The following is a 72,089-nucleotide window of genomic DNA, read 5'->3' as shown; positions in this document are numbered from 1 at the left end:
AGGAACCTCCATACTGTTTTCCATAGTGGCTGTATCAATTTACATTCCCATCAACAGTGCAAGAGGTTCCCTTTTCTGCACACCCTCTCCAGCATTTGTTGTGTGTAGATTTTCTGATGATGCCCATTCTAACTGGTGTGAGGTGATACCTCATTGTAGTTTTGATTTGCATTTCTCTAATAATTAGTGATGTTGAGCAGCTTTTCATGTGCTTCGTGGCCATCTGTATGTCTTCTTTGGAGAAATGTCTGTTTAGGTCTTCTGCCCATTTTCGGATTGGGTTGTTTGTTTCTTTAATATTGAGCTGCATGAGCTGTTTATATATTTTGGAGATTAATCCTTTGTCCGTTGATTGGTTTGCAAATATTTTCCCCCATTCTCAGGGTTGTCTTTTCATCTTGTTTATGGTTTCTTTTGCTGTGCAAAAGCTTTGAAGTTTCATTATGTCCCATTTGTTTATTTTTGTTTTTATTTCCATTACTCTAAGAGGTGGATCAAAAAAGATCTTGCTGTGATTTATGTCAGAGTGTTCTTCCTATGTTTTCCTCTAAGAGTTTTATAGTGTCTGGTCTTACATTTAGGTCTCTAATCCATTTTGAGTTTATTTTTGTGTGTGAATTTTTATTTTATATTGGAGTATAGTTGATTTACAATGTTGTGTTAGTTTCAGGTGTACAGCAGAGTGACTCAGCTGTACATATACATATATCCATTTTTTTCAGATTCTTTTCCCATATAGGTTATTACAGGATATTGAGTTCCCTGTGCTATACAGTGGGTCCTTGTTGATTATCTATTTTATATAATAGTAGTGTTAATTTGTTAATTTGTTGTTTGTTAATCCCAAACTCCTCATTTATCTCCCCCTACCCTCCGCTATCCCCTTTGGTAACCATAAGTTTGTTTTCGAGGTCTGTCAGCCTGTTTCTGTTTTGTAAATAAGTTCATTTGTATCATTTTATTTTTAGATTCCACATATAAGTGATATCTTAAGGATGTTATGTATGTGTAATCTCCATGTTTCCTATTTAACGTTGCAAATATGTATTATTTTGAATAACAATACAGCCCTTACCAACTCAAGTGAAAGAATGAAAGCAAAATAACAATAGATAATAAAACACATTATAACAGAATATTTTGACTTTATAATATTGTAGTCTACAGTATGTTTCTTAGCATAACCTTTGATCTAGACTTTTACAGTCATATAATACCACAGAAATTAACATTTGTGTATGAAATAAATCTGTTTTACTAGGAAATCCAGAAATAGAACACAATCATTTAAAATCTTGTTGAATAAAATAACGTTTTTTTTTAAATGACAGTTTTTAAAGTTGGTATCAGAGTGGGAAATTGGCATTTTTTGCAAGCCTGTCAGTATAATTCTTATGCCGAATAATCTATGTGAATTGAAAAGGTAATTTTTTTAAAAACAATTTTATAGCTACCAGTTGTGTGACCTAGAGCATACATCTCTTAATCTTTTTAAGTCAGTTTAGTTTTACAATACCACCACAGCTAAGAGTTAACATTTTTTTTGTGCACTTATTATGGGGCTATCATTATACTGAGAGGTTTACATGTCATACTACAATTGTATGAGGTAGGTACGATTAGCCTCTTTGAGTTTAAGCTTCTTAATCTGTAGAATGGGGATAATTGTCTAGAATTTCATGACTAGTAAGTGGCCAAGTCAGGAATTGAATTCAAGTCTGTTGTACCCTACAGTCTAGGGCACTTTTAACCGCATACAATACTTCCTCATGTTGATTTTCTCCCTTGCCCTTCCATGGTGAGGACCTCCCAACCCTATGTATTCTGTGGACTGATACTTGGTGCATTCTTTCTTCTCCCTTCCCATATTTGTTTGAGAATCTTTCCCATATACTAATCTAGGTCAAGGACAACTAGATTTTCACACTGCTTCTTCCCTTTCTTTTTGATTTTCTGGAAGGAATTGAAAAAAAAAAGTCTCTTCAAAGCACATATCTTGGGGATTCCTTGGTAGCACAGTGGTTGAGAGTCCGCCTGCCGATGCAGGGGACACGGGTTCGTGCCCCGGTCCGGGAAGATCCCACATGCCGAGGAGTGACTGGGCCCATGAGCTGTGGCCGCTGAGCCTGCGCGTCCGGGGCCTGTGCTCTGCAACGGGAGAGGCCACAGCAGTGAGAGGCCCGCGTACCGAAAACAAACAAACAAAAAAACACATATCTTATTGTGTTGTTTTCTGCTTAAAGTCATTTAGTGGTTTGTGATTGCTCTCAGAATAAAGTCTAAAATGACTTATTAAGGTTTTCAAACTGCATGATCAGACCCCTGCCACCTCCCTGGCCTCAAACTTGCTCTTATTCCAGTGCTCCACACTTCTTGTTATAGGTCCTATAAAGCAGCGGCGCCCTACCTTTTTGGCACTGGGGGCTGGTTTCGTGGAAGACAATTTTTCCATGGGCAGGGGCCGGGGGTGGGGATGGTTCAGGATGGAATGCGAGTGATGGTTCAGGTGGCATGTGAGCGATGGGGAGCAAGCAGCAGATGAAGCTTCGCTCACTTGACCACTGCTCACCTCCTATGTGTGACCCAGTTCCTAACAGGCTACGGAGCGGTACCGCGGGGCTTGGGGACGCCTGCTATAAAGGGACACTTCTTTTGCTTGGAGAAGTTTTCCACTACTTATCTATTAACTTTCTCAAGAAAGTGTTTCCTTCTCATACAGTCAACAGTTTCCTTGGTTAAATGCTCTAAGTGGTTCACTGTATTGCTTCATAGCATTTAACTCAGTTCATAATGTTTTCTGTACATTTTTTGACCATCACCCAAAGATTCACATTACCATTTAAGAGAAAAGGAGGGGTGACGTCAGCAAGTTGGTGGAATTGGAATCCCTGGACCCTCCTTTCCCCCATGAACACATTGATTCAACAACAGTAAATGGACAAACCCCCTTATGAGAAATCCAGAAACAAATCGAGAGGCTCTTGCACCCTGGGTGAGTGCAGATCCAGCCACTTTGAAGCCAGTAGGAAAAGCTGAGAATCCTCTAACCATAATCCCTACCCCTGGCACAGCAAGCACCATACAATCAGAAGGAAACCCCTAGCACCCACTTCTTTGTGGAGAGGGAAAGAGTTGGACGATGTGTCCAACAATCCAGCTTTTTGGGGGGCTGCCCAAGGTACTGGCTTCTATCTCATCTGTGCTCTTGGAGCACTCATGGGACCTGGCATATTCTTGGTGCCCTGGGGGCCAGTGGGAACAAAAATGGTGGTTTGAAGTAGCAGCAAGCAGTCACCATAGCCCCTCTTCAGGCTCCACACAGAGCAAGCAGCTAAAAACCCCAGATCCCAGCTTCTCCCTGGGGAAGGAATGAGTTGGACTGTGTATGGGTTTATAATATACATGTAAAAGTATAAAAATATGGTAACAATAGTGTAAAAGGGGAAGTGAAGAAATGAAAGTATACTATTGTAAGAATATTATACTATATAGAGAGTATAATATCACTTGCAGGTAAACTGTAATAAAGATGAATACCATAAACCTCAAAGCAATTAAAAAACCCCACTAAAATAACAAAACAAAATTATGGCTAATAAAACAATAAAGGGGATAAAATAGATTAATAAAAACAATTTTTACAAAAGAAGGCAGAAAAAAAGGAACATAAAAGATAGGACTAATAGAAAACAAATAGTAAGACTGAAACTGAATCATATGAATAATAGCATTAGATGTAAATATCTCAAGCAACAAATAGGTTAAAAGTAAAAGAATGGAAACATATACCATGCTAACACTGATTAAAAGAAATCTGGAGTGACTATTTTAATATCAGACAAAGTAAATTTCAGAGAAAAGACTTTACCAGGGTAAAAGGTGATTTCATAATGATAAAGGGGTCAGTTTATCAAGAGGACAGAATAATTCTAAATGTTTATGCACCTAATAACGTATTTTCAGAATACATGTCACTACAAACTGATAGAATTGCAACTAATAGACAAATCCACAATTTTAGTTATAGATTTTAAAAAAATAAATGTATTTATTTTTTTGCTGCTTTGGGTCTTCATTGCTGTGCACGGGCTTTCTCTAGTTGTGGCAAGCGGGGGCTGCTCTTCCTTGTGGTGCGCAGGCTTCTCATTGAAGTGGCTTCTCTTGTTGCAGAGCACAGGCTTTAGGTGCGCGGGCCTCAGTAGTTGTGGCACACGGGCTTAGTTGCTCCACGGCATGTGGGATCTTCCCGGACCAGGGATAGAACCCGTGTCCCCTGCATTGGCAGGCGGATTCTTAACCACTGCACCACCAGGGAAGTCCCTTAGTTATAGATTTGAATACATCTCTCTTAATACTTGATAGGGGAATAGACAGAAATCTGGTAAAGAAGACTCAAAATTAAGATGTAAATTATCCCCAATTTATCTAATAGATCCAATGCAGTCCCAGCCAAAACCCTCAGCAGTCTTTGTGTGTCAAAATAGACAAGCTGATTCTAAAATTCACATGGAAATGCAAAGGACTTAGCATAGCCAAAACTTTTTTGAGAAAGAATAAAGTTGCAGGACTTATCCTACCTGATTTCAAGACTTAATATAAAGTTGCATAATCAAGACAGTGTGATGATGGTTTCCCAAGTGTATACATATGTTAAAACTAATCAAATTGTACACTTTTAAATATGTGCAATTTACCGTATGTCAATTATACCTCAGTAAAGCTGTTAAAAGTGATTACTGCAAAGAAATCATGAATTTTAAGTTATATCAATAATGCGAGAAAAAAGCAAACACTAGAAAATGATAGAGCCACATTCCTTCTGCCTCCAGTACAAGCCTGTTGGAGTACACAGTGAGGTCAAAAACAATAAGCTAATCAAGTCAAAGAAGAAGTAAACTGAAAAAAAAAAGAAAGAAATTTTCTAGGAAACTACTTGGTATATGATTAACAGGTATGATTATTAATATACCACATTCTGTTTATTTTGCCTTGAGATATTGACTAAAGCTTGTATGAAATCATCCCCTTAGCAAGGTATTTAAAAATGATACATCCGAGACATGAAGTGAACCCTATGTGATTAGTAAATGGACATCATGACTTATTTAGCAAGCTGATGATGCATTTTCTTCCCCTTTTAGAATTCTCTGTGTTGTGAGAGGTAGCTTGTTTAGTTATACTGGTGACTAAAACCCAGTGTTGAAATAAGTTCAACTAAGAGCCAGACCTTTGAATCACAGTGATACATTTTTAGTGAGAATAACAAGGTTACTTGTTTTAAAAAACATGGCCGATTTCATCCTTATTTCATGTTTTAAAAATCTCTTTTTTTCTGGTAATTAAAATGTATATTATATGAGTAGACTTGCATATACATAAAATTTATAAGTAAGTATACATATATTGGAAAAATCCAAAGCAGGAACAAGCCTGTTGAGAATATTCAAGAAGTATGCAGACTGTCCAAGAGAATGCTACTGAATTCACAGAGAATTTATGAGTGTATTTTTTGCACTTCACCCTACAGGGCTAGTTCAAGTTTGAGTTTAATAACATTGGAACTTAATAGTCCTGAAAAATAACAGCATTTGGACATATTCTATTTTGTATTTTATAGACAAGTTGCTGAGCTGACCTACAACTATTTAAACCACCAAAGACTTCAGATTGCAGAGAAAATACTGGAAACTTTCTCTAGTCCTACTGAATGGTGAGGGGCATACAGAATGTGGAATTAAGATCATGCCTGTATCTTTTCAATACTTACTATGATATAAAAGAGCAGTCAAAGCTTTAAAGAGGTCAAAGAACAATAGCCACACACCTAGGATTTACTAAAACCATCCAAAGTTAAACGAATTTATTGTAGAGTTTATATTGTGATTGAGAAAATACTTGACTCAGTTTTTTAAAAAATTGAGATTGAAATATAACATTATATTAGTTTCAGGTGTTCAACATAATAATTTGATATTTGTATATATTGTGAAATGATCACCATAGGAAGTCTAGTTAGCATCCATCACCACACATAATATTTGATATAGTGTTAGCTATAATAACCATGCTGTACATTACATCCCCATGACTTTGATTCAATATTAAGAAAAAAATCATAACACAAAACTGTATAGTGCTTATGATTTCAATCATCTGTTTAAATACATTTTGATATCTTTCTGGTTTTTTTTTAAACAAAGAATAGTTGCTTTGGGGATATAGATTTATATATTATTATTTTTCTCCTTTTAAAATTTATATATTTTACATAAAATTGACATGACTTTGTGTTAATTATTTGAAAAAGTTCACTGATAAACATATTTAGGTAGCTTCCTATATAATTTCTTATTCTTTACTTTTTATAAAACATATATTTAATGTGATTTTAATTTTATAATTCAAAAAATATTTTTATTTACAAAATCAGAAATTAGAAACTCTCTTTTACTAACCTATGAACAGGATCTTTAATTTTAAATAGAGAAATTTGTATCATAGGACAATGATATAGTGGGGGTATTTTGTATAAGATATTATTTGCATCTTTATAGGTAAGCTTTATTTTTCCTCATTAAAAAATATTTTTATATATAATATGGGGGAACTAACCTATACTTTCTTTCCTGTTCTTATTTGCTCTCTTTTAAAAATTGTCATGTTAGGGATGCAGGCTTTTTTTGGTAGTAGCTTTATTGAAGTATAAATAAATATAATAAACTACACATACCTAAGGTGCATAAGTTTTGATGTATGCTACACCCAGGAAATCATCACCACAGTGAAGATCATGATCACATCCATTATCCCCCAAAAGTTTCCTCATGCCCCTTTGTAATCCCCATCTCCCAAGCTTGCACAAGCCTCTCCTTCCCTCCAGCCATGTCTTAGGCCACCACTGATCTGCTTTCTATCGATATGGATTATTTTAATATTTTCTATAATTTTACATTCATTGTAGTACATAATAATTTCTATTTTTGATCTGGCTTCTTTCATTCACCTTAGTTATTTTGAGATTCATTGATGTTTGTAGTGTTTATTAATAATTCATTTCTTTCTGTTGCTGAGTACTATTCCTTTGTATGATATACCAATTTATTCATTCATTTACCCATTGATGGACCTTTGGGTTGTTTCCAAGTTTTGACATTACAGATATTTCTGTTATGAATATTTGTGCACAACTCATTGTATGGACATATGCTTTCTTTCTCTTAGGTAAATAACTAGGAGAGGGGCTCCCCTGGTGGAGCAGTGGTTAAGAATCCGCCTGCCAATGCAGGGGACACGGGTTCGAGCCCTGGTCTGGGAAGATCCCACATGCTGCGGAGCAACTAAACCTATGCACCACAACTACTGAGCCTGCACTCTAGAGCCTGCGAGCCACAACTACAGAAGCCCACATGCCTAGAGCCCGTGCTCCACAACAAGAGAAGCCACCGCAATGAGAAACCCACACACCACAACGAATCGTAGCCCCCACTCGCCGCAACTAGAGAAAGCCTGCGTGCAGCAACAAAGACCCAGTGCAGCCAAAAATAAATAAATAAATTTATTTAAAAAATAACTAGGAGAGGAATGGTTAGATCATATGGTAGGTTTAACTTTTTAAAGAAAATGCCCAACATTTTCGAAAGCAATTCTACCATTTTACTTTCCCATTAGCAATGTTTGAAAGTTCTAGTTCCTCCACATCTTTGCCAATACTTGGTATGGTCATTAAAAAAAAAAATTAACCATTTAAATAGATTTGTTGTAGTTTTAATTTGCATTTTCCTAATGACTAATGTTGTTGAATATACTTATTTGCCATTCATACATCTTCTCTGTTGAACCGTATGTTCAAATCTTTTGCTCATTTTTGAAAACTGGATTGTTTGGTTTCTTATTGTTGAATTTTGAGAGTTCTTCATATATTCCGAATAAGAGTCCCTTACCAGGTATATGCTTTGCAAATGTTTTCTCTCAGTCTTTTGCTTGTCTTTTCATTGTCTTAAGAGCGTCTTTCAAGGAGGAGTAGTTTAAAATTTTGATGATGTCTGTGATAGTTAATTTGATGGGTCATCTTTACTAGACCATGGGGTGCCCAAATATTTGGACCCACATTATTAGGGGTGTGTCTGTGAGGATTTTTTCTTTTTTTCTTTTTTTTTTTGGCCGCACCGCATAGCGTGCGGGATCTTAGTTTCCCAACCAGGGATCGAACTGTGCCCGTTGCAGTGGAAACACAGTCTTAACCACTGTACCGCCAGCGAGGTCCTGTGTGAGGATATTTTTAGATGAGATTAACATTTGAATCAGTAGACTAAGTAAAGCAGATTGCCCTCCCTAATTTGGATGGCCCTCATCCGATCAATTGAAAGCCTGAATAGAACAAAAAAGCCCATCTCCTGCTCTAATAAGAGGAAACTCCTGCCTGACTGCTTTGAGCTGGGACTTCAGTCTTTTCTGGTGTTGGATTCAAACAGAAACGTTGGCTCTTCTTTACTCTCAAGCCTGTTGGCTTTTGGACTGGAACTTACACCATCAGCCCTCTTGGTTCTCAGGCCTTTGGACTTGGACTAGAAGTACACATCCTGTGTCTCCAGCTTGCTGACTGCAGATCTTGAGACTTCTTAGCCTCCATAATTGCATGAGCCAGTTCCTTACAGTAAGTTTCTTCTCTCTCTCTCTCTCTATACATCTTATTGGCTCTGTTTCTCTGGAGAATGCTGACTAGTACGAAGTCCAATATATCATTTTTTTTTATGGACCATTATTTTGATGTCATAGCTTAGAAATTTCTCCCTGATTCAAATTACAAAAGTTTTCTGCCATGATTTATTCTAGAAATTTATAATTTGCAGTTTTTACAATGGGTCTATGACCCACTTTGAGTTAATTTTTCTATGTGATATGAGGATATATCAGATAAGTTTTTTCTGCTTTTGCATATGGATATCCAGTTGTTGCACCACCATCTGTTTAAAAGATTATTCTTTCTCTGCTGAATTGTCTTTGTGCCTTTGTTGAAAACCAGTTGTTTATATATGTTTGAATCTGATTTCTGAATTCGTTATTCTGTTAGGTTTATCTGTTTGTTAATTTTTTTTGGCAATAGCTCACTCTTGACTGCCGTAGCTTTTGTAATAATAATGCTAATCCTCCAACTTTTTCCTTCTTTTTCAAAGTTGTTTTGGATATCCTTGGTCCTTTGTATTTCCATATAAGTGTTAGAATCAGATTGTCAATTTCTACAAAAAAAGGTCTGTTTGGATTTTGATTGTGATTTTATGTGATTGGTTTGGGGAGAATTGATATTTTAATGATTTTGAGTCTTCTGATTCATAATCACGGTTTATCACTTCATTTATTTAGGTCTTCAGTTTCTCTCAACAGTGTTTTGTAGTTTTCTGTGTTCACATCTTGCACATACTTTATCCAATTTGTCCCTAATAAATTCAATATTTTTGATGCTATTGAAAATGATATATTAAAAAATTTCAACTTTCAATAGTTTGTTGCTGGTAAATTGAAATATAATTGATTTTTGTATGTTGATATTGTACCCTGCAACCTTTCTAAATCCACTTACCAGTTCTAGTTGCTTTATTGCACATTCCATCATGACGTCTATGTTTTTTACATAGACAACTGTGTCTTCTGTGAATAAAGACCGTTTTACTTCTTTTGTTCCAAACTGGATACCCTTTGTTTGTTTTCCTTGCCTTATTGCCCTGACCAGAGTCTCTAGTACAGTGCTGACTAGAACTGATGAGAATGGACATCCTTGTCTTGTTCCTGTTCTTAGGGGGAAGATATTCAGTCTCTTACCATTATTATTATTATTTACAAAATTTGTTTTTAAAAAATTTATTTATTTTAGGCTGCGTTGGGTCTTCTTTGCTGCATGTGGGCTTTCTCTAGTTGCAGTGAATTGCAGTGCACGGGCTTCTCATTGTCGTGGCTTCTCTTGTTGCAGAGCACGGGTCTAGGCATTCAGGCTTCAGTAGCTGTGGCACGCGGGCTCTAGACCACAGGCTCAGTAGTTGTGGCTCTCCATGGCATGTGGGATCTTCCTGGACCAGGGCTCGAACCCGTGTCCCCTGCATTGGCAGGCAGATTCTCAACCCCTGCGCCACCAGGGAAGCCCTCTTACCATTATTTTTATTTATTTATTTATTTTTTTGGTATGTGGGCCTCTCACTGCTGTGGCCTCTCCCGCCGCGGAGCACAGGCTCCAGACGCGCAGGCCCAGCGGCCATGGCTCACGGGCCCAGCTGCTCCACGGCATGTGGGATCCCCCCCAGACCGGGGCACGAACCCGCGTCCCCTGCATCGGCAGGCGGACTCCCAACCACTGCACCACCAGGGAAGCCCTCTTACCATTATTTTGATGGTAGCTGTACATTTTAGGTAGACTGCTTTTATTGCATTGAGAAAGTTCTCTTCTGTTTGTAGTTTGCTGCGAGTTTTGTTTTTTTTTTAAATCAGGAATTAATGTTGAATTTTGTCAAATGTATTTTCTGTATCTACTGAGACAATCATATAGGTTTTTTTTTTAGTGTGTTAATAAGGTGAATAACATAGATTTTTGAATGTTGAGCCAACTGTGCCTTTTTGGGATTAAACTCAAGTTGGTCATGATGTATTATCCTTGAAAATGTTGGAATTATTTTGCTAAAATTTTGCTTAGAACTTTTGTATTCAGGATCATGGAAGTTATTGGCATATAGTTTTCTTGTAATATCTTTTATTTTTGTATTAGGATAATGCTAGTCTTGTGTAATGGTTTAGGAAGTATTTCCTCATTTTCAAATTTCTGCAAGAGTTGTGTAGAATTTGTATTATTTCTTTGTTAAATATTTGGCAGATTTCACCAGTGAAGCTATCTGGGCCTGGAATTTTTTTTTTCTTTTTTTTTCTTTTGTGTGTGTGTGTGGAAAAGCTTTTAACTGCAGATACAATTTATTTAATAGATATGGACTATTCAGGTTATTTCTTCTCAAGTGAGTGGTATTTTGTGTCTTGCAAGAAAATTTTCCATTTCATCTAAGTTGTTAATTTATTGATATAAAATTATTCATAATATTTCATTATCTTTAGAATCTGTAGTGATTTTACTTCTCTCATTCCTGATATAGGTAATTTGTTCTCTCTCTCTTTTCGTGAAAAATCTTGGTAGAGGTTTATCAGTATTTTTGGTTTTCCCAAACAGCCCAGTTTTGGTTTTGTTGATTTTCTCTGTTGTTTTTCTATTTCACTGACTTCCACTGTTTTTTTTAATAGTAATCTTTTATTTATTTATTTATTTTTATATTTATTTTTGGCTGTGTTGGGTCTTCGTTTCTGTGCGAGGGCTTTCTCTAGTTGCGGCAAGCGGGGGCCACTCTTCATCGCGGTGCGCGGGCCTCTCACTATCGCGGCCTCTGTTGTTCTGGAGCACAGGCTCCAGACACGCAGGCTCAGTAGTTGTGGCTCACGGGTCTAGTTGCTCCGTGCCATGTGGGATCGTCCCAGACCAGGGCTCGAAATTGTGTCCCCTGCATTAGCAGGCAGATTCTCAACCACTGCGCCACCAGGGAAGCCCCACTGACTCCCACTTTAATCTTAATAACTTTGTCTCTTTTGCTGACTTTGGATTTAATTTGATCTTTTTCTCATTTCTCAAGATGGATGCTAAGGTCATTTGAGACCTTTCTCCCCATCCTCCTTCTTGTTCTCTTCCTCCTCCTCCTTTTTAAAAAAACATAGGTGTTCAGTGCTATAAATTTCATCCCCACTGCTGCTTTGAAATCATCCTTAAAATATGCTGTACTTTTATGTTTATTCAACTGAAAAACTTTCTAATTTTTCTGTGAATTTTTCTTTGATTTATGGGTTATTTGTAAGGCTGTTATTTCATTTCCAAATATTTTGGGATTTTGTAGAGATATTTCTGTTGATTTCTATTTTAATTTCATTATGTACAGAGACTATACTTCCTATGTCCTGAATTATTTTACATTTACTGAGACTTAATTTATGGCCCAGATTATGTGCTGTCTTTGCAATATTCCATGTGCACTTGAAAAGACTGTATTCTGCTGTTACTGGGAGGAATGTTCTATAAATGTCAATTAAGTCAAATTTGTTTGTGGTTTTCAAGACATATATATCTTTACTAATATTCTGTCTACTTGTTCTGTTAATTATATCTGATTGTAGTTGTGGATTTTTCTACTTTTACTTGAAGTTTTAACATTTATTTTTGCTTCATGTATTTTGAAGCTCTATTATTAGGTGTGTAAATGTTTATGAGTTTTAAATCTTTTGCTTGGCATGGATACCATTTTTGCATGTGTCTTAGTAACAAAGTGTAACACAGCTTAATCTTCTTGGATAAATCTTCATTTCATAGGCCCAGTAATGCATTTCTTTTTGTTTGGAAGGAAAATATGAAAATATGATTACATCTCTTGCTATGATTATTTGTTTCACTAACATCAGACATATACTCTGTTTCTGGTATTGTGTTTCTGTGACTTTCTGTGTATTCAATTCAATGCTAAATTATAACATAATTTTCAAAGATATTTTACATGGCAGTTAAACTTCACACATGTAGTTTCAACAGTATACAAACTCCAATGAAGAAATAACAACATGAGCAGATATGACCAAGTTTGAGCATGTCCAGGCAATGCCAATTATATCTGATTGCAGTCTCAGTGACACTAAGTGTAACACACACCTTGATGTTAAAATGTGAAAAAAACCCAACTCTTAAAGTCTAAGAAATATGGTATATATTAGATAAGAAGTATAGGATTCTATTCAGTGATGGATGAAACGGCCAAGATTACTGCCTCCACTGACCTTACATTCTAGTATGTAAAGGCCGATATGAAACGAGTACAAAATAAGCAAGGTAATTCTTGCCCATGGTATATACTATGAAAAAAGAAAGAATGATGTATTGGCCTTTCTGAAGACGTCATGAGTGAGATGAATGACATTGACAGCTGAATAGTGAGAAGAAACCGTTGGGGGATGACCCAGGGGAGGAGCATTTGAGTGAGAGCAAGTGGAAAGCCTTTTGGTCAGGAATGAACTTGATATTAGAGAAATGTAATGAAAACCAATGTGGCTGGTGTTTAGTGGTTAAGGTAATCATGGTACCAAGTGAAGGTAGAGAGTGGTTGATGGGGGCTATTTTTGCATCAGTTTCTCTAAAGTTGAGCCAGATTAGGTATTCCTTTAGTACATTACAGTGAACACATTACAACTCATGGATCGGTTTCAGTTCAACCCTGTTTGGGGACTAAAAATGGAAGAAAATAAGTTGAGCCTCCCAGGGTGCTTAGCATCTGTACTACATGTAATTTAGCACTTGGATATATGTTTCCATGTGTTACTTGCAAATTGTATCATCTGTTTAAGCCTTTTCACTCTGAGGGGAAAGAGCCATGTTATATTGGTTTGATTAATACTACAGGGCTTCTCAAAACGATGGTTATAGTTGGGGGAAGCAGGGGGCAGGAGAGAGTTGATGCAAAATCCGCAGGTTTCCTGGCAATTACATTAACCTGTTAGCACTTAGAAGGAGTATAATTGGAACATCTTTCTGGAGGGAAATCAGGAAGTATGTATCAACAAATCTAAGATTTTTTGAAAGTTTTTCATCTAAGAAACTATATGAAAGAAATGATCAGGGCACAGATGCTTTAACAAGGATGCTCACTGAACTTTTTTTTTATAACAGCAACAAAATTTGTCAGTAGGTTAATGTTGGAAAACAGTCACCATAAAATATTATATAGTATTATGAAATATTAAATAGAAATATTATGTAGTTGTGATATAGATTTATGCTTCTTGACCTGAAAAAAAAGGTCTAAAATATTTTAAGTGAAAAATTGGGGATAGAGTATAATCCCTGTGTTGGAAAATAACAAATTTGTATATGTGTAAATAGAAAAAGAAAACGATGTCAGTCCATATACAAAATTGGAAACAGTGGTTATTTCTTTGTAGTGGGGTTATGGGTAGGTTCCCTTTTATCTTTACACATTTTTGTATTGTCTGAGTATTTTACAATGAGCATACATTATGTATATTAAATAATTAGGAAAAAAACCCTGTTTCTATTTTGGAAAAAAAATAAGGGTAGGTAAACTGCTAAAGGAGCTGACTTAAAGAGTAAAAAGAGGGCTTCCCTGGTGGTGCAGTGGTTGGGAGTCCACCTGCTGTTGCAGAGGACGCAGGTTCGTGGTCTGGGAAGATCCCACATGCCGCGGAGCGGCTGGGCCTGTGGGCCGTGGCCGCTGAGCCTGCGTGTCCAGAGCCTGTGCTCCACGGCGGGAGGGGCCGCAGCAGTGAGAGGCCTGCGTACAGCAAAAAAAAAAGAGTAAAAAGAAGTAAAGCTAAGGCTAAACACTTTTTATGGTGCTGTTGCTCATGTTTCTGGTTCTGGGGCCTGAGGCAGGGCAAGAAGTTCGGAAGGAAAGGTGAATGAGAAACGGGTAAGGGGAATGATCAAGAACAAACAGGAATCTGCAAGTACAAGCAGAAACCCATGAGGATGGACTGAAATCCAAGCCTCCAACTCCAGCACTGGGGGTGACCTGTCAGAGAACATGGTGCCTTTCATCAGAAAGCCAAACACACACCTGACCCAAGAGTCAGATAAAGAAGAGGTCTATCGGACAAGATGAGCTGGAAGAGTTGTTGACTTAGTTGCTTCACCAACCTACCAGGTTGAGCCAGCAGATAAATAGCAGCACGTGTGAGCTGCCGTGACTCCTGGTGTTTAGCATCAGCCTTCTGAGTGTAAAAAAAAACACGGCTGAGGCTTCATTTTTCCTTCCCAAATCTTGTATAAAATGTTTTTCGCCTTCCACACTTAACCTGTGCAGAAAAGTGATCAACATTCTTTTGGGGTCAAACCTAAAGGATTCTACCTGTGCATTATTTGTATGCACCTTCTTTTATATAAGGGTTAGACTCCTGAAAAGATTTTTTAAAATAAAACTTACATAAAAATTGAAAAAAAAAAGTAAAGCTAAGAACATATTTGGGTCTAGTTCAGAAGAAAGTGGTTTCTGGCATTGTGCCTGACACATAATAGATAATAAACAGTATGCGGTTGTTATGAGGTGAATATTGTCCCCTTGCCCCAAATTCATATGTTGAAGTCCCAACCCTCAGTACCTCAGAAGGTGCCTGTAGTTGGAGAGAAGGTCTTTAAAGAGGTGATTAAGTTAAAATGAGGCCATTACGATGAGGCCCTAATCTGATATGATTGGTGTCCTTTTAAGAAGAGGAAGGGACAGCAGGGAGGCACACAAGCAAAGAAAAGATCATGTGAGGGCACGGTGAGAAGGTGCCATCTACATGCCAAGGAGAGAGGCCTCAGGAGGTACCAAACCTGCTGACACCCTGATCTTTGCCTTCTAGCCTGCAGAACTGTGAGAAGAAACATTTCTGTTGTTTAAACTACCAATTTGTGGTACTTCATTATGGCAGCCCTAACAAACTAATGCAGTGTTCAAAAATGATGGCTGATTATATTGATAAGAGTTATCAAATGTCAGGTACTACCCTAAGTACTTTACATGTAGTATCTTATTTAGTCATCAGAAAATCTTATGTTAGATGCTGCAATTCATGCACACTTTGCAAATTAAGCAGTGGAGGTTTAAGAATCTTAATTCATTGCGTAGCTAGTAAAGTGGTAGAACAAGTTTTGTTTTAAATACATTTATTTATTTTTGGCTGCGTTTTGTCTTCATTGCTGCACATGGGCTTTCTCTAGTTGTGCGAGCGGGGGCTACTCTTGTTGCAGTGTGTGGGCTTCTCATTGCAGTGGCTTTTCTTGTTACAGAGCGTGGGCTCTAGGCTTGCGGGCTTTAATAGTTGTTGCGCACAGACTTAATTGCTCCGAGACATGTGGGATCTTCCCGGACCAGGGCTCGAACCCGTGTCCCCTGCATTGGCAGGCGGATTCTTAACCACTGCACCACCAGGGAAGTCCCAGAACTAGATTTTGAATGTAGGCTGTCTGATGCTATAATCCCTGCTCTCAAGGGCTGCACTAATATTAGTATAACTATACAGCAGTGTGCAAAGTTAGGGTCCAAGGAAGTTGACATGGCAAAACCAATAAATAATCTGGCACATTAGTCCAACTACAGATAATACAATACAGCTATTTTCATATATTGTACATGATTTTTATATCCTTTGAATTAAAAATCCTCCTCTTGGGCTTCCCTGGTGGCGCAGTGGTTGAGAGTCCGCCTGCCGATGCGGGGGGCACGGGTTCGTGCCCTGGTCCGGGAGGATCCCGCGTGCTGTGGAGTGACTGGGCCCATGGGCCATGGCCGCTGAGCCTGCGCGTCCGGGGCCTGTGCTTCGCGGCGGGAGAGGCCGTGGAGGTGGGAGGCCTGCATACCGCAAAAAAAAAAAAAAATCCTCCTCTGTATTTTTATTTTTTAAGTTTTTGCCTTAATTCTGCCGTTATTTGCCAGCTGTTAGCCATTCAGGTTTCTAAACCAACAGACTTCTTTTCATATTTATGTTTTTATAGTTATGAAATATTTCAAATATAGACAAAATAAAAATAATATATTTGACAGTCCTATACCCACAACCCAGCTTTACCAAATTTAACTTTTGCCACAATTATTTCAGTTAAAAAAAAAAAAACCCAAACAAAAACTCTCCTAAACTGTATTTTCCTCCCCTCTGTAACCTTCCCAGAGGTTCTTCTATCTTGAATTTTGTATAGATTATTTCCATAAATATTTATGCACTTTTATTCATAGCTTATAAAAAATCCTCCTCTTTATAATAAGGTAAAGATATTTCATGATATTTTGAATCTCTGGGGGTATAATCCCATACAGCTCAATGAAAATAATTAACTTCTCAAACTGTGTCCAGGTCTCTTGGAAACTAAACAGAGACCAAGAATAAAAAAGGAAGTTATCATTTGGCCATGTTTATTTTTTCTTCTGTGATGTCAGGTTAGGTTGTTTGCATCCATACTATTATTCTGGCAATGACATTTAATTATTTGCTTGTGTGTTTGCAAAAAAGAGGCTCCAGTGACTCCAAAAAGAGGACAAGTCTTACACACCTTGGCATTCTCAGAAGTTGCATGGTGAATGGGACAAAGTAATTAGGAAGAATATGTTCTGTATAAATGATTAAATGATTCAGAAGAAATATTTATTGAGGATTTTTTTTGCATATTACCTAACACAACTCTTCTAAAATGTTCACCCACTTCAACAATAAGTTGGCTTCACTCAAGAATATGATAAAAAGACTAGTACATGGCAAAGAAAGATTAGAATTAGAAATACCAGCAATATACTTTTTGTTTGTCTTTCTCTCAGACATGAAAAGTTTTTATGATGTAAACCAGAAATTTTCCTCCTGAGTCTAAGCGACTGTTATTAGATGTGGCATGAGCCTTTAGTATGGTGAGTATTTAGGAAACCAGAGCTAGTGTGTGATTTAAAAATGTCAATAATGGAAACCTGATGGAATCTTACTCCTCGTGGAAGTAATTTGTCCAAGTGTGCACAACAGTCAGATGTTAAGACTGGCCCAGGTGGATATATATTGATTATGTTTTGTGTATATTTAATGAGTTTTGTGATTGATCATTATCGTGCTACTATGTCCATTACTCCTGTAAAAATATTGGCTAAGAGCTAGCCTAACCTGGTGTATACCTGCTCTTTCTAAAATTTATATACTTTTCAGTATTATGGATTTGTTATTTTGAGGAGGGAAGAACATGTTGGTTAAACTTATAAATAATCCCTTTGCCTAAACCATTTACTAAATGCAAAAATGGACACCAGTAGCACATATAAATGTTGGATGATGTGGGCAGATAAGCCTTCTTCCAAACAAAAGTTGAGTACTCACCAGTTATACTAATTAGAGTCCAGCTTCTATACTAGCTTCTTCTTAAGTGGAAAACCACTTAATATTTCTGTTAATCTCTTCCACTGAGTTAAAAAACAATCAAATAGAATTTCCTGAATATTTGAAATAGTACCTTTTAAAAACAGGTTTGAAACCTGAATGCCCTGGAACTAAGCAGAGTATAAGGCATTGAAGCTCGGAAAAGTGTAATTCTGACATGTGGTCCTACTTGAGGCATGCTGAACTCAAGAGGTGCTTAGGGAATTGTAAACCAAAATGTTCCATCTTTAGTACTCAGGCAGGGTTAATGGAAGAAAAGTGTCATAGTTGCAGCTACAGTGGCTGGTCCCTAAAGTCTGCTTTGGGTTACAGTGTCATCCACTCTGGTCTCCTAGGAGGTTTGCAATTGACAAGGCGATAAGAATCAATCTGTGGGGAAGAAACAAGCTGTAGACTAAGAAACAGAAGGCACCAACAAGCTGGTTTGGCTCAAAGGAGGAATATTCTATCTTAAAAATATCACTATCATGACACTTATAACTGCTTTTTGGGGTGATTATTTACTTACAATTTTGTTTCTCCAGTAATAGTGAATTCCTAGAGGATCAACTTTGTATCTTCAGTGGCAAGGACCCTGTTTGGAACACAGACACACACACACACACACACACACACACACACACACACAGAGGGAGAGAGGGAGAGAGAGAGAGAGCTAGAGAGAGAGGAAAATAATTTGTATTCTTTGAATCCTACATTGATTTGACAGGTAATTAATTATTGTAGAAGGGAGGCAAGGAGGGAGGAAGGAAAGAAACTGTTTAATCTAGACTTTCCCATTAGTCTTGACTTAATCTTGATTTTTCCTTGGCAAAGTCAGCTCCTGCATTTCAGATTCTTCATCTGCAAAATGGTTAGAAAAGACTAGATATGTTTTCTAAACATTTTCCAGAATTAATATTTATGGTTAATTTGAAATGTTTGTACAAAGGAGAGAATATTATAGAATGCACGTGCTGGGGAAGCATTTTGGGTAATCAAATGTCAAGGAAGTAAAGCTTACCCGTATTCACGGCTGTTTCCAGACTTACTTATTTTCAGCCTTCAGCGCCAACACAAGAGTTGCTGTCTTGCTCACTCATGTTACTGGGCTTTCTGAGTGGAATGGAACAGAGGAGGGCAATTCAGAGAAAGGCCTTCCTTCAGTTTGTAAGAAAACTCGCAAGCAATGTCCAGCCAAGGTATCTGCGTCTTCAACATTGCTACCACTTTTTAGGGGGTAAGGAATTATTTCATGGATGGGCTTCAGAATCACGAAGAAATTTGGCCCTATCATTTATAATCATGTGACACTGGGCAAGTCACTTGACATTTCTAAATTAAATGTGTAAAGTATTTGTAAACTTTAAGGAACTGTGCAAAACTTGAATGTCTTGATGATGATGATTATGGACGTTAGTTGTTATTATAATTACTTCATCTCTTAATTGGGCATGCTTAGTCCATTATCATTATTCTCTGGGCAGGAGGTCATAAAGGATTTTACTAATGCATTATCAGTATTGTTTTTAATCTTTTGATTAACCCAACCTCATGCAGGAAGAGAGGATGCTACAGTTGATAGTGCAGGAACTTTGGAGTTATACAGATCTGAAATAAATATCAACTCAGTCTATTAGTGTATATGAGATGTTGGCAAATCAATAAACATCCTAAACCTCAGTTTTCTCCATGCAAAATGGTGTTTATATTTCACTATCAGGGTAGTTTGTAGGACTGACTAAGAAAGCACATGGTCAGCTTCTTCTAGTAGAGGATTGGGAACAAAGCAGATATTCATTCATGCAACCAAAATTTATTGAAATACCTGTTATATTTTGACAATAAAATAATTAACAAAATATCATTTTTATTCTCACAAATGCTACTGTTTAGTTAGTTCCTTTAGTTCCCTGTTTCCTAACTAAGAAAGAACACATACTCAAGCGAATGTATATTAGGATGGGTGAACATTGCCAAGGATAGCATGGATTTATGAGTCGAGAATAGTGGTCTCTGTCTTGGGTATGGACTGGGGCAAAAAAGAACCTGATGACAAAAGGGGCAGATATGGTTGAATAGCAGCCTAATTCAATCTTCACATTGTGGTCCCAATAATATTATTTGAAAATAATAAAAATTAATTAAGTACAGTCTCTTAACTAAACTCAGTTATTTAAAGGTAGTGACATTCCCTAAATATCTTTTTAGCTTTTCCATGCCTTGCATGGCCTGAAGTGCAGGAGACACTCACCACTTGCTGAGCATCTTTAATAGGTATTTGCTCATTTAGTTCTCTCAACAGACTTATTTGTAAGCATTCCCACTGTGCAGATGGGGAAATTTGAGAAATTAAGCAATTTGCTCACGGTCAAACATTTAAATAGCTCATGTGGAATTGAACTCCGGTCTCTGGCTTAAAAAAAGTTATCTGACTGCACTTTGTCAAAAAATTACAACAAAGAAAAAATTAAAATGAATAAAGGAAGTATTAATTTCCTTTATTGTGGTGAAAAAGAGAACTTCCTTGTGCCCTGAAGATGATAATGTGCACAGTTTATCTTTTTGAATATTTCTATGAAACTATGAAGAACAGTTGCTTGTCAAGGGATAATGAACCCTTCACAAATCCAGAATTTTCTACCAGCTACTGAGTAAAATTATCAGTTGGTCACTGCTTAAGTTGTTAAATGTTTATTTACTTGAATCTATTTTCTGTCTAAATTATTTTCATAAGTTGGCATTCTATTATTTGCCCAAATTGTTTCAGTAGGAGATCTTTGGTGTTTTTCTTAGTAATACCAACATTTTGCATAGAACCTGTGAATTCTGAGTAGGTGTCTCTGAATGCTTTGAAAACTGACTTGTGTGGCTAATTTAGCTACATGAACAAAGGATGAGAAAGTCTGTGAGTTATGATTGTATACGTGTGTTCTCTCAATTGTTTAAATAATCCTGTCATGACCATAATGACAGGAGCCTTGCTTAAAGTCCCTTATATCATCTATCAGGATATGAGATAAAATGTGCAGAAAGTAAGGTAAAGAATGCAACTCAGGCCTGTTCCCTTCATTCAGAAAAGGAATTAAAGGAAAATGCTCTAGAAGTTTTCTTCATGGACATAGGGAATTGTCTTGACATATAGAGAAGTAGAAACCTCTAGAAATACAGCTTCTAGAGATTTTTCCTTCCTTGTGAGTTTTGGTACAGGAAGTTGTAGAAATATGTTATTACCAGTTGGAAGTTTGGCTTAAAGCACAAATTTTAACTCTTCTTGGAGGACTCCTTTTACCTAGACAAGTTATATCTCTATGCCCTACTGCAGCAAAAACACATACTTTGGCTCGTAGCATTCAGGTATGAGCATGGCCACCTGAGGAAAGAAGGAGAACCGTTCAAACGTGAAGCTAGCATGGTGTGGTGGCTCTGGCTTCGTGCCCGGGTGGCTCTCAGTATTTCCTAGGCCCTTTTCCGTTAGCCGCATCTGTGAAGAGGCAGTATTCAATGCGTATGCTTGATCTTTTCACTTCTTTGAAATTCTCAGCCTCTCAATCTGTGACATGTTACACTGTCCTGGAGTTTGGCCAATCCATATCAGCATCCTTACAAATGTAGGGAAGGAGAATGGGACCAAGAGGAGCCCAGAGCTTCATTTAGACTCTGACACAGCTCACCAGGATTTTGTTACAAACGTGGTAGGTGAACAAGTTCATATTAAACAGCCCACTGTGTGGCATTTGTGCAAGTACCTTATAAAATTGATTATTATAAAAAATTCTAGCCTGTTACTAGCCTAATTATAATTCTTTAAATTTGAGTTATAGGGAATTCTCTGGTGGTTCAGTGGTTAGGACTCAGTGCTTTCACTACTGTGGGCCTGCGTTTGATCCCTGATCTGGGAACTAAGATCCTGCAAGCCACGTGTCATGGCCAATAAATAAATAAACAAACAAATAAATAAATAAATAAATTTGAGTTATATAATAGGGGCCTACCAGGGTAAATTAGCTAGCCAGGTTTTGGATTAGTTTTGTGATCTAGCTATATTTTAGAGGGAAAAAAATGGATATAATATTATAAATAAGATATTAAAATATGTAAATGAGAATATACAATGTTAGTATTCTTTTTCACATGAGAATGCCATTGTTGTCGATTACATACATCTTTTCATGTAAAAACCCACGGGAACCAACTCTCCCAGAACACTGCCTGAATTAGAACATCAGCTGCCTCACTTCCATTCCTCATGAAAGCTAGATCCAGGTTAAATGCAGTGTTTCAGTCACTGCTCCTATTTTCAGATCTATATGTCTATCTTCCTGTCTTTATATACCATCTCCCAGAAACTGTGTTGAGAATAAAGTCAATGATCAAAACCTGTTTTGAATAAAATTTTCTCAATTAGTCGAGAATTTTAGCAACAGTGGAATTTTTTTCATTCATCCAAAAAATGCTCACATACTACCAAAACTATCTTTTAAATAAATTTTTTGAATGGTGAAGGATTAATTCTTTCATATTTGGGTTTTAATCAATTTAGGACTATTTATCCAATGAAAGAAATAAAAGTAAAAACTAAATCAGAGGGCTTCCCTGGTGGCGCAGTGGTTGAGAATCTGCCTGCCAATGCAGGGGACACGGGTTCAAGCCCTGGTCTGGGAAGATCCCACATGCCGCAGAGCAGCTAGGCCCATGAGCCACAATTGCTGAGCCTGCGCATCTGGAGCCTGTGCTCCATAACAAGAGAGGCCGCAGTAGTGAGAGGCCTGAGCACCGCGATGAAGATGAAGAGTGGCCCCCGCCCCCCGCAACTAGAGAAAGCCCTCGCACAGAAACGAAGACCCAACACAGCCATAAATAAATAAATAAATAAAGACAAAACACTAAATCAGAAATTAATAGACTAGTATGTATTATTCATGCTGCACAAGCCATATCTTCAAAAAATATTCAAGTTGTGAGAGTAATTCTGTTTGTCTTCATAGTTACTTGATCCACATTTCACCAAGCATTAAATTATAAATATATTTAGTTTTTTCCGTACTGTCCTACTCTTGCTTCAAATTAGCGTGAGTTGTACTGAACTTGTATTATGTATTTTATCTGTAGAATCCTGCAACTTTCCTTTTTATTTACTCACACTTCACTGTTGGCATAAGAGAAGATTTGACCCCATCAATTTTCCTTTTATGACTTGATTTTGATAACTATATGCTTTCAAGAGTAAACACTAAGATTTTTTTTTTTACATCTTTATTGGAGTATAATTGGTTTACAGTGGTGTGTTAGTTTCTGCTTTATAACAAAGTGAATCAGTTATACATATGTTCCCATATCTCTTCCCTCTTGCGTCTCCCGCCCTCCCACCCTCCCTATCCCACCCCTCTAGGTGGTCACAAAGCACTGAGCTGATTTCCCTGTGCCGTGCGGCTGCTTCCCACTAGCTATCTGTTTTACATTTGGTAGTGTATATATGTCCATGCCACTCTCTCGCTTTGTCACAGCTTACCCTTCCACCTCCCCATATCCTCAAGTCCATTCTCTAGTATGTCCTTGTCTTTATTCCTGTCTTACCCCTAGGTTCTTCATGACATTTTTTTTTCTTAAATTCCATACATATGTGTTAGCATACGGTATTTGTCTCTCTCTTTCTGACTTCACTCTGTATGACAGACTCTAGGTCCATCCACCTCATTACAGATAGCTCAATTTCGTTTCTTTTTATGGCTGAGTAATATTCATTGTATATATGTGCCACATCTTCTTTATCCATTCATCCGATGATGGACACTTAGGTTGTTTCCATCTCCAGGCCACTGTAAATAGAGCTGCAATGAACATTTTGGTACATGACTCTTTTTGAATTATGGTTTTCTCAGGGTATATGCCTAGTAGTGGGATTGCTGGGTCATATGGTAGTTCTATTTGTAGTTTTTTAAGGAACCTCCATACTGTTCTCCATAGTGGCTGTACCAATTCATATTCCCACCAGCAGTGCAAGAGTGTTCCCTTTTCTTCACACCCTCTCCAGGATTTATTGTTTCTAGATTTTTTGATGATGGCCATTCTGACTGATGTGAGGTGATATCTCATTGTAGTTTTGATTTGCATTTCTCTAATGATTAATGATGTTGAGCATTCTTTCATGTGTTTGTTGGCAGTCTGTATATCTTCTTTGGAGAAATGTCTATTTAGGTCTTGTGCCCATTTTTGGATTGGGTTGTTTGTTGTTTTTTTATTGAGCTGCTTGTAAATTTTGGAGATTAATCCTTTGTCAGTTGCTTCATTTGCAAATATTTTCTCCAATTCTGAGGGTTGTCTTTTGGTCTTGTTTATGGTTTTCTTTGCTGTGCAAAAAGCTTTTAAGCTTTATTAGGTCCCATTTGGTTATTTTTGTTTTTATTTCCATTTCTCTAGGAGGTGGGTCAAAAAGGATCTTGCTGTGATTTATGTCATACAGTGTTCTCCCTATGTTTTCCTCTAAGAGTTTTATAGTGTCTGGCCTTACATTTAGGTCTTTAATCCATTTTGAGTTTATTTTTGTGTTTGGTGTTAGGGAGTGTTGTAATTTCATTCTTGTACATGTAGCTGTCCAGTTTTCCTAGCACCACTTATTTGAAGAGGCTGTCTTTTCTTCATTGTGTATTCTTGCCTCCTTTATCAAAAATAAGATGACTATATGTGTCTGGGTTTATCTGTGAACTTTCTATCCTGTTCCATTGATCTATATTTCTGTTTTTGTGCCAGTACCCTACTGTCTTGATTACTGTAGCTTTGTAGTATAGTCTGAAGTCAGGGAGCCTGATTCCTCCAGCTCTGTTTTTCGTTCTCAAGATTGCTTTGGCTGTTCGTGGTCTTTTGTGTTTCCATACAAATTGTGAAATTTTTTGTTCTCGTTCTGTGAAAACTGCCAGTGGTAGTTTGATAGGGATTGCATTGAATCTGTAGATTGCTTTGGGTAGTAGAGTCATTTTCACAGTGTTGATTCTTCCAATCCAAGAACATGATATATCTCTCCATCTATTTGTATCATCTTTAATTTCTTTCATCAAGAGTAAACACTAAGATTTTAATGTTTCTCCTTCTGTTGCCTAAAAGCTGTCATTCAGATGGGAGAAAAACACTGTGTTTTAAACAAATAAGAATGCTTAATGTGTAAATGATCGGTGTAGTGTGATGTGATGTGACAGCTATACCTTAATCAGAAATTTGATCCTACTCTGTATTGTTATTCTAAATGGGAAAAAATATCCTTCATTCTGAGGGTAACCGTATGCAAAATGTTCACAGGAATATTGCAGGATCTTTGGGATTTGGTTGAAACCTTGACTCTCAATTTAACATACCTTCATGGATCAGTTATGATGGCAAGTGAATTGTCAAGTTCTAATGTGACAACCTCACCCTTAGCGTTAAAAAGAAATGATTCAGATGGTTTATCCTTTCGGAAATTGCAAGGCCAAAACCATGGGTGATTTTGTACTTGTTGGGGAGACGTCTATTGTGTTCTAATGCTTCTCTCCATCAAAACTAAACAATGCTGTCAAGTCATCACAAGCATTTATTTATTAGTAGCTTCCTAAAAATGGACAGCTGCTAATTTTCTAATAATTGGAAATCAGAATATAAGAGGCCTTTTTCAAGGGTGAGATCCAGTGCCTTCAAGAACATCCCTGCAGGAAATCACACACATGTGCATGACTGTGGGCCCTCTTTGTCTCCTCATTTCTCTTGCTTGGTTTTGTGAAGGATTTGCAAGTAGCCTTCATATTCTTAACTTATTTGGTTTGGGTGTATCCCATTATGATCGTTGAGGCTGATTTTTCTTCTGATAAGTGCATTGGCTTTGACATCTGCCAGTATTCTTCGAAGATCCAATCACCAGTCCACTTTTTGTCCTATTACTCAAAAGTTGATGGTGACCACTTTAACAAGAAGTTAACATGCTTCTCATATATTGTAGAGAGTACGTGTCAATGGAAGTTTGAAGCCAACAGAATAGAGGAGGGAGAATGGATTCATATATTAAAATGTATTCATAGTAGAAGCAGCATTTATTGTGTCAGTGTTCTGAGTGCTTTTCCTCTTTTACTTCAGTTACACCTGAAAACAAGCACTAGTTAGGTAAGGAAAGTATCTCTATGGAGTGCTTACTGTTACTATCCCCATTTAACAGATGAGAAAACAGAGGCAGAGAAAAGTTATATAATTTGCTGGAGCTCATGAAGCTGATGAGTACATATCTGAACTGGGATTCAAACCCAGACTAACTGAGTTTAAGCTCTTAACTGCTATGCTACACTCCTTTCTGGGGACAGGTGGTTGTAGGTAGAAGGTAAGAATCGTGGGGGAATCATGTTGAATTAAAATAAAGACTCTAAATGATACTGAGAATCGCTTCCTCTAGTACCAGTTATAGGTAGAGAACTATGCTAAATATTTTGCAAGCATTATCCAATTTAACCTTAAAAATCATGCTGGAAAGTAGATACCATTATATCCATTTTATAGATAAGCAAACTGAGCTGGGCTGGAATCTCAGTGTTGTGTTTTAGACACTATGATGTTAGATATATTTCATCTGTTGGGCTCCAGATGATTCCAAACTCCTGTTTGTTCTGTTATTCTGTGCTAAGGAAAAAAACCAACCTAATTCCATTTGCTAGCTTTAAGAGTGGTAGTCAACTCTAGCATGATCAGTAAAAATTTATCTGATTGCACAATATTTACCTAACTCTGCCGAGGGAACCAGATTTCCTCTAGTGCTGTAACAAAGAATAGCTCCTACCTGTCCTCAGAAATTCCCAGGGAAAGGTGGGGGCTATATTCTCATAAATACAGAGGCATATTTTTTTCTTTAGTCCTATTACTGACAGCTTCCAAATTTAATAACTCAGTGCTCACTTAACAATAAAAGGAATAAAAACTGAACTTGCCACAAGGGAAAAATGCTACGATGTACCAGACCCAGGAATAAGTGATATTCCTGGGAAGGCCACTGCCTGAGGCTGCTTGATAAACTCCAGGCCTTTCCGTACCCACTGTTTGATGTTTAAACTTTGGGTGCTGAGACTGGTTATAATAAACTGTCCAACAGTTTCTCTCTTAGACGTCTGAAGAAGGTGACAAAATAAAATCAATGTAAGGCTGTCAAAAAAAAGGCTCATCACTGAATTATATTTTGCTCAAGTAACCCATCTGAAACCAAATGTGTCCTTTGTTCAACTCTTCTGAGAATTCAGTCAATGGAAACACCAAGGGGCTTTTTAATGACCATTTCCCACCCAGGTCCCTTTTAAAACAAATGCAGGCAAATTCCTGAGTTGACCTTGTTGTAATAAGTCTCCTTGAAGCAAGGTCATCATAATTCTCACCCACATTTTTCTGCTGTCTTGTCAGATAAATCCGTGAAATTCACAGATTAACCCAAGTCCCTCACTTAGACATTCTAAACGTGCCAAATGTTCAAGTGTAACAAAAATTTACACATCTGGTAATTCTGCATGTTATTTATAGCCTTTCTGATAGAGGCATAATTGATTCAGAAATGTAATTTACAGCCTGGCATCTCCATTTCAAAGCCTCAATTCTATGACATCCACCAAGAGAGTAATCTCACTTCCATGGGGAAGCAGAGATAATAATTGTAAAGAATTTTTGTATGATAGACTCATGCTTCTGCATAAAGTTTTTCTTACTCCTTGTTTTTCATTTGCAAAATGGGCAATGTTCATGTCAGCCACACAGTTTTAATTCCATGGTATGATTTATGGAGACATAAATGGAGCATAAAGTTGATCAACAAACCCTGGGGTGATGGCAAATGGCTAAAGCAAGTTTCTCTTGCCCTCTATTTTTAATTGCAGTCCTCATACGAAAACACTCTTTAAATTAACTAGGTAATTGTTCTTTTCAAAGAGAACATTTATTATTTAGTTCCATTTTGAAAACTACTAAAGAATGCTGGAGCATTTCCTTTATCTCAGAATAGTCATAAAATTGCTTTTTCTTCTTCTGCCTCTGACTTCCCCACCCTTCTTCTTAAACATAAAATCATTGCTTTCATGTACTACTCTATCTCCTCTCTAGGCCTTGTGCACATTTTGAGGAAGATAGGTTATGTGGGGGAATCAATTACCACTAGCTAGTGGGGTTCAGTATAAGTTTTATTGAAATAAGTCTAGATATCTTATGCCTACCTTCATGCCCCCAAATTATGATTACCCTAATTCTGACCATGCATATCTAATCTATATAAGTCTACTTTAGCTCCTAATTAGCAACTCAGATTTTTCTCTGCTTCCAGAACTTGATCTGTTAGTCCCATCCCTTTGGCATTGCTGGCCCACCCAGATCTATGGGCTAGATTGTTATTGGTGCAATTCATGATACTAGGAGCTATTCTAGAAAATTTCAGCTGGTCCCTGCCATTGAGCCCTGCTTTCTGGACTTGCTCTTGGCTCCCTGGTGTTCATTCCTGCCTTTGATACTAGTGTCTGACCCCAATATTGCCACCCATCTAACTTTCAGCATTAGCGCTGTCCTGAGAGTCCAGCTGTGATGTTCCACATCTGCAAATGTGACTGCTTTGGTTATAGATACTGGCCAAGATGAAGTCAATATTCACTGTGGCTCTTTTGCTTTTCTATTGTGTTTTTACTCGACTCATCACAGGAAATCAGAAATATACTTCAGGCATAATAAGCAAACACATATTACCCATAAGCCAAATATAAAAGCTATTATCATATTTGTATAATTTCCTTTCTTTCTTTCTCTTTGTTTCTTTCTTTCTTTTTCTTTCTTTCTTTCTTCTTTCTTTCTTTCTCTTTCTCTCTCTCTCTTTCTCTCTCTTTCTTCCTTCCTTCCTTCCTTCCTTTCCTTCCTTCCTTCCTTCTTTCTATCATCTATTTCTCTACCTACCTATCTTTATCTACCTATCATATTGATACCTTATTGTTAATGCAAATTTTATCTGTGATTTTCACTCAATATTCCATCAATTCTATGCTCCCATCTATGAAAAAATTTCAAAAACATTTTTTACTTTGAGAAGGAAAAATGCTATTTTCTACCTTATAGATGCACCAAAATTTGTTTACTCATTTGCATAGTTAGGCTTAGTTATCAATTTTCTGGTTTTGTAATCAAACCTTGACAGATATCTTGGTGTTCATTAAAAATTCTTTATTGAGGACTTAACTATGTGCAAGGCCATAACACAATTGCTCAATTTAAGAATCTTAAGAGGTCTAGAGAGGAATTTAAAAAAAAGGCAATTACATTATTCTGTGAAAAGTGCTGAGGACATATGATAAGTACTGGATATAATTGGAAGTCAGAAAACTTTAAGGAAGTTAACTAGACTCAAACCTGAAGGGTGAATAAGAGTTAACGAGATAAATGAAAATATTGGGGAAGGGTCACTTTTCTAAATGTAGTGAACAGCACGTACAAAGACCTATGGGTAAGAAAAAGCATGACAAGTTGGAAAAACTACAAGTAATTTAGTACATCTGGAAGATTGGTTTCTTGCGAAGATAGGTTGGGGCTAGATCATGAAAGGACTTCTCCAGAAATGTAAGGAGTTTGTTCCTTATCCTGAAGGCGGTGAAAGTATTTAAAATGTTTTAATCAAGGGAGCAACATAATTAGAAATGCATTGTGAAAGATGACTGGTGGCTTTGTGGAGATTGCATTGGTAGAACAAAGTAGACAAGGAGGCTAGTTAAGAAACTATTCCCATGATGCAAAGTATAGATGATGATAGTTGGACTTAAGGTAGTAGGAGAGTGGGAATTAGGATGGAGAAAAAGATTTTTTAAAAATTAGTATGGAAGAGACATGATGATTTTATTAAGCATCTAAGGGAGAAGAAGCAGTCACAGATGGCGTTCATTGGAGTAATGTGGTGCCATGTGCTTGGAGAGGCAACACAGAAGAAGCCAGCCTGTGGAGGAGTGTTGGGTTAAAAGTTGTGAGGTATTCCTGAAGAATAGGCAGTTTATTATGTGAAGTTTAAAAGAAATTTGAATGGAGGTAGAATAGAGATTTGAGAGTGAGAGGTATGTCAACGCTGATCATTTTATTAGAAGAGAATTCTAGAAGTGAAATTATTCATCAAAGTTTATTGATGCATTTGACACAGTGATATCTAGAAAGGTCACAGATGTTGGCCTATTGGCACAATAATTTGGACTTTGGACCAGCCCGTTACTGTAGTTTTAGAGACCTTTTGTACTCTGGGTTTATTGCGTGAGGCCAGAATATCTCTTTTCCTCCATTCCACTGTTGCAGCACCAGAATGGTGGTGGTTCTCTCTCTACAGGAGAACCACTTTACATCCTGACTCATTTCTCTGGTTCCCATGGGACAGGGGGATATTAAATGCATGACATCTTCGAAGTGTTGTTTTAGCGTTCTGAGCCACAGCTGGAATATTTCTACTAACAGTAAAGAGCACAATGGAAGAGAGACCTTTTTCAATATTTGGCTTCCTTTCAAATTGCAGACTCAGCTGTGATCCCTAAATATTTCAATTAATGTCTCTCAAAGGGAGGTTTTACTAAAGCAAATGAGATGCACCTTGATACATATGCATTTATGTACCAAGGCTTATACGCAGGGGGCTCTGACGTTCCCTAAAGATCATACCTCTTATCTTGGAATAGGTAATGCTTACCACTCTGATGATAGGTCTGCATTCCTTCTACTATATCACTCCATTCCAGAAGAAAAGGAAAGGAATAAATCCATTAATCAAATGGTGAGCCATTGAGTGCCGGAGAATTGGCGTTGCATTAAGATCCATTTGGAATTTTTGAAATGTATTCATATTGTTAGGTAGTTTATTAATTTCCTGAGAGGACAGGGTAACTGGGAAAAATATTATATATGAGTCCACTCTAAATCCATCATAAGAAGATTCAATGCTTTCTACCTAGAAGAGGACACTTTGTTTTGCTTTAAGTTATAACTAGTCTTGCATATTGGATATTTATTAGGCACCCAGGAGTTAGGTTAAACACTGCACATGTATGATCCCTTTTAAGTCTAACCACAAGTCTGTGGTATACATCGAGATCATCATGTTTTAGAAGAGGAAACTGACTTACAAGATGAAATATCTTGTTTAAGACCATACTGGGAGTGAGTAGTAGAACCCACATTCAAACTCAGGGAATCTAATTCTAGAACATGAATTGGAGATTATCCAAGATTCAGACTGAAATAGTTCAAGAGTGTCTAGGACAGAAATCATCCTTTGTTCTTATTCTGGGACTCACAATAATAATCTCACAAAGGAAGGCATGTTTTAAAGAATAGTAACGGTGTCAGTACATATGGAAGACAAGACAAGAATTTCTAAATGTTTTGTAAAACACAATTCAGAAGATATAAGCCTTCTTGTATGATTTCTGGCAAGGAATAAGCAGACTGACCTTCTGGTTCTACCTCCTCTTACCCTTAATTAGCAAATATTTGTCTTCTGTGAGCAGAAACTGAACAGTCATTGGGGTTTAAACAAGTCATAATCCACATGAAAAGAAAACATTAATTTCTTTTTGGGAAGCAATGGGATTTCATTATTTGGTTTGGTTCTTAATGTCTCGACCTAGTCAGTGGATATCCACTGAATTCACAGTGGATCTCAGCTAAAGCAAAAGGCAAGACTCCCTTTCTTTGATTAGTAAAGAGGTACTTCAGGGAGAGTCAATATGAACTCTGTGGGTGTGACAGGACTGCTGAGAACAGCCACGGACAATTTTCTATGCCATTGAACTCAGCTTTCCATTTGCTTTCTATCCTTGATTGACCTTTGAAAAGTTAGTCATTTTCACATTCATATACATATATATTTAAACATTCCCATTCAGCACTTTTAATAGGTGTTCTGTAGTGGTTGGTTCCATCTCCCATAGAATGAGCCAGCATTAATCTCTTGATGTTTAATAATAATGATTAATTTTCCAGTAATATTTCAATATTCATCAGTAATGAATTTTTATAAGGGCTGATCTTTGATTCTCTCTTCTCACACCTAGGATAAACTCGAGTTGACCTGGTAGTCTGTATACAGAGGGTGATATTTGACATTTAAGGATGTTGAAGGTCAAACAAAGGAGGTTACCAACTGTGTTGATATATGGATGTACTACCAATAGGTGACATAGCACACTAAGATCATTCACTATCCTAAGGGCTAAAAACCAGAGGGGCTAGAAAACTAGCTGACAAAAGGCAGTCCCCGCATTACAATCAAGTGCTCATTTGTCAGTATTTATTGGGGAGTCATGTCTTGCTTTTATTTTCAGTTTATCAGTGGCTCTAGGTTTAGTGCACAATTACAGTTAAGCCAAGTTTGGGCTTCTGTAAATGCCAGTGCTATTTGTGATCTTTTTCCAGCCTGGCATGTCAAAGGCCAAGGAGCCCACCAGAGAATGAAGTTGGTTAGACTGGCATGCCTGTTTTCTTATATCTGGATTCTTCACTTGGAATCCTAATATTTTAAGCAGCCCTCAGGAAAATCATATGACGTTCACAGACATAGTCACGTAGGAGTTTAAAAGCTGTGTGTGTGATTGCAGGGGAGGGTGTTATGTAATAATAAGAAAAGAAAAATAGTAAAAAGATCCTTTGAAATCAGAAGAACTCAGAATGGAAATTACATCACTACCATTTGCTAGCTGGGCAATTTAGGCAAGTCATTTATCTCTATGTTAAATAATTCTGCTTGCCTACCCGATATCCAGTCCCATTTATTTATTCTTTCATTACTTAATTCCTTCATTTCTTCATGTATTAAACATATAGCACTTAACTATGTGTCAGATTTTATTCTAAGCACTTTATAAATATTAACTCATGACTAACTTTGAATTTAGTCAGGACTACACTGGAGTTTAGAATATTCTAAATACTCAATTCACTGGCTTCTCTTACAGGTATAGGTGGTTATGTAATGGAGTTCTGAGCAAGAAGATTAAGCTTTGGCTATGGCTTTCAGAAACTCTGTTGTCCTTTTGATAAAAAGGGACAGGTTTGGCTGGCGTGGTACTTTTCTCTTCAACTTTTGCTCTTCCATATTCCTTCATCTTCCTACCTGGAATGTATTTATAATGCCCAGAGGTCCAGCAGCCATGTTGAAAGAATAAGGATAAAAGCCACATGCTGGGGATGGTGTACAGGCAGGCAGAAGGAGCCTGAGTCCCTGATGGCAGTGTCGACTCTGTGTACTAGCCTCTGCTGTCCACCCCAGACTTCCTATTTCATGAGAAACAAGGCTTTACTTGCCCAAGTCACTGTTAGTCAGGTTTTCTGTAGCTTGTAGGTACAATTTAACAATTGTAGAATTTAACAGTTCTACAATTAACAAAGGTAGAATTTAACAATTCTAACTGTTAAACTCTCTTTGGGCTTCAGTTTATTCATCTGTAAAATGAGAACTGTATTCTCTGAATGAGGGGATTGTTAGGATTCAACAAGATAGAGCATCTGCAACACGAAGTACATAATATTGTTCAATAAACTCTAGTTCTGCTTGCCATATGGGCATATAATTTTCTCTATTTCAGCACACATGGGGGTAGGGATAAGGGTAGGATGTTAGATAATCTTGATTGCCACTAACATTTTATACTCATTTGGTTAGCTTTTAAACTATAATTATCTATTCTTTTTTTTTTTTTTTTGTCTTCATTTCCCCTGCAGACATTGCTATGAGACACAGCAACTGCCCACTCAATGTGAAGTCATGCCAAATTTGCTTCTTAAAACTTCTTATATTCCCTTCAAGGGAAGAGGAATGGTAGTGTTCAGGTGAGACCAGAGAATGGGCCCTGCTGTGTTTTTGAAAATATATGCTTGGATGTTGGAATGATCTGTTTTTGAGTCCCATCTCTTCAGTGTATAAACTGTGTGACCATATTGGCAAGTTGCTTACCCTTTCTGAGCCTCAGTTCCCCACCTGAAGACAAAAAGGATAAAGCCCACCTCTCAGGCTCCTTGTAAATGTTAAATAAGTTAATGCCCTTGGATGCCCAGTGTCTGGCCTTCAGAGGGGTTCTATAAGCATTCCTTTCTTTTAGCCTACTTTTCAGTTTTTTTCTCTCAGCCAATAGTTAGGCTCTTTTTGCTCCTGTCAATGTTTGTGGCACAATTCCAAGAATTTTCTTAGAGCACACTGTCCCAAGTGGCCAGAGAAAAGAAGGATGTCTCTGTGTTGGACATCTTCAGATGGAGCTCCATTATGATAAAGCTTAAATATTACTATAACGTCTCTCCAAAGGGATTCACGCTAAGTGATGTTTTGTACTGTGGGACAATGGATTTCATTTGTGGAACAGAAGATAAAAAGCTTTGAGCATCGAAATTTCTCTTAGATGCAGAATCCTAATAAACACTGCATTCTGGAGAGATTGAAGTTTAGGAAACAAAATGGAAATGCAGGCAGAAAAAAATGCCAAGTCTGAACTTCTCTCCTATGTCGTCCCTCATTGGCTTAGGTGGAGAGTTGCTCTGTCCGAAATAACCATTGGCATCGCAACACTTGCAAGTGAGTAACCCAAACAGATATTGGAGAATAACACGTATCTTTAAGCGGTTTTCCTCATCTGTAGTGATGCATGGGGCATGGAGTGAAAAGTGACAGAAAAAAGTGGTTGAAATCACATCAAATGATGAAATTTCTAGAGGCTCAAAAGATAACAGATTTCTGGTCACTTATTGAAATTCTGAGAGACAGCCAGATATCATCAGTGTTACTGAAATGGAGCAGGACCCTATGGTCCTTGTCCCCCCGCCCCCATCTCCTCAGCCTGCCTTTTGTCTGTGGGAAAAAATTTAGCCAAAGAATAAGTTTAATCAGAGAAGTGAGAAAATGCAGAAACAGAGGAAAACAGTCAAAGGAGACCAAATAATAATAGTTTAGTCATTAAACATAGTCAAGGACCTTTAGTTCCTCCTTAAGGGCTATAGATAATATTCTGAGCTGATCCTGTGAGCTGTCTTATAGATACTGAAACCCCCACCAGGTGGGAGAAGTTGACTACATGATGACCAGGCTGTAGCCATGACATAAGCTGCCACAGTTTCAAGAATTGGCCTCAAAGAAATGGATACAAACCAATGCTGGAACTGAAGATTAACTGTACCTAAAACAGTCAAGATGATGCTGGTCAGACCACCAATGACCAATTTCAAGATGACTGACAGAGCTGATTGTATTGTTTCTGCTAGCCCCCTCCCTCTGTCTATAAAAGCTCTTGCCCCCTGATTGTCGGGGCGGGGCGGGGGGGGGCTGGCGGTAGTTGGTCTTTGGACAGGTGACCGCCCTCCCCCCCTCCCCCGCTCCCCGGTTGCCGGCCTCCGAAATAAAGCAGCTTTTCCTTTCCTACCAACACTTGTCTCTCGAAAATTGGCTTTTGAGTGGCGAGCAGCCAGACCTGGGTTCAGTAACATTACCTTAAGAGGCAGTGACCTCATGCGGTTACAAAAATACCCAGGGACAGAGAGAAATATTTAGAACTGTCTCCAGATGGAAAAGCTGCTTCTGAAAAAAGTGGGTTCTTTTGCATCAGATGAATTGTAGAGGGTATATTTGTCATATCAGTTTAAACTAGTGCTTTTGATTTTCGTAGCAGATGGAGGTCTGTTCAGTGGGCACCTTCTCTAGGGCTGAGACTCTGACAGCCACTTTCTGCTAGATAACCCTCCCGCATTGGGAAGAGATGACAGGACCAGACTTAGACATCCAGTCCAAGCTGGATCAGTCATATTCTTTGTCAGATAATTTAAAATGTGAAAAACAGAAACCAGAAAGTGGGCTCTGAGCCAAGGCAATGGCAGATTTCTGGATGGAAGTTTTAATGACCTCTAAACCCGAGGTCCTTGGAGGTTCTCACCCTTTCTGAGACTTGTTATAGGAGATCTGCTTGGAACATTCTCTACCCTTGTGCCACACAGATCTACTTTTCCACACAGGTTTGGGAAACAACTCTTCCATGGTTTCTGCAGCCTTTCTTCTTGAGGGGAATTTCAAAAAGAAGGAGGTCACTGAGATGAACTGTAACTCCCGTCGCTGCAGTTGATCTAGGGGCTGCCACTGATACTCACTTTCTCCTCCTTTATTATCCATTCTTAAATTCTCTTTACTCTCAGCTGTCACTTTGGCAAGTCTGTGTGGCTTACCTGGTACTGTGACCAAACCTTCATTCTTTTTTTAAAAAAATTTATTATATTTTTGGCTGCTTTGGGTCTTCATTGCTGCACACGGGCTTTTCTCTAGTTGTGGCGAGCGGGAGCTACTCTTGGTTGCGGTGCATGGGCTTCTCATTGCAGTGGCTTCTCTTGTTGTGGAGCACGGGCTCTAGGCACGTAGGCTTCAGTAGTTGTGGCATGTGGGCTCAGTAGTTGTGGCACACGGCCTCAGTAGTTGTGTCTCACGGGCTCTAGAGCACAGGCTCAGTAGTTGTGGCGCACGGGCTTAGTTGCTCCATGGCATGTGGGATCTTCCTGGACCAGGGCTCGAACCCGTGTCCCCTGCATTGGCAGGCAGATTCTTAACCACTGCGCCACCAGGGAAGTCCCAAACCTTCATTCTTGAATGATCTGAACACTTGATAATCATACCCTTCCCAGTTTAGGGTGTTAAATGTGTGTGCTCACAGTTATTCTGAGGCAAGAGAGTACCCGGAGACACCCAGTGGATTACTAGGTTCAACATATATTTCTCCCAAGCCCTATCTCCTCCTGCTGATGAGGGTAAACTACTCCTTCCAGTATGGTGACTCCTCTTTTCATCTACTGGCCTCTGGACACAAGGAGTCCAGATGGCCCTGGAGGAGTCTGTATTTTGTAATTCAGTAGAATGAACCTGGTGATGTCTACTTATAAGAGTTTGCCCCCTCTTGGGACCAATATCTCCAACCTTGCATTGCCCAGAATTAAAGGGGCAGAAAGCACAAGGTCCCCCTGTGGGTCATTGGGAGAGAGGGTCATTGGGAGAAAGGGTAAGACTTCTACTCTTTCATTCCCAAACCCATATATTCCTTCTGCTGGGGAGACAGTATCATATAGTGATCTCTAACTTAGTAAGTTTACTGTATCTTGAAGGATGACACCCCATCCTTTTAGAGTGTTTCTTCCAAGCTGGCACTTTATTTGTGCCTTTAGAAGCTGTTCTAGTGTTCTGTGAAGCTAACTGACTACTTTTGGATGGTGTAGTATGTGATATGACTAGTAAATCCCATAGTCATGGGTCCACTCCTACACCTCTTTTGCTGTAAGTGGGTCCCATCTTTGTATGCTATGCGATATGGAATTTCATGCTTGTGGACTAGAAATTCCATAAATCCCCAGATAGCAGTGCTGGAATAGGCTCTCTGTGAATGAAAGACAAATTCATACCAGAAATAACAGTTCCTTTAGGTCTGTGAGGCACATCCTTATGTTTGCCACAACTTCTTAACTTGGACTTTGAAGCTACTAAACCTCATTTTTTGAAGCCCAATTTTCCCACTACTGTATTTCATGAAGCCTGTATTCTGGTTAGGTTATGGACTTTCCTGCTGTGTGCCTCAACACAAGTTTGAATAAGAGAAAGGGAAGAAATGTAACTCACATTTATACTATGCCTCATGAATCAGGATTTAGCTTTACCATCCTTTTTGTTTATTTGCTCACTTACTTGTACATTTGTTTTACAGACAAGGAAACTGAACTTAGAAAGAAATTCTACTGCGTTACAGACTTGCATGTCAGGAAGCTATGTAGAGTTATTCAGGGTGAGACAAGTAGTAAATGCTTTCCGATAACTCTCATAATCTTGGCTTTCTGTTTTACAAGGTTATCCCCAAAGGAGGCTTGAAGATTTTTCTTCTTCTCCTAGAGAAAATAGCTCTTTTCCTAGATCAGAACTTTGAAAATTTTTGGTTTTCTTTTTGCATGCAGAGTTTTGGAAAACTGGTCAACCAAGGTGAGACTGAAAACTCCCTATGATTCATGGAAAATATTAGCATAGTCCTATATGGAAATAAATGTACATTTTCTCCAGAGTTCAAAGGACTTACTTACCATATGGTTTGATCTGCTGAACCTATATTGGAAGAATATCCCCTCTTCTTTCACGCCTTTTTTTCCTCCATGCTTTTGCTATATGAAATCAAGCCCTGAGTTTTGTTTTGATATAACTCTAATTGGAGCCATGCTTTTACTGAATCTAATTTCAGTTGGAACTAATTACAGGGGAAAAGGTCATAGCTGTACTGAGTATTACTCTGCTCACAATATATTGGCACCATATAACACTAACTCAACTTTTATAGAGATACAAATGAAGATAAGAATAAACGACCAAAACGTTCTGCATCTTCCTTTTCTTTAAATCAGTAGGGAAAAATCCATACATAGTTATTGACAAGAAAACCTGTCTTGGGTATGAATAAATACAAGCTTTTTAGTTGATTTGTGTCTGTTTCCTGACAACAGTCTGGGAATTGCCAAGTAAGAGATGTATTTTGTGCCTATTGAGCTTGAAATGATGATACAATTGTGTTTCAACTGCTGTACCATACTCATTTATATAAAATGCTCTTTTATAATAATCTGGCAGTCTGTAGGGAGAAAAGAAAAAGACAAATACCATTCATTTTTCTGGGGGAAAAAAGAGGGTGGGATAGGGAGGATGGGAGGGAGATGCAAGAGGGAGGGGATATGGGGATATGGGTATATGTATGGCTGATCTACTTTGTTATACAGCAGAAGCTAATGCACCATTGTAGAGCAGTTATACTCCAATAAAGATGTTGAAAAGAAAAAAAAGAAGACATTTAAGTGCACATGTGAGAGTAACATTTATCCAAACTGAGAGTAAGTCTTTGACTTCTAAATAGTTATGTGATATCTTGGCTAGTGCTGTTACCTTTCAGAACAGGTAAGATTCATTTTCCTTACCAGGCTCACACTGGATTCTTATTAATATGCATCTATTAGAGCATTCCTTATCTCTGTTTGCTCACCAATGGTTATTGTTCTTCTCTGCTGTTTCATACAAGTCAGTGTAAGTTAGTAATACGATTTTGGTGTCAGGGTAAGAGTGTTATGGAATACAAAGCAGCATCAGAATATACTATGGTTTCTGCAGAAATTTGTTTTCATCTGTTATCTAGCTCTAAGTGGTCATATAGATAATTTCCCTGGGAAAATTTGAAGTGTACATGTGTAATGATCTGCCTTAGTTCTCCAGTGTGATAGGGAACTGACCCAGTATGAGAAAACCCAGATCAGATTAAGCATGTTTCCTAACCTTCTTCTCCATATGACCGTCTATGCAAATTGCTATCCTGATCTTTTTTGGTGGTGTTGAGAGCACTATTTACTTGTCAAAAAGGAATGAGAGGTTGGTATCCTTGACTCTCAACTACCAAATGCAAGTAAATTAAAGAAAAATATCAGTGACTTCCAGCAATGTATCAGGGTTGGGAATCATTTGTCCTGGAATGCCAATGATGTAATATATACTTTTAAGGAAGTATATTAATATTAGAGGCTGCATGAAGGCTCTGGGATAGCCATTTAAAAAATCATTTCTGGGCTTCCCTGGTGGCGCAGTGGTTGAGAGTCCGCCTGCCGATGCAGGGGACACAGGTTCGTGCCCTGGTCCGGGAAGATCCCACAGGCCGCGGAGTGGCTGGGCCCATGAGCCATGGCCACTGAGCCTGTGCGTCCGGAGCCTGTGCTCTGCAACAGGAGAGGCCACAACAGTGAGAGGCCCGCGTACCGAGAAAAAAAAAAGAAAATCATTTCTTAAATCTAAATATAAACGATAAAATATTTTCCTTTAAACTAAGACTTCACAGCTTTGAAAATATGTATGCCATCCAGATGTTAGGTCTATTCACACTTCCGAGTACCCAGATAGTAAAGACTAAAATATATGCAGTGGTGGAAGGAATGGAAGACCCATCAGAGTCAAATATTGCTATGCATTCTTATGAAATTACTAGCTAAAAGGCCCATTGCCTTTGTAAATTTATTTATATATTTATTTGTTTAAATTTGTCTGCCCACTGCTCCACACTGCGTATCTTAAAAAAAAGAGCATAACATGTGAGTGATTAATGGATCTAGAGCCACCACCCAGGCTCACTACTTGAACAGGAGCCATCAGTTAGTTAGTGGAACAGCCCAATTCTCTCTGCGGATCTGATGTTCCTTGGTCCTGTACAGAGCATGTTTAACTCCAAGCAGTCAAATATAGATCCCAAGGAACAATCACGCCCTGCTATGGTGCAATAATTTACAGATTATCCCGTGAGGTCCCTCTCTGAGTCTTCTGGTCCATATAAAACTGTGAGTTATAGTTGTATGTATTAATTCAAATGAGCTAATTGCTATCTCCTGGTAATAATGAAGCCATTAATCAGGATAGCTAAACATAGTTCTAGTAATTTCATGAGAGAGGGGAAACTTACAAAAGAGTCATACTGCACCAGGGTCCTATAACCCCATCTTCTGCCACTCAACACACTGACATTTTGTAATGCTAACATGAGTAAAGAATAATCATAATACTTAGCATTTATATAGCTCTTAACAAACATGAGTTAATTAATCCTCATGCCACCTCTGAAAGGCAAGCACTGTGTCTATTGTTATCCATACCCTGCAAAGCCTGGAACTGGAAAAATGTTAAGAGATTCTCAGAAAGGTTAAGAGACTTGCCAAAGGTCACAAAATAAGATAGTAATAGAAGTTAAATTCCAGCTGAGACATCATGCCATGCAGACATGTGGCCTCTTACAGGTTTGAGGACCCATTAGGAATATGAGGCCAGCCTGGACTATGAAACACTCAGTGGTGTTGTGGAGAAAATACAGTTCAGTAGCCTGAAACAGGTGACTTGTACCCATCAGTATGTGATCAGAGGAGAGAAGCAATGCGATCTCGATTTCTCCATCTCCCTTGGCAGGAGAGAATGTGTCCTGCATAGCAGCTTCTTTCTCTTTTCTGCTCTTCTGAAATTACAGAATGAAATGTGCAAAGCTCTTAAAAACTGCCCCAAAGTTTAGAGGCTCTCAAAATTTCACTGCTCTTCTCTGGGCTAGTGTCAGCCTAGTAGAAACCCCCACTGAGGTATAATATAAGAGGGGTGCCAAGTTTCACATTTGTAGGCCCACAGAACCTCAAGAGGAATGATAATTATCTGGCTCATATATCCTACTTGCAAAAATACACACACACACAAAAAACAAAAGCAACAATGAAAAAACCAAAGACAACTAAACAAAAAAATCCCTTAAAGTTTCAAATGTGGGAAATTGTCTTGATTTAAATAAGGAATATGCTTTTTAATGGTCACCAATTCACATGAGCTAGTAATATATGTTAAATACATTCTAAACTAAAAACTACCTTTCAGAGGTAAAAAGGTTGAGATAAAGCAAGGGCTGAGCTCATGGGAGGAACGAGAAAATGTTTGTTAAATTAATACAAAATCAGAGTTACAATTAACATAAAATCATCTATGGGTCTGCTAAATCAAATACAAAAACTCAGACTCTACTTTCTCAAAAATAATTTTTTTCTACAGTTCTTTACCATTACAAATTAACAGTCCTAGAATAAAAATGTTCAGTTTGATGTTCTGAAAAGGAAAACTTGCCTCCCTTAACAATACTAGTACCTGGAACATAGACAGAAAAAATAAAACCTTCAGACTAGGAAGGTCAGATGGAAAAGGTAGCTCTAACTCTCTCTCTTGAGATAGGAGATGTCAGCATACAAATTTCCGGAGAATACCACCTGCTACCCTGGCCCACGCCCTTAAAATACTTTGTGGTGATGTGTGAAAACCCCTTGTTTTGTAGAGCAAAAATGAGGTGATCTGAGTCTTTTAAAAAAGCCTTTATAAAAGAGAAAGGGAAAGCAGAGACAGATTAAACCATGAAACTACAGGAAGCAAGAAAATCCACCTACCACTCAAGCTACAACGACATTAAGAAAAATCCACTAGTTTACAAAGCCTAAGTGATCTATCACTGTTTTGCAGCTCTAAATAGCTGGCACTTCTTTCCAGGCATTTTGCCTGCATTGCATCTCAAGATCACATACTTCAGATGAGGTAGGTCTGGAACTACTTGTGAAAGCTATCTTGGTTGGTTAATAGTCCACATTATCATCTATTCATTAAAATAGAGATATATATTCTTAGCAGAATCTAATATAACTGAAGCATTCAAATGTTTATTTTAATCTATTGGTCACTCGTATATAGAAGAAATATTTAGAATTGAAAATAATGAATTTTTCATTAAAATGCCACTTCTTTTGGTTTGCTGGAGATTGATAAGGCATCTTAGAAAAAGGACTGGATCTGGCAACAACAGTCCACTAAGCATGGTGAGTAGTATTAGAAGCCAAGCATATCCATGGGCTAAACTACTGCCCTTGCTTTGTAGTGGGAGAATATACTACGTAAGTACAAGCATACTAGCTGTCAGGAGAGAAACATCCAGGAAGAAGCTCACTGTGAATCCGCACTTTGATGGCAATCTTGAATTGTTCATGGTAAACTTTTAAATTATTTTTCTGTATTCAAACATGGGCTGCAACTTAGAATGACTTTAAACGAGACAGTTGTGATTTTGTGTGAAATCGTCATAAATCAATGCAGTTCCTCTTAGGCATCAACACACATTCTTAATCATCTTGTAATAAATCATTCAGAGTTGAAGGGAAAGGTGGCACTTTATAATCAAATAATAAAACATTGCTTCATCTCCCCACATGTTTTGTATTAACCAGCATCCAGCTTCCCTGCATTTAAGTGCTTTATGGTGCTTTCATCTGATAGGACAGAAATGTATATGAATCGTTAGCATTCTTGGGCTGAAGGCAACAGGGTACTCACTTTCAATTCTGAAAAGGCTCTCTCTCAAAGGTGACATACATTCATTATGCTCTGATGCCTTGCCTATGTAAATTAGTAATCAGATATTCTAAATGGGTAATGGAAAATAATTTTACCTACTACTAGCATCCTAAATCATAGTCATAAGGTTTAAAAAGTCTGATTGGGGAGTTTTGTTAAAATATCTTCCTAAGTGTTATTTTGGTACATTTTCCAAGTTATTAAATCTTCCATAAGCATATGAAAAAAAAATATATGTCTCAATTGGATACAAAATTCTTTATGCTCAATTTAGTCAACTTCTTCCTGAGATGAGCTAGTAGAATGAATGAACTTTAATAAACTGATTGGCTCCTTGGTCACATGATTGCTGTGTTAATCATTTTAATATGTTGTCTTCTATGGGTATTTTTTTTTAACATCTTTATTTTACAATGTTGTGTTAGTTTCTGCTGTATAACAAGGTGAATCAGGTATACTTATACATATATCCCCATATCCCCTCCCTCTTGTGTCTCCCTCCCACCCTCCCTATCCCACCCCTCTAGGTGGACACAAAGCACCGAGCTGATCTCCCTGTGCTATGTAGCTGCTTCCCACTAGCTGTCTATTTTATATTTGGTAGTGTGTATATGCCAGTGCTACTCTCTCACTTCATCCCAGCTTACCCTTCCCCCTCCCCGTGTTCTCAGGTCCATTCTCCACGTCTGTGTCTTTATTCGAGTCCTGCCCCTACATTCATCAGTACCATTTTTTTTTTTTTAGATTCCATATATATTTGTTAGGATACTATATTTGTTTTTCTCTTTCTGACTTATCTCTGTATGACAGACTCTAGGTCCATCCACCTCACTACAAATAACTCGATTTCGTTTCTTTTTATGGCTGAGTAATATTCCATTGTCTATATGTGCCACATCTTCTTTATCCATTCATCTGTTGATGGACACTTAGGTTGCTTCCATGTCCTGGCTATTGTAAATAGAGCTGCAATGAACATTGTGGTATATGACACTTTCTGAATTATGGTTTTCTAAGGGTATATGCCCAGTAGTGGGATTGCTGGGTCATATGGTAGTTCTATTTTTAGTTTTTTAAGGAACCTCCATACTGTTCTCCATAGTGGCTGTAACAATTTACATTCCCACCAACAGTGCAAGAGGTTTCCCTTTTCTCCACACCCTCTCCAGCATTCATTGTTTGTAGATTTTTTTTTTTTTGTGGTACACGGGCCTCTCACTGTTGTGGCCTCTCCTGGCTCCAGATGCGCAGGTTCAGTGGCCATGGCTCACGGGCCCAGCCGCTCCGTGGCATGTGGGATCTTCCAGACCGGGGCACGAACCTGTGTCCCCTGCATCAGCAGGTGGACTCTGAACCACTGCGCCACCAGGGAAGCCCTGTTTGTAGATTTTTTGATGATGGCCATTCTGACTGGTGTGAGATGATACCTCATTGTAGTTTTTTTTTTTTTTAACATCTTTATTGGGGTATAATTTCTTTACAATGGTGTGTTAGTTTCTGCTTTATAACAAAGTGAATCAGTTATACATATACATATGTTCCCATATGTCTTCCCTCTTGCGTCTCCCTCCCTCACACCCTCCCTATCCCACCCCTCCAGGCTGTCACAAAGCACCGAGCCAATATCCCTGTGCCATGCGGCTGCTTCCCACTAGCTATCTACCTTACTACGTTTGTTAGTGTGTATATGTCCATGACTCTCTCTCGCCCTGTCACAGCTCACCCTTCCCCCTCCCCATAACCTCAAGTCCATTCTCTAGTAGGTCTGCGTCTTTATTCCTGCCTTACCCCTAGGTTCTTCATGACATTTTTTTTCTTAAATTCCATATATATGTGTTAGCATACGGTATTTGTCTTTCTTTCTGACTTACTTCACTCTGTATGACAGACTCTAGGTCTATCCACCTCATTACAAATAGCTCAATTTCGTTTCTTTTTATGGCTGAGTAATATTCCATTGTATATATGTGCCACATCTTCTTTATCCATTCATCCGATGATGGGCACTTAGGTTGTTTCCATCTCCGGGCCACTGTAAATAGAGCTGCAATGAACATTTTGGTACATGACTCTTTTTGAATTTTGGTTTTCTCAGGGTATATGCCCAGTAGTGGGATTGCTGGGTCATATGGTAGTTCTATTTGTAGTTTTTTAAGGAACCTCCATACTGTTCTCCACAGTGGCTGTTATTTGTTATTGTCTTGAAGCTCTTGCATACTCTGTTCTTTTTTTTTTTTTTTTTTGACTCTTTCTCTGCATTTCAGTTTGGATAATTTCTATGACCTAACTTCAAATTCACTGATTCTTTCCTCAGTTGCCTAGAGTACTGATGAACCCACCAAAAGCATTATTTCTTTTACCATTTTTCCCTAACATTCCATTTGATTCTTCTAGTTTTCATCTCTCTGTTAAAATTCTCCATTTGTTCATTTATATTTTTCACCTTTACCACTGGAGTTAAAGCAAGTTACTTTTCATTCCTTGTCTTAAGGACTTAAGAAATTTTAAATTCTTTGTCTGATATTTTGAACTATCATGAGTCTAATTCCATTGATTATTTTGTCTCTTGACAATGGTTTTTTGTTTTTTGTTTTTTCTTTCTGATCTTGAGTCTCATCACTTTTGGTTGAATGGGAGATATTCTCTGTAGAACAGTAGAGACTAAGGTGTATGCCAGGAAAGAGACATAGCTCTTTTTCTGTTAGGCTATTAGTGTGTGGAGTTCAATTAATTTACCCAGGAGGTGTGCTGGGTTTGTGTTTTGTTGTTACAGTGGTTCCTCTCAGTAAATCACTGGCTTCAAATTCCTTTGATTACTTTCTGCTTAGGTTGGGGTTGGGTATTGGAGGGCTTCTCTCAGTTCTTCTGTTCTACTCTAGATTTAGACTTCTCTTATCAGTATGAACATCAAGAGAGCTTTTCCGTAAATTTTGTACCTTTCCCCTGAATTAGACTGCTGTTATGTGTGACTTAGTCGTTGCTACCTGGTGGTATGTGTCGGTGGGGGGGGAGGGATTCTGTCTCATTGTAGCCTCCGTCTTAGGCACACCCATTGTTTCTTGGTCTTGAAGATGAGGATTTTTCAGTGATTCTGCCCTTACCTAGTGGGTAGCATTAGGGTGTTTCTAATGGTAGGTCTAAGATGGAGTCTTGCCCCTTCTTGAGGCAGAGGATTATTATTAATTATTGTTTCCTTCCAGTTGCTTCAATGGGTCTTCACCTGTGCTGTGTGGGCCGCAGGGTTTCCTGCTTATGACTTTTGTTTTTTAGGGGAGATAGGAGAGAAGGATCCGTATGGGGCTTTGTGCCTTTCCTGCAGTGAATTGCTGCTCCTTTCTGCCAGGCCAGCACCAGTCAGGGAAGCTATCTCTGGTTTCCCACTCTACTCCCATTTTTCTCACGAGCATGGCATTAGTTTGTTAGGCTTGCCACAACAAAGGACCTCAAACTGGGTCACTTAAATAGCAGAAATTTATTGTCTTGTGGGCTAGAAGTCTAGAAATCTATCATCAAGGTGTTGGCAGGTTTGGTTCCTTCTAAGGTCTGTGAGGGAAGGATCTGTTCCACACCTTTACCTGACGTGTAGGTGGCCACCTTCTTCTCATGTCTCTTCATATCGTCTTCCCTCTATGTGTATCTCTGTCCAGATTTCCCCTTTTTATGAAAACACTGGTTATACTGGATTAGTGCTCACTGTAATGACCTCGTTTTAACTTGATTATCTCTATAAAGACCCTGTCTCCAAATAAGGCCACATTCTGAGTTACTGGGGATTATGACTTCAACATATAAATTTTCAAACCATAACAAGCACCCATTAGGTTCTATGGGGAAGAATCTAGAAATGGACTACAGACACTCACTGTGTCTGTAGCTCCTAGGGGTTCTATCCTTCAGCAGTTTGGTAACAATTTTAACGGAAATATTTTTACCTGCTTCTATGGTGGCTTTGTCTTTGTCAAGTGCTGTGTCTTAGGTAAAGCAGTGCTGTGTTTTCATCTCTCCTCGGAGATATCTGTCTTTCCTTAGGCTACTTGGTTGCTGTGACCACAGCTCTCCAAAAAATTTGACAGAAGTTATAGTTTTGTTTATTATCCGGCTTTTCCTTATTGTTAGGTGGGAGTGATACTCTTTCCAGATTTACACATACTAAGGGAGAGAAGGTGACACTTTAAAAATCTGTTTACAATTTTTCATTACTATATGAATAAATACAGTTGATTTTTATGTTGATCTTTTTAAAAAATTTAATATATTTATTTTTGGCTGCATTGGGTCTTCATTGCTGCACGTGGGCTTTCTCTAGTTGCGGTGAGTGTGAGCTACTCTTCGTTGTGGTGTGCAAGCTTCTCATTGCAGTGGCTTCTCTTATTGTGGAGCATGGGCTCTAGGTGCACGAGCTTCAGTAGTTGCAGCACGTGGGCTCAGTAGTTGTGGCTCGCGGGCTCTAGAGCACAGGGTCAGTAGTTGTGGTGCACGGGCTTAGTTGCTCCATGGCATGTGGGATCTTCCTGGACCAGAGCTTGAACCCGTGTCCCCTGCATTGTCAGGCAGATTCTTAACCACTGTGCCACCAGGGAAGTGCCTATGTTGATCTTTTGGGTAGACTTCCTTGGGTTTTCTATGAAGACAATCTTATAATTTGAAAATAGGGTTAGTTTTATTTCTTCTTTTTCAATATATATATTATTATTTATATTTATACATTTATCTGTTTATCTACCTATCTTGACTAGTTGCACTGGCTAGGACCTTCAGTATAATGTGGAATAGAAGTGGGGAGGGTGAATATCCTTGTCTTGTCCACTCTGCAGAAAAGTGTTCAGCCTTCACCATGACGTATGATGTTAGCTGACCCGGGTTTTTCCTAAATGCCCTTTATTAGCTTAAAGAAAGCTTTCTTCTATTCCTAGTTTGTTGAGGGTTATTTACCATGAATGGATGTTGACTTTTGTCAAATGCTTTTTGACAAGGCATTTTCAACCTGGTTGATTCTTCTTACTTCTTGAGAAGAAATACTTGTACAAAAATTATAGAGTGACTTGAGTAAAACATTTCAGTAATGGCTATAATCCCAGGTTACCAGGAGTTTAAAATGACTGTTACTTCAGTCTCACCTTGTGATTTATAAACAATTATTTAGTATCAGTCAGGTTAGTAGGGTTTTCTAGTCAAGTGAGAGTTTTAGCTATAGAATTACCAAAGGGCTGCATTATAAATAAATGTCACCTCCAAAGTAGTCCTGGATGTGTTATCACAAAAAGCATTTTAGTAACTCTGTTTTTATTTTCTGCTATGTTTTGGGCATTGTGCTTGGTGTCTGGCATCCAGTATCTCATTTAGTCTTAACAAAAACTCTGAAAAATTGGTATTGATATCTTCAGGATATTACAAGGTTTAAGAGTATGAACACTGAAGACCAACTGCCAGGGTTCATATTTCAGCTCTACCACTTGCTGAACGAACACAAGCAAGTCATTTAACCTCACTTAATTCATTGCTTCACGTGTAGAATAGGGAAAAGAATAACAATATGAGTAGTTGTTAAGAGATTTAAAAGAAGCTCTTCAATATTACACCTTAACATATTTTCTGGTGCATTGTAAACACTACATCAAAGTTAGATATACATCCTGCTATCTTACAGATGAGGAAATGGAGAGATATGGAAACAAATTCATATAACTAATGTAAGTCAGAGTTTAGATTCAAATCTAAGCCTAGCTGCTTCCAAAGCACACCCTCCCTCCCCCCATCATGCTGCTGTTTTCTTATGTTCTGATTAGGAAGAGAATATTTTGCTAATATATAGTGTCATTATATATCCTAGTTTATGCCTGTTGTCTCAGTGCAATTATTAATTGTGCCCCCTTTAACTCTCATGATTGTCCATTTTAGATAATAATTTATATGATCACTTTACTAATAACCCACATTCTAATTTATGTTTCAGTGGCAAATTATTATTTTTATTTCTAAATTTTCCTGTGGTCCAGACTCTCCAACACACACACACACACACACACACACACACACACACACACACACACACACACACAGAATCTAGCCTACAGTGGATTTTGTAAGGAAGTTGCAGATACTATGTGTGTTTTGCATCTAAGACATTAATCACAATTTAGCAACTTCATGGCTTTATGCAGAGTAAACATACACCCTTTCAAAAATCTTATCTTTTAAAAAAAATGTATTTATTTGGTCACACCAGGTCTCAGTTGCGGCAGGCTGGCTCCTTATTTGCAGCTCGTGGCTCCTTATACTGACACAATTGCAAATCTGTTCCTCATGTTGGGAGTGCTATACCAATTCCACATGAATGGATACACATTGAAGTTGACCACTGTTGAAGTGAATTTGGGCTATTAATAAAATGCTATTGGTTGTCCAAACCAGAAAAATATGGTCTAGTAGATAATTAGAGTCTATGAATGGTTTCTAGGTGTGATTCTTTTGGGGACTTGTTTCAGAGAGAGGAAGATAAAGGCTATGAGGTATTTCCAACATAAGGTTTTGCCCCTTAATGGGAATTTAGCTCATATCTGACTTTTCTTAGTATTTTCTTAGTAGTTCTATAGATCAATATTATTAGTCCTTTAAATAAACATTCTTATTGTGAGGAAAAGTATCTTCCTTTGTTGCTTTCACTTTTAAACATACAGTATAACTGAAGTGTCTGTGCATATGTCATAAGTGAAATGTTTGCGTTAGCGAGGCTCAAAGTGAGAGCCAAGAATTTTTTTTTTTTTTTTTTTTTTTGCGGTACACGGGCCTCTCACTGCTGTGGACTCTCCTGTTGCGGAGCACAGGCTCCGGATGCACAGGCTCAGTGGCCACGGCTCACGGGCCTATCCGCTCCGCGGCATGTGGGATCTTCCCGGACCGGGGCACGAACCCGTGTCCCCTGCATTGGCAGGCGGACTCCCAACCACTGTGCCACCAGGGAAGCCCGAGAGCCAAGAATTTTATTTTCCATAGACGCTAAATCTTTATAGAGACCCAAATTCAAACAATTTTATTTTTATTCCTTTGAGGCTTGGTGCTATTCACACCTTTATATTCCTTATAGCCAGTATTTTATTTTACAATGTATATTTCAGTCTCAAGATAGTTAAATTAATTCCTTTTATACTACATTTTATGAACACCTGTTTTCAATTGTCATTGGAGGCCTACCATAAGCCATGTGTTTAGCCTTTTGCTCACCCAGTCATATTCAGTAAAAAAAATAGACTTTCAACGGAAGAAATCCCCTGTGGAGTAGGAAACACAGCTGTTTTATCGTACTAGACAGCCTGCAGAGAGATACTATTTTCCTTGGGGGAAAGGACACTCAAGTTTTGAGAATCTAGGTACTGCACCATTGGGGAAAAAGATGAAAAGAAAATAGACCATCCTTTTCAATTCTATTGTGCAGAATATAAAGAAACTCTTTGTTCAGATTTCATGTCCTCCTCCTCCTTTCTCAATCTTTAAGTCTTTTAAAATTCTACCCTTAACTAAATGGGTAAGCGGCAAAAAAAATTAAGCTTAAAAATATACCAGGAATACAGAATGAAGAGAGGTGATTGATCTTTGAGTAGGTATCCAACAGTGCAATGAAATTCTCAAGCAGGTTCCTTTTTATTTCAAAATGGGTTTGATTCAGAGAGATTTTATAGCTGCTAAATCATGTGGTTGGCAGAGATTGTGCGTGCTTCTTACAGTTACTTTGAAAGATGTCAGATTTGGCAAGGCAGTAAAAATACTGGGATTTACTGAGTTTGCTTTTTTTTTTTCTCTTCTAGAGAATGCTCTAAAATTCAGTGTGCTCAGAAGTAATACAGTACAATTCTGCAAAGTGTGCAGAATTGCAGATTTCACAGAAAGAGTGTGGCTTTCTCAGCCAGTGTGTTGCAACTACATCTTTGGCAAAAGCCTATGTTAGTTACAAAAGGCTCCTCTTTACCACCAGTGTACTTTCAGTGTCATTGCCATTGGCATCTGAAAGCTGCTCATTTCCAGCATGATAGATAGTTCCTGAACAGCCTTACTTTGTTCATCCAGAGAGGAGGTCTGAAGCAGCACTTCTGGCCAGGTAGGCATACCTACACGAGGCCACTACCCTATATTGGTGCAGTATTGATGCATCATGAGCATGGCTCTGGTTTGATGAATGCCTTGGTTTGATTATCAGTTCCACTGGTGACTTGCATAACCTTTCCAAGCCCCAGCTTTACTAAGTGTAAATGGAGGCAACAGACAATTTTATTAGGCTGCTAGGAGATTAAATGAGATACAAAGTGCTTAAGACAGATACATAAGTGTCAATAAATGCCATTATAACTATTGTCATTATGATGTTCAATGAATAGAATTTATTATTATTAGATTATCTCCAGTCCAAGAGAATAGATTATTATTCATAAAGTTCACATTTGTTTTCATGACACATATGATGCAATTGTTACTACTAAACTTATAATTACAATACCTCGCTTCGGTCTTGTCTGGAAGAAAGTGATACCCACTGTCTGTGAGTCCCTAAATGCTGTTCTGCTACCAATCAGATTCAGATTGCTATCTCTATTTGTACATTAAAAAAATTAGCTTTTTAAAGCTAATTTTGTTCCTAAAGCCAAGCTCATGGCCCCTTTGATAGATAAAATGTGTATTAATATACAACAATATATACAGTATAATTGAAGGATGCACCCAACTGGTGTGATCTAGGTAATCTGCTAAGAAATTGCTCATTCCTAGCAAATCATATATAAATCCATTCCTAAAATCCATTGGCATCTGCAGCTCAAAGAAGCCTTGATTATAGGACAGGAAATCAGAGTAGTGCTATAATTCAAAGCACTTCACTTTCTGATATCCAGAGCTCTATAAATGTGGCTTTTTAAAATGTATCTGCTATGTGCTAGTCAGTGTGACAATTTAAAATATTTTATCCTTAAAACAATCTTATCGTCCCCATTTCCAGATGAAGACACTTTCTTGTTTTAGAGGAAAATTTTGTTAATTAATGTGACCTTTGACCTTAACACTTTGAGATGCATTTATTCAGTCATTTATTCTCTTTCACATAGGAATAGGCTGTCTTATCAATTACTATAACCCTAGTGGCCAACACAGTGCCTGAAACATAGTACACGTTCCATAAATATTTTAAGTGTGTGCATAAATGCTAATATAGAGATTCTGAAGAACTATAATGTCTTCATTTTCTGTATCTGTTTTAAAACCTATCCCTAACTATAATAAAGTATACAAGCCCCTGGTTCCTTGAATGAATGGTAAGGATGGATTACGGTGCAAACCAAGACTGTTGAAGCTTCAGGGATTACTCCAAACTGTGACTAAACCTCTATTGTAGGACTAATGGGATTAGGCAGAAATTAAACCATCAAGGCAAGTAAGATGATGGAAGCATTTAACTAAATCTCCCAACTGTGCCAACTGGAATAAATATAAACGAGCAGGTCCAATGTTATAGACGGTTGATAGATAATTGAGGGGCAGATATTGTAGGCTACTTTCTTATTCTGTTTTCTTCATAAAAGTCCAAGGAATATGCTATAAAATGTAAATTGGTTTGTCCCACATTCTCACTTAAAATGCACTCGTGTCTTGTGGCATTTTTAATGTAACATAAGCGCTACCATGACCTACCACATCCTATATGATCTAGACTTTTTGCCGCCAAACTGTCCTCTCAGTTGTATACTCCAATCACACTGCTCTTTGCATCTCAAAATCTTTTTCTTATTGTTCCCTTACCTGGAATTTTTCACAGCTCTTTTCATTTCTGATCTTCAATTTCAGCTCAAATGTCACCCTCAGACCTTCCCAGGCTATTGCATCTAAATTGCCCTCCATCTTCAGACTCTATCACAGTGCCTTGATGATTTCAGCTTGTGATAAATGCAATGAAAGGAGTCATTTCTGACTAGGTGTCCTCCAAAATAATGAAGTCAACAAATAAGTTTTATGTGAGTGGGGGGCTTCTTTTTTCCCCCATATTTAAGACTGATAAAAGCCTAGAATTTGGTATGTTCTTAACAAATATTTGTGGTACATATTACTGTCTGAAGAATGCAATGCTGGGTACTATGGGCTGGCCTAAAATATGATAGATTTATGATTTTGACGATCTGATTGTTCTTAAAATGACAAGGGACATTATGCTGCTTGACAGTTAGGGATTGGTATCACAGCACAGAAAGCTGTGTGCCAAAACCTGTACAGAGGGGACCAGCAGCAAATGAAAACTTATGTTGGGGTTGAGGGCATGCAGATAATATAATCTGCCTGGACGACAGCCCTAAGAGAGGATTGTGATGGTTAATTTTGTTTTACTTGGCTGGGCCATGGTATTCAGATATTTGGTCAAACATTATTCTGGATTTTTCTGTGACGGTGTTTTTAGATGAGATTAACATTTACATTGGTGAACTTTAAGTAAAGCAGATTGCCCTCCTAAATGTGGGTGGGCCCCATCCAATAACTGAAGGTGTGAATAGAACAAAAGACTGACCTCCCCTGAGTAAAAGGGAATTCTGCCAGCAGACAGCCTTTGGGCTTGAACTGAAACATTGGGCTCTTCCCTGAGTCTCCAGCCTACTGGCCTACCCTGCAGATTTTGGACTTGATAGACTCCATAATCATGTGAGCCAATTCCTTAAAATAAATCTCTATACACATTCTGTTTGTTCTTTTTCTCTGGAGAACCCTGAAAAATACAAGGATACTGGGGTGAAGGATCCAAAAAGCTCTGAGAGGTTAGAGATAATTGCAATAATCATAGCAGAAGGCTTATCACAGTTGGTGAGACATTGGCTGGGGTGTTTCCATTTTGAAGTCCAGTAGGATAGTGGTCATACCTGGGAATCTGTCCAAATAAAGTAGTATTTCCCTTAGTGGCTTGGAAGTGTGCCAGAAAAGCTACAATTTAGAGAATGGTCAGAAACAGTAAGCAGCAAGCCATCAGATGGAGTTGATAGGACGCCACAGATACACTGTACAACTTTTCTGAGGAAAGATGAAATGGGAATCTGTAGTAGCAAAGATAAGGCTATCATCAGGGGCTATCTCACATGCTTTATATGCATTATCTTACTTAATGCCCTCAAGCAAGCCTTCAGGGTAGATGAGAATATTCCTGTATTACAAGTGAGAAAACAGCCTCAGAAGAGTGAAATTACTTTGCCAAATTCACATAGCTGGTAGGTGCTGGTGACAGGACTCACACCCAAGCATGCTGTTTCTAGCATGTGTCTTGGCCTGCTGTGGTGTTTCCTTTAGCACATTGGCTCTGAAAGACACTTGAGGGTAGGAGTTGGTAGAACTTCAGAACTTAGAAGGTCGTATGGAAGCACTGGATCCTTGGATTAAAACAAAACTATGTTTCATATTTTTAGTGCCTTCATTTTTGAAATGATTAGTATTATCAAGTGGACATAACATCTAGAATGATTTTTCACAGTTGAAATCTCTGACTGCATGAAATTTCATGTACTGTATTTCAGAGTGGTATATCCATTCCGTTCCACTGCCCTCTAGAAGATTGTGAGAAGTGTGCACATGAAGGGAAAAATGATACACACTATATCTCTTTAGGTATTAAAAGTACTTGAGTATAAGAAAATGTCTTCTTTTAAGAGGCCATGCATTCATATGAATCACCTCTCCCCATCTACTCTAATTAAACGTTGTACTGTATTTCTTCATTGTGAAGAAGTTCAGGAAAAATATGGACAGATATGTGCAGACTCAAATTTATTTTGAAAGGAAAAGCTGTCTCTCTGTCTCAATTTCTAGTACCTTTATTTCCATCCTGTGTGGCCTGTACCTTTGTCGCTTTGTCACCAGCATGGTTAGTGAGAAGTACAAGGAACATCGTTCAACTTTGTATTTGTCTCAGCTAGATTATAAGCAGAAACACAAAATAATATAGGTAGAAAAGTATTTTTAAATCTTGTGTTTCAGAAATAATACCTATCTCAATAATAGCATCTGAATGCATACCCACCATAAACTAGGCAGTGTTCTGGCAGAATTCAATATGTTGTCACACCTAATTCTCACAACAATCATGTTTCCTCATTGACTTATTTATAAATTGAGATTTGGAGAAGTTAATATGTTACCAACGTCACAGCCTCGGATAGGAATCTAACCAGGATTCAAACTCAAGCTTGTCTGTTCCTCAAGCTCATGTTTTTTCACTGTGAATATACCTCTAACTTGCTGAAATCTCTACAAAGACTTGTGCTGCCCAGCGATCCATGAGACAAGGAGAAAACTCCACGCTATTTCTTAGAACAGCGGATCCTTAAGTAACATGCAGTGAAAGAATTTGGGTATCAGAAATTCCAGCTGGGAGTGTGGCCAACCAGATGAGCTGAAGCCTCAGGGAGGCTGCATGAGAATTTGGACATTTTCTCATATTTTAACAAGAAACAGCAAATTTTCACACACAAAGAAATAAAATTTGACACATGCAAGAAGCCTGTTGTTGGGTCAAAAATTCTTCCCTGGGCTCTTCAGACATCTGTTTCCCAGCAACTCCTCGAGGTCAAAGACCATTTTCCCTTCTGGTTCCTAAATCTACAAGGCCATCTCAACGCTGTATCTAGCTGACGCCTCTTTGCAACTGGAACAGTAAACATATTTTCTCTCTTGTTGTCTCCTCATGCAGTTAGCTTCCTTCTGATGCTAGCTTGAGGGGTTATCTCTTTTTAGTCACAGCACAGGGCAATGTTTTTGTAGCCTTATTATGGAATTGTGTTCCATGTTTTCTCTTTCATCCAACAAGTGTGTCTAATAGAATTATAATACACAAGCCAGTCTTGCCATCCTGATGCTGTATTTCATGGTACATGAGACTGTGTGATGACTAGAATATCCTCCTGACCCAAAGATGTGATGGTTCTGTGACTAGGTTTGATTTGTATAGAAAAAACACTGGAATAACTACTTGATTCCTCTTCTTCCTGTCTTTCTCTCTCAAGATTTCTCAACAGTGGCACTATTGACATTTTGGGCTGGGAAATTCCTTGTCGTGAAGGGCTGCCCTGTGCCTTGTAGGGTGTTTAGCAGCATCCCTGGGCTATGATCCCAGTAGCACCCGCCCCCCCGCCCCCCGCCTCAGTTGTGACAGCCAGAAATATCTCCACATATTGTCAAGTGTTTCCTGGAAGGTAAAATAGTCCCTGGTTGAAATCATGGTTCCCTCTTTTTTCTCCCTCTTCTCTCTCTCTCTGTCTCTCTCTCACACACACACTCACACGCACACATACGCTAGCACTTTGAAGGGACAGGTTTCATACTAAAATTACCAGTTGTATGTGTGGTACTTACACGGTTTTGTGCATTTGACTATGGAAGAAATTCTTCTACATCCAAAAATACATGACTAGCTGTTTCTTTAAAGATAAAACTTGAGGTTTTGTAAATCCTTAGGCCTGTGCAAAACTTTGAAACCATCTGGAGTTGAACCAGCCCCAAAGCCTAACTCACCTGCCCTGGAACTTGCAGATGGAAAGCTTGGGGGGAGGAGGGACTGGACGTGGGAATCGTCTCAACTTTATAAACATGAAAGCTTAGGAATAAATTGCTTTTAGCTCCCAAACAATTCTGGCTTCTAGATTTCAATGCAAGGCAGTAATAAATGCTTCTTTCAGGTGCTCTCCACCCCACATAATGGCACAGGGTCAGAATACCAGCAGGGAGGTCCAAGGTGCAGAAAGGCAGTTTACAGATTAGTTGTACTGATGCCAGACAGGAAGAAGGGCCCGGCTTCCCTTGGGGTCTGGTGTGAATGGCAACCCTCTTCCTTCTCTGGGTGGGATTTTTTTTTTACACTTTAATACAAACTATGTATTTCAGAATGTGTGACTTTCCCAGAAGTTAACAGAATTTCAGGTCCATCATGTGTACTCACTTACTGAACTCCACGTAGCGGTCCTCAAGGCTTGAGTATGAAAAAAGTTCTGATTCTTGAATTCAAGTGGCTTGCACACCATTTTAGAAGACAAAAACCTGATGTATTATATCCTCTGAAGATTTTATTTTCACTAACTCAGTTTCTCCTTCCTTGAGGTAATTCTGTACTGAATAACAGTTCTATTTTGCACTGTTCCCACTCTCCTGTCACATATTTGTTTACCTGTCTATGTCTCTGTGGAGGCTAGAGTGATGATGTATTCAGATTTATATTCTCAGTGTCTTGCAAAGGTCTTGGCATGGGGTTAGCGGCACTCTCCGCTCCATTTAATGACAGAGAGCAGTAAAAGCTTTCTGAAACTCTTTACTCCTTGGAGCCAGTGTCACTCCTGCTTTCCTCTCTGGCCTTACTTTCCTTTTTTCTTTGTTTCCTTGGTCATTCCTACCCTATAAGACTCTTAGATACTGGACCTATAGAGATTTATCTTTGATTCTCCATTCTACTTACTTTGAATAATTCCCCTAAATGATCTAATCTGTTTTCATTGGTCTAACTGTAGACTGTTGATTCTCAAAGCTACTACCATCTGTCCTAACTTCCTTCCCAAGCTTTAGGCTTGTGAGCGCTTTGCTGGGTATATCCACCTAGCGTTCCAAAGAAATTTCAATTTAACACATTCAAAACTTGGTGGATATTATCTTTTCGTCAACTGTAGTTAACTTCTTTAGTATTAAATCTCAACTGATAGCCCTATCAGCTTCCTAGCCATTCAGTCCAGAAACATGTGGGTCACCATTAATTCTTCCTTCTCCCTCTTCCTGAATTCTGTATTGGATTTTCTGCCAAATTCTGCTGCTTTTAACTTCTAAATTTTGTTTTGTTTTGGTTTTGTTTTTTTGTCAAGGCTATCCTCCCTTCTCTGTTTGTATCATTACTGTCCTAGTAAATGTCTTCCTCATCTTTCAATAGTCTCTTACCATCTCCCTGACTCCGGTCTTGCCTGTCTTAAATTTAACCTTCTCACTGCAGCCAGAATGAGTTATCTAAAAAGTAAGTCCAACTCTGATGCATTCCTCCCCACTCTAGAAACTGATAGTCTGTGGAATAAAGCCCAACGCTCTTCACGTGGCACGACCTGGCCCCATTCTACTTCTCCAGCCTCACTTGTTATGACTTGTTCCAGTTACTATTGCTGTGTAACAAGGTACCCTATAGTTTAACAGCTTAAAATAGCCCTCTTATTATGCTTACAGATTCTGTGGGTCAGGAATTCACATAGGACCCAACAGGGGTTGCTTTTCTCTGATCCACATTCTGGGGATTCAGTTGGGAAGACTCACTGGCTAAGCTGACGAGAAGGCTGGTGGCTAGAAACTTCTAAAGACTCATATCTGTTAGAATGACTCAGATCAGAGTGCCTACATGTGGTTTGATTGGTTTATGGCATGGAGGCCTCGTGGAGTTAGGTTTCTTAGAGTATGGTTCAGGGCTCTGAGTATGAATGGTCCATTGAACAAGGTGGAAGCTGCATGGCCTTTTATGACGCAGCTTTGTGCATCACACAGAATCACTTTAGCAGTTCTCTCTTTGTGAAAGCAATCGCAAGGTCTGGTATAATAAAGAATATATCTGGTCTTTGTCCCTGGTTCCTGGCACAGAGTTTCAAGAATCCTTGGAATTTTCTGAGGGATTAGAGTGTCTTTGGTTATTCATAATGACCCCTCTTCAACCATATCTGAATTTATGCAGTGAGGTAACTCACAGTGGGGCCTCTAGATAGCTTTAGCATGGGGGCTGATTGACAGCAAAACCAACCATGTGATGAGAGGGTTGGAAATTTCGGTCCCATCCCCTGACCTCTCTAGTCCCTCTTAGAGGGTAGGGGGACTAGAGAGCTTCTTGGTTGGTGAGCATATTGATATACTGGGAGGGTGACATACTCTGATTTCATGAGACCAGAAGCTCCAGTGCTTGGGACCTTTGCCCCATGTACCTGTTCAACTGGCTGTTCATTTATATCCTTTATAATAAAATGGTAATTTAAATATAGCACTTCCTTGAGTTTTGTGAGTTGTTCTAGCAAATTATTGAAACTGTAAGGGATCAGGGGAACCCCTGAATTTGTAGCCAAGCCTATTGGTCTTAAGTATAGTAGTCTCTGGCACCTGTAGCTGGGGCCCAAAGTAGGGGCCGTCTCATAGCACTGAGCCTTTTAGCCTGTGGGGTCTGTGCTATATCTGGGTAGTTAGTATCAGAATTTATTTGAATTGTAGGACACCTCGTTGGTTTTAGAAAATTGATTTTGGAAAGCGCAACCCCATCCAGATTCACGGTAGGGGACATAGACTCCCACCTTTTTGATAAGATGAATATGAATACTTCTCATATGTTTTTCCAGCTTTATTGACAAATTATATTATAATTTATAAAGTATACAATGTGATAATTTGATATATGTATATATTGTAAAAGAATTCCTACCGTCACATTAATTAACACATCTATCACCTCACATATTTATTCACTTTTTATTTTCTTTTGGTGAGAACACTTAAGTTCCGCTCTCTTAGCAAATTTCAGTTATACAATACTGTATTATCAACTCTAATCACAATGTTATACATTAGGTTCTCAGATCTTATTCATTTTATAACTGAAAGTTTGTACTCTTTTACCACCTCTCCCTCTTTCTCCTATTCCCCATCTCCTGGCAACCACCATTCTACTCTCTGTTTCTATGAGTTCAGCTTTTTTTTTTTCCAGGTTCTACACATAAGTGATACCACACACTGTTCATTTTTCTGTTGTGGGTTATTTCACTTAGCATAATGGCCTTCAGGTTCATAAAAATGGTAGGATTCCCTTCTTTTTCAAGGCTGAAGAGTATTCCTCTGTGTGTGTGTGTGTGTGTGTGTGTGTGTGTGTGTGTGTATCAATCATATTTTCTGTATCCACTGATCTGCTGACAAACTTATGTTGTTTCCATACCTTGGCTATTGTGAGTAATGCTGCAATGAACATTGGAGTACAGCTCTCTCTTCAAGATAGTAACTTTGTTTCCTTTGGATATATATCTGGGAGTGGGATTGCTGGATCATGTGGTAGTTTTATTTTTAATTTGAGGAACCTCTATACTGTTTTCATAGTGGCTATACCAGTTTACATTTCCATCAACAGTGTACAAGCGTTCCCTTTTCTCCACATTCTCACCATGATTTCTCTCTTGTGTTTTTGATGATAGCCATCCTAACAGTTACGAGGTGATACCATTTGTGGCTTTGATTTGCATTTCCCTGATATTAGTGATATTGAGCACTTTTTTGTAGCTGTTGGTCATTTTCATGTCTTCCTTGGAAAAATGTCTATTCAGGTCCTTTGCCCATTTCTAAATTAGGTTTTTCGTTTTTTCTTGCTATTGAGTTGTATGGGTTCCAGGTATATTTTGGATATTAACTGCTTATCAGATATGTGGTTTGCAATTTTTTATCCCACTTCATAGGTTGCTTTTTCATTTTGTTGATAATTTCCTTTGCTGTGTAGAAGCTTTTTAGTTTGTTGTAGTCTCACTTGTTTATTTTTGCTTTTGTTGCCTTTTCTTTTAATGTCAAATCAAAATCATTGCTGAGAGCAGTGAGCTTACCTATACGTTTTCTTCTAGTAGTTTTATGGTTTCATGTCTTATGTTCAAGTCTAATTCATTTTGAGTTGATTTCTGTATATGGTGTGAGATAGTAGTCCAGTTTCATTCTTTTGTATGTGGCTATCTAATTTTCTCAACACTGTTTATTGTAGAGACTATCCTTTCCCCATTGTATATTCTTGGCTCCTTTGTTGTAGATTAACTGACCATATGTGCATGGTTTATTTCTGGGCTCTCTATTCTGTTCTGTTGATCTATGTGTCTGTTTTTATGCCAATACCATACTGTTTTGATTACTATTGCTCTGTAATATAGTTTGAAATCACAGCACATGATAACCCCAGCTTTATTCTTCTTTCTCAAGGTTGCTTTGGCTATTTGGAGTCTTTTGTGGTTCCATACAAATTTTAGGAATGTTAGCTCTATTTCTCTGAAAAATGCCATTAAGAATTTGTTAGGGATTTCATTGCATCTGTAGATTGCTTTGGGTAGTATGGACATTTTAACAATATTAATTCTTCCAGTCCATGAGCATGGGATATCTTTCTACTTATTTGTGTCTTCTTCAGTTTCTTTCATCAGTGTCTTATAGTTTCCAGTGTACAGATCTTTTACCTCCTTGGTTAAATTTATTCCTAGGTCCTTTATTTATTTGATTGTAAATGTCATTTATTTCTGTAGAATATCTTTTCTATCCTTATTTACCTGGTTAATGGAGGATAAGGACCATGTCATTCCTCTTTATACTCCCAATAAAATTTAATAAAAGGCAAAAGTCAGTCATAATTTAGTTTTTTTGTAGTTGGATATTTAGGACTTTGTGATTCAAATGCTGCAAATATCTCTAAGACATGTTAGCTGAGAGATCATAACTATATGGTATGCAAGTAACTACTGTCCCCTTCTCTGTCTGTGTAGATATTGTTAACCAATCAGAACACTCTACCCACTTAGGTCCTAACTTGACCTCAGAATATTTTCCAACGCAAATTTCCAAAAGATTTTCCCAACTTCTTTCCTCTTTTTAATCAGAAAATAATTTAAATTTTCTTAATGATTTGACTTCTATATCAATTGATGTGCTGCTCTTAAATGTGGTATTGGAGGAAATAGAATTGGTAGGCAAAACAAAGAAGGAAACCACAATTGATTGGATATTTATTACATGCTACACCATTTACCTGCATCATCTTAAATTCTATCAACGGGTTTTTAACGTAAGTTTTGTCCCCATTATACAAATGAGACGACTGGAATTCAGAGGGTTAGAATCATTTGCCCAAAGTCACACAGCTGGCAAATATGATACAGGATTTAAACATGAGCAATTCTGTTTCAAGAGTTCCTCCATTTGTCTTCCTTTGGAACACCACCCTACTCAATCACTGTGCCTCTGAATAAAACAGCTATCTCCCCTGCTTCTCACATGACTGCTGGGCACTGGTGCCTTCCTCAGGGTGCTTTAGTGACAGTGAGGTTATTAAGAAGCATGTGGTTCCTTTTCTACCCATCTAACTTCCTCCTCTGACTTAGTCCAAGTAAGGATTAATTTTCTAATTTTCACAGAGGCAGAAGTAGAAGTAACTGGAGGTAAGCTTTAAGGCTATCTCCTATCCTTTTCCTCTTCAGATCTCAATAAGTTAAGAGATGTAGGAATTTTATGGTTACTTTCTCATCCCTTCAGGTAATGGCTAGCAAGGAACTGTCCTATCAGTAGCAGCATGGACCAAGTCCAGGCTCTGTTGCTTTAGGATTCTCCAAAGAGAGAGAAGGTCATTGGGCTTTTGCTTCATGAAGTTCCCTGGATGTTACCCTGGCTCTTGTTGGAAGGGCCAGGAAGCAATGACTAGGCTTCCTTACTATATTAAATGTAATTAGAGATTTAGGAGCTGCACCACTCAGGCACAAATCCTTTAAAAAATATGTATTTAAATAAATATATGTTTATATATTTTATATTGGCTAAGCTAACCCTCCCACTTCAAAAACAGTATTGTCACCTCAGCTCGCATTGCTCTGTTATGATCAGTGGCACTGAGCAGCTTTATATTCAAGGCTCACGAGTTTCAGTTACTTCAGGAGACAATCTGGTAACTGAAGATAGAAAGTCTCACTTCAGAGTGGCATTCACTAAGAATTTCATTCCATGGGGGATAGTCCAGAGGAATCTTACCAATATACTTTCCGTCTCCAAAATATGGGGTGCACATATAGTCAGTGTGTGTGCTTGTGTGTCTGTTTGTGTGTTTAGTGACTAAATATTAAAAAGTGCAGGCATTGTGCATTTAGACACTCTCTGCTGTGATCATAGAGCATCTTATACAAATATCTGTCAGAGCAATTAACTGACTGAATTGTTACTCCCTATGTATCTACTCATTTTCTAGATCTTAAGCTTTTAGAGCATTTTCGAAGTAGTAGTATTAGTATTAGTAGTAACAAGAACAACAACTTATTGAGAATGGATCATGTGCCAGATACTACCCCATCTATACCTATTCACATATTTTGTCCTTACAACTGACCCTTTGATGTAGGTACTATAAGATCCCAGCCATTGAGGAAATTATGAGGATAGTGGTAATTCTAATGGACAGAAACTGGGATTGGCATAGAGGAGTATGCCTATGGGAGATTGATTACCCTCCAGTTAAAAACACTCAGACCTAATTAGCTGTATATATAAGCCAAGGACTCAGGTGGCCAAGTCTAGAGCCGAGGTGTAAATAAAGAAGTAGCGTGTATATCTGAAAGAGTATGATCATTCGGGTCAGGCAAATCTGGTTTTAAGTTTTCTTTTGAAGGCTAGGAATAAAACCAATGTGTAAAAGAAGCAAATATTAGAAGCAACTTGTAGAATTGTTGCAAGAATTAGGATGCCTGCCGTTTCTAGTTGATGCCAATTATTAGCGGAATAAGAATTTTTTAAAGTTGTTTCTAGGAATGAAGGTATAAGGGAACATGGGGCCAAGGACTCAGTTGTGTTATGGGGCTCTCCATGCATGGAATAGTGGGAAGAAGAAGAGATGCCAATGGGGACAAAAGAGTAAAGAGACAGAAAGAAAAGCAGAACAGGAATTTGTTCTGGGAATCTAATTCTTTGGTCAGGATTATCAAGGTTGAGGAATATGCAAACCAAGGTCATTGTGAAGAATGAAGTCACCTCTGAGAGGGAGGACCATTCTGATATAATTGGGACCACAAATACAAACTCAGAAATATTATTCTGATTTTCCCACAGACCCAATAAAATAAAGACCAGGATTCGTAGGAACCAGGGCTCAGCAAAGGTAACTGAAATATGAAGTTACATAGGGAGAAAATGGCAAAGACAGAGCTTGGGCCTAGGTTTGGATTCACGTCCATAAGAATGGGGACTTACAAAGCAGAAACCCACTAGTGAGAGATGTGAAAATGATGATTTTTTTCCCTTTTCTTTAGAAGTCATGCCCAGTCATTGAAGTCAGCAGCTATTATGGAACTAACATTTTGGTAAACCCCTAGTTATATTCTTCTGCATCTTTAAAAAGCCATAGATTAAACCAGGAAGAGATACTATAGATCAGTAAATTTACACGTTTTATTTTTCCTGGGTCCTGCTCAGCTGCAGTGTTCAGTGAATGCAAGTGCAGTAAATACTTGGTCACAGATCCCATTTACATAACTATAGCCTGACAATACAGGGAGTAAGAAAGTATCATTTTCTGTACCCTTTAGAATTACATGGAAATGAACAAGCTTTTTCTTTCTTTTTTTTATAAATTTGTTTATTATTTATTTATTTATTTTATTTTTGGCTACATTGGGTCTTCATTGCTGTGTGTGGACTCTCTCTAGTTGCATTGAGCTGGGGCTTCTCTTGTTGCGGAGCACGGGCTGAAGCACGTGGGTTTCGGTAGTTGTAGCACGTGGGCTCAGTAGTTGTGGCTTGTGGGTTGTAGAGCACAGGCTCAGTAGTTGTGGCACACAGGCTTAGTTGCTCCACGGCATGTGGGATCTTCCCAGATGAGGGCTTGAACCCGTGTCCCCTGCATTGGCAGGCGGACTCCAAACAACTGCGCCACGAGGGAAGTCCCAACAAGCTTTTCTTTTTTCCTCAACAGTGGTTATGTAAAACAAATATTTGTGATAATTTTTAAAAGCTTGTTTCAGTGCAAAAATAAAGCAGTTTATAAGGCAAAGGAGACAAATAGCTAAATTAAGACAGTTGAATGATTACAATGTACACACACATAAGATCAAAAAGTGTGGTTAAATTGCACACTGAAATCACTAAAAGAGGAGAATTTTATTGCCAAATAATTAAATCTCTTTTTAAGTGTACTTTTTTTTTCTATACAAGCAAATTTAAAATCTTAGTGAATCTTTTCTTTTTTCCCTTGGAAAATATATTTGCCAGATTAAATCTTTATCTAAAGCATGCAGAGTTTTCATAATTGTTTTGCTATTTTTGTTTATAAAAATGTCCAATAGAGGCCATGATGCCTGATTTTGCAGATCTATCATTTATATGCTGTGGGCAGGCAGGTAAAAGAGTGAAGTCATGAACTTCTGTTGCTCACTGAATAATAGTCATAGTTAACATTTACTGAGCATGTACTAAGTGTCAGGGACTCTGTGAATGCTTTAAGTGGATTGTCTACTTCAGTTAACTCAATGAATTAAATATGAGAGAACTGAAATGTAGAGAGATTAATCTAATTTCCCAGAATCAAATAATAAGGAAGTGGGTAGGCTGAGATTCAAAGCAGCTATAGAGTCTGTACTCCTCCTAATCGAGGGGTTACATTCTTCATTTTCTTATCAAATTGAAGACAAATTGTCAGTCCAGGCCTTCACACCCACTGGTTGCTATACTAATGTAAACTTAACATTGAAAAAAAATCTGGTAGCTCTTAAATTTACATCTCTGACATTTCTCCCTGATATATTTGGTTTTTCTAACAGTGGAAGATATTTGTTAATGAGCTTATATTGTCAGTAACTGACAGCTTTGTAATAAGATTTTTATTAGTATTAACCATCATGGCAACAACAACATTAAAGAACAAGATAGTAACAGCTAATATGTGCTGAGCATTTACATATGCCAAGAGTGATATTTAAAGAACATATGTGGTTTCTGCTTTTTCTTTGGGCATTTGCTACTCCAACCAGTCCATATTTAAAATGCTGGGAGGAGCTTCAAGTGGCGGAAGAGTAAGACGCGGAGATCACCTTCCTCCCCACATATAACATCAGAAATACATCTACATGTGGAACAACTCCTACAGAACACCTACTGAACGCTGGCAGAAGACCTCAGACCTCCCAGAAGGCAAGAAACTTGCCACGTACCTGGGTAGGGCAAAAGAAAAAAGAAAAAACAGTCAGAAGAATAGGGACGGGACCTGCACCAGTGGGAGGGAGCCGTGAACAAGGAAAGGTTTCCATACACTAGGAAGCCACTTCGCAGGCGGAGACTGTGGGTGGCGGAGGGGGAAAACTTCGGAGCCGCGGAGGAGAGCACAGCAACAGGGGTGCGGAGGGCAAAGGGGAGAGATTTCCACACAGAGGATCGGTGCCGACCAGCACTCACCAGCCCGAGAGGCTTGTCTGCTCAGCCGCCGGGGTGGGCGGGGGGGTTGGAGCTGAGGCTCGGGCTTCGGTCGGATCCCAGGGAGAGGACTGGGGTTGGCTGTGTGAACACAGCCTGAAGGGGGCTAGCGCACCACAGCTAGCTGGGAGGGAGTCTGGCAAGAGACATTTTCTTCCCTCTTTGTTTCCTGGTGCGCGAGGAGAGGGGATTAACAGTGCCACTTAAAGGAGCTCCAGAGATTGGTGTGAGCCGCAGCTATCAGTGCAGACCCCAGAGACAGGCATGGGACACTAAGGCTGCTACTGCAGCCACCAAGAAGCCTGTGTGCAAGCACAGGTCACTACCCACACCTCCCCTCCTGGGAGCCTGTGCAGCCCGCCACTGCCAGGGTCCTGTGATCCAGGGACAACTTCCCCAGATGGCATGCCTAAGGCTGGTGCAACGTCATGCTGGCCTCTGCCAACGCAGGCTCGCCCCGCATCCATACCCCTCCCTCCCCCCAGCCTGAGTGAGCCAGAGCCCCCGAATCAGCTGCACCTTTAACCCCGTCCTGTCTGAGCGGGGTAACAGACGCCCTCCAGCGACCTACACGCAGGGGCGGGGCCAAATCCAAAGCTGAACACCAGGAGCTGTGCGAACAAAGAAGAGAAAGGGAAATCTCACCCAGCAGCCTCAGAAGCAGCGGATTAAAGCTCCACAATCAACTTGATGTACCCTGCATCTGTGGAATACCTGAATAGACAACGAATCATGCCAAATTGAGGAGGTGGACTTTGGGAGCAAAGATATATATATATTTTTTTCCCTTTTTCTCTTTCTGTGACTGTGTATGTGGATGCTTCTGTGTGTAATTTTGTCTTAATAGCTTTGCTTCTACCATTTGTCCTAGGGTTCTGTCTGTCCTTTTTTTTTTTTTTAATTACTTAAAAAAATTTTTTTTCTTAATATTTTTTATTTTAATAACTTTTAATTTATTTTACTTCATTTTTATTTTATTTTGTCTTCTTTCTTTCCTTCTTTCTTTTTCTTCTTCCTTTTATTCTGAGCCGTGTGGATGAAAGGCTCTTGGTACTCCAGCCAGGCATCAGGGCTGTGCTTGCTTCTGAGGTGGGAGAGCCAAGTTCAGGACACTGGTCCACAAGAGACCTCCCAGCTCCACATAATATCAAACGGCGAAAATCCCCCAGACATCTCCATCTCAACACCAACACCCAGCTTCATTCAACGACCAGCAAGCTACAGTGCTGGACACCCTATGCCAAACAACTAGCAAAACAGGAACACAACCCCACCCATTAGCAGAGAGGCTGCCTAAAATCATAATAAGGCCACAGACACCCCAAAACACACCACCAGACGTGGACCTGCCCACAAGAAAGACAAGATCCAGCCTCATCCACCAGAACACAGGCACTAGTCCCCTCCACCAGGAAGCCTACACAACCCACTGAACCAACCTTAGCCACTGGGGACAGACAGCAAAAACAAAGAGAACTACGAACCTGTAGCCTGCAAAAAGGAAACAACAAATACAGTAATTAAGCAAAATGAGAAGACAGAAAAAAACACAGCAGATGAAGGAGGAAGGCAAAAACCTACCAGACCTAAAAAATGAAGAGGAAATAGACAGTCTACCTGAAAAAGAATTCAGAATAATGATAGTAAAGATGATCCAAAATCTTGGAAATAGAATAGAGAAAATACAGGAAACGTTTAACAAGGACCTAGAAGAACTAAAGAGCAAACAAACAGTGATGAACAACACAATAAATGAAATTAAAAATTCTCTAGAAGGGATCAATAGCAGAATAACTAAGGCAGAAGAATGGATAAGTGACCTGGAAGATAAAATAGTGGAAATAACTATTGCAGAGCAGAATAAAGAAAAAAGAATGAAAAGAATTGAGGACAGTCTCAGAGACCTCTGGGACAACATTAAATGCACCAACGTTCGAATTATACAGGTCCCAGAAGAAGAAGAGAAAAAGAAAGGGACCAAGAAAATATTTGAAGACATTATAGTTGAAAACTTCCCTACTATGGGAAAAGAAATAGTCAAGCCCAGGAAGCACAGAGAGTTCCATACAGGATAAATCCAAGGACAAACACACCAAGTCACATATTAATCAAACTATCAAAAATTAAATACAAAGAAAACATATTAAAAGCAGCAAGGGAAAAACAACAAATAACACACAAGGGAAACCCTGTAAGGTTAACAGCTGATCTTTCAGCAGAAACTCTGCAAGCCAGAAGGGAGTGGCAGGACATATTGAAAGTGATGAAGGGGAAAAAACTACAACCAAGATTACTCTGCCCAGCAAGGATACCATTCAGATTTGATGGAGAAATTAAAACCATTACAGACAAGCAAAAGCTGAGAGAATTCAACACCACCAAACCAGCTTTACAACAAATGCTAAAGTAACTTCTCTAGGCAGGACACAAGAGAAGGAAAAGACCTACAATAAGAAACCCAAAACAATTAAGAAAATGGTAATAGGAACATACATATCGATAACTACCTTAAATGTAAATGGATTAAATGCTCCAGCCAAAAGACATAGACTGGCTGAATGGATACAAAAACAAGACCCATATATATGCTGTCTACAAGAGACCCACTTCAGACCTAGGGACACATACAGACTGAAAGTGAGGGGATGGAAAAAGATATTCCATGCAAGTGTAAATCAAAAGAAAGCTGGAGTAGCAATTCTCATATCAGACAAAGTAGACTTTAAAATAAAGACTACTACAAGAGACAAAGAAGGACACTATATAATGATCAGCGGATTGGTCCGAGAAGAAGATATAACAATTGTAAATATTTATGCACCCAGCATAGGAGCACCTCAATACGTAAGGCAAATACTAACAGCCATAAGAGGGGAATACGACAGTAACACAATCATAGTAGGGGACTTTAACACCCCACTTTCACCAATGGACAGATCATCCAAAATGAAAATAAAAAAGGAAACACAAGCTTTAAATGATACATTAAACAAGATGGACTTGATGTGTATAGCACATTCCATCCAAAAACAACAGAATACACAGTCTTCTCAAGTGCTTATGGAACATTCTCCAGGATAGATCATATCTTGGGTCACAAATCAAGCCTTGGTAAATTTAAGAAAATTGAAACTGTATCAAGTATCTTTTGTGACCACAAAGCTAGGAAACTAGATGTCAATTACAGGAAAAAATCTGTAAGAAATACACATGGAGGCTAAACAATACACTAATAACTAAGAGATCACTGAAGAAATCAAAGAGGAAATCAAAAAATACCTAGAAGCAAATGACAATGAAAACACAACGACCCAAAACATATGGGATGCAGCAAAAGCAGTTCTAAGAGGGAAGTTTATAGCAATACAATCCTACCTTAAGAAACAAGAAACTACTCCGATAAACAACTAACCTTGCACCTAAAGCAAATAGAGAAAGAAGAACAAAAAAACCCCAAAGTTAGCAGAAGGAAAGAAATCATAAAGATAAGATCAGAAATTAATGAAAAAGAAATGAATGAAATGATAGCAAAGATCAATAAAACTAAAAGCTGGTTCTTTGAGAAAATAAACAAAATTGATAAACCATTAGCCAGACTCATGAAGAAAAAAGGGAGAGGCCTCAAACCAATAGAATTAGAAATGAAAAAGGAGAAGTAACAACTGACACTGCAGAAATACAAAGGATCATGAGAGATTACTACAATCAACTCTATGCCAATAAAATGGACAAACTGGAAGAAATGGACAAATTCTTAGAAAGGCACAACCTTCTGAGACTGAACCAGGAAGAAACAGAAAATATGAACAGACGAATCACAAACACTGAAATTGAAACTGTGATTAAAAAATCTTCCAACAAACAAAAGCCCAGGATCAGATGGCTTCACAGGCGAATTCTATCAAACATTTAGAGAAGAGCTAACACCTATTCTTCTCAAACTCTTTTCCAAAATATAGCAGAGGGAGGAACACTCCCAAACTCATTCTGCGAGGCCACCATCACCCTGATACCAAAACCAGACAAAGATTTCACAAAGAAAGAAAATATAGGTCAATAACAGTGATGAACATAGATGCAAAAATCCTCAACAAAATACTAGCAAACAGAATCCAGCAGCACATTAAAAGGATCATTCACCATGATCAAGTGGGGTTTATCCCAGGAATGCAAGGATTCTTCAATATACGCAAATCAACGTAATACACCATATTAACAAATTGAAGAAGAAAAACCATATGATTGTCTCAATAGATGCAGAGAAAGCTTTTGACGAAATACAACACCCATTTATGATTAAAACCCTTGAGAAAGTAGGCATAGAGGGAACTTTCCTCAACATAATAAAGACCATATATGAGAAACCCCCAGCCAACGTCATCCTCAATGGTGAAGAACTGAAATCATTTCCACTAAGATCAGGAACAAGACAAGGTTGCCCACTCTCAACACTATTATTCAACATAGTTTTGGAAGTCCTAGCCACAGCAATCAGAGAAAAAAAATAAAAGGAATCCAAATTGGAAAAGAAGTAGTAAAACTGTCACTGTTTGTAAATGACACGATACTATACATAGAGAATCGTAAAGATGCTACCAGAAAACTACTAGAGCTAATCAATGAATTTGGTAAAGTAGCAGGATACAAAATTAGTGCACAGAAATCTCTAGCATTCCTATACACTAATGATGAAAAATCTGAAAGTGAAATTAAGAAAACACTCCCATTAACCATTGCAAGAAATAGAATAAAATATCTAGGAATAAACCTACTTAAGGAGACAGAAGACCTGTATGCAGAAAATTATAAGACACTGAGGAAAGTAATTAAAGATGATACAAATAGATGGAGAAATATACCGTGTTCTTGGATTGGAAGAATCAACATTGTGAAAATGACTATACTCCCCAAAGCAATCTACAGATTCAGTGCAATCCCTATCAAACTACCACTGGCATTTTTCACAGAACTAGAACAAAAAGTTTCACAATTTGTTTGGAAACACAGAAGACCCCGAATAGCCAAAGCAGTCTTGAGAAAGAAAAACAGAGCTCAAGGAATCAGGCTCCCTGACTCCAGACTATAATACAAAGCTACAGTAATCAAGAGAGTATGGTACTGTCACAAAAACAGAAGTGAAGATCAATGGAACAGGATAGAAAGCCCAGTGATAAACCCACACACATATGGTCACCTTATCTTTGATAAAGGAGGCAAGAATATACAGTGGAGAAAAGACAGCCTCTTCAATAAGTGGTGCTGGGAAAACTGGACAGGTACATGTAAAAGAATGAAATTAGAACACTCCCTAACACCATACACAAAAATAAACTCAAAATGGATTAAAGACCTAAATGTAAGGCCAGACACTATCAAACTCTTAGAGGAAAACATAGGCAGAACACTCTATGACATAAATCACAGCAAGATCCTTTTTCACCCACCTCCTAGAAAAATGGAAATAAAAACAAAAATAAACAAATGGGACCTAATGAAACTCAGAAGCTTTTGCACAGCAAAGAAACCATAAACAAGACGAAAAGACAACCCTCAGAATCGGAGAAAATATTTGCAAATGAAGCAACTGACAAAGGATTAATCTTCAAAATTTACAAGCAGCTCATGTAGCTCAGTATGAAAAAAACAAACAACCCAGTCCAAAAATGGGCAGAAGACATAAATAGACGTTTCTCCAAAGATATACACGTTGCCAACAAACACATGAAAGAATGCTCAACATTGTTAATCATTAGAGAAATGCAAATCTAAACTACCATGAGATATCATCTCACACCAGTCAGAATGGCCATCATCAAAAAATCTACAAACAATAAATGCTGGAGAGGGTGTGGAGAAAAGGGAACCCTCTTGCATTGTTGTTGGGAAGGTAAATTGATGCAGCCACTATGGAGAACAGTATGGAGCTTCCTTAAAAAACTAAACATAGAGCTACCATACGACCCAGCAATCCCACTGATGGGAATATACCCTGAGAAAACCATAATTCAAAAAGAATCATGTACCA

This window comes from Orcinus orca, chromosome 20 (genome assembly GCF_937001465.1).
Source record: "Orcinus orca chromosome 20, mOrcOrc1.1, whole genome shotgun sequence".
Classification (NCBI taxonomy): Eukaryota; Metazoa; Chordata; class Mammalia; order Artiodactyla; family Delphinidae; genus Orcinus; species Orcinus orca.
The sequence above is the reverse complement of the archived record's forward strand: the minus strand, read 5'-3'. Positions refer to the sequence as shown.